Source organism: Lactuca saligna, chromosome 7 (genome assembly GCF_052625555.1).
Source record: "Lactuca saligna cultivar CGN05327 chromosome 7, ASM5262555v1, whole genome shotgun sequence".
Classification (NCBI taxonomy): Eukaryota; Viridiplantae; Streptophyta; class Magnoliopsida; order Asterales; family Asteraceae; genus Lactuca; species Lactuca saligna.
Window position 1 is genome coordinate 65140988 of NC_136423.1, and position 72089 is coordinate 65213076.

Genomic DNA, 72089 nt, shown 5'->3' on the forward strand with positions numbered 1-72089 from the left:
AAACCACTGTCGTCTTATCGGCTACACACTTCCTCGGTTGGGACACGTGGAAGGTGTTATGAATCTGGCTCAACTCTGCAGGCAGCTCCAATCGGTAAGCTACCTTACTCACTCGGGCAATCACCCTGAAAAGACCAATGTATCTAGGTCCCAGCTTGCCCCGTTCCCTAAATCAGGTCACCTCTTTCCATGGGCAAGGCGTGAGGAGGAAGCAGTGGCTCAGATTGCGCCATGTATCACTCGCTGGTCATTCCAAAAACTAATTATCTTCTAAAATCCTTAACTTTCGCATACGGGCTCCGTTTTTGACGTTCTTTATATTCACGTGTAGGTAGCGACGTGACCTACAACTTTCATTTAGACTCCGTCGGCTAGGTTTGATTTTATTTTAAAGTTATATTTTAACAGACTTAGACAGTTAAAGTCCGTTAAAAATTCATAACTTTGTCATTCGACGTCCGTTTTCGACTGTCTTTATATCGTTGAACTCCTATTAATGATATCTTCAATTTTCATTAAGTTGTGTCGGCTAAAAATCGATCAATCTAAAATTTGATTTATGGGTTGTATATTACTATGCAGAATCTTAGAAAAATTAGAACTTCATCAAACGAAGTCAGATTTGGACGTTCTTTATATGCACGCTCTCGGTTTAACATATACTACGACTGTCGTTTAGATTGCTAAGGCTAACAAATAGTTTATCAAAAATTCACTTTTTACAATTCGCGGTGTTGTGCTGGTTTTGTCACAAAACTTTGACGGGTCATAACTTCTTTGATATAAGTCGGGTTTTAACATTCTTTATATGTATAAAATCTTTGTGACATATACTATAACTTTGGTTAAAATTATCTACTCTAAATAATCTTCTATCAAAAAGTTATTTTTAACGCTTATTGTCTCTAAGTTAACTAGCCCGAATTTGTGGACATTACAATATACAACCAACATACAAATAGAAAAGGTAGATGCAAGTAATAAATAGGAAGAAAGTATCGACAAAACGAGTTGAAAGTTAAAAAAGAGAAAACTGGGCAAAATGCACAATGTATAGAAAGTTAGCACCTAGATTACTCATGTACTGCTCCACGACCCTGATCTTATGCATCCACACTCTCTGATTAAAGCTCGTGTCATAAAGAAAAAAACTTCATTCAAATCTAACATCGCACTATCTACACACTTCTTCATCCTATGTTCTCTATTCCTCATACGATCTACAACGACCGTCTCCACCATTTAGAGTGATAACCATCGCCTATGTTCTAAGTACTTGCCGGAAACCACAACATTTTTTCCTTCAATTTCTATGTGATTGAAGTCGTTTCTACATTCTACGATAAATGTATATTACACGATTACTACAACATCTTCACTTTTGTGACCTCCATATTCCGCTTGTGCTCATTTTTAATAACATTTAGAACCATTTAAGGGTAACAAACTTCGGATTTTGTTCATATTCAATCATTAAACCTTTTTGTGTTTGATTTACCCATGAATTATTTGAAATTGTCACATTTTACGCTTAGGGTCATAAACGTAAAATGTATAAAATGTAAACAATTTCAAATAACTTAAGAGTCACAGAAAAAAAATTAATAACTAAATATGAGCAAAGTTGAAAGTTGATGCTCATTATCCCATGAAATAACTAAAGAGGTTAAATAACTAAAGAGGTTAATATATGATGACCAAACTAAGCCTGATTAAAAAAGTATCGATACAAACTTTACAATGGATTGGAAATTAATCAAATTATCATATTTTTCATTTAAAATTTCTACCCCGGATCTCCCTCCATACCCTCCCTAAACCCTTCCCTCGCTCTACTACAGTTACTAGACTAGGTTTTCAGCACAAACCCTCCGTGGCTCCACCACGATCGATGGCAGCTCGGTCGTCTTTTGCCGGTATGGAGGTTCCGATAATCGGCAGCGATTCTATCAAATGGTTCAGCATCGCTGTCCCTTCAACCACTACTTCTATGTCGCCTCCACCATCGCCTGAGCCCTTTGCTCCTCTTACCGTCGACGTATCATCATGCTGCAGTATTGGAGACCCTCCTACCTATTTCATTTGGTAAACCTAAAGCATTCTTACCGTGTTGCTGCTAAATATATACTTTCATTCGCTTTGTTTTTCTTAATAGTGTACGGCTAAACCTTGCCCCCTTGTCCCTTGCTCCTTGCATACTCTGTGTTCAGTAAAGAGATAAACATGTCGATTTGACTCCATAGCAGCTTTATGTATGCTGTCAATTCTAAAATTGGACCATGAAAAGTCAACATAACCAGTCATATAAAGATTCATACAACTTCGTTTTTGATTTAACGCTCCTAGTTGCCTTGTAACCAGATACTATCTTAAAAGTTCATGTAGAATGATCAATAATGCTAATGCTGGTAATGTTTAGCAATCTGTTCATTGCAATTGTTGATGTTACATAGGCAAGTGGATGGAGTATATGAGGAGAATATTGCTCCTGATGAGTTTGATTGTACCTCACAGGCTCACATACACCATATCACTAAGCCCTTTTTGCTCTTGTCATTCCTTCTCTTGCTATGAAGCCACAAGTTTCAACATAACCAAATTGTTATAGTAAACACTAAGCAACTATTGAGATTTGAAGTATGGGGGTACCTACTAGCAACACATCCTGCTAATAAAAGCTCCAATTTTGTTAGCATCTAGAAGTGCCTATGGTTAAAATAAGATTATAATTTCAGTAGATCGTGACACATGGGTGGGACATCCATCATGAATCTATCATCAAGTTGTAATATATTATAAAGGGTACTCCATATAAAACTGAATTGAAACATAATCATATAAAAACCATCAAAGTCATTATGCCAAGATAAATAGTATGCATACATGTCTCATGCTGATGACTTGTGATATAACAGGAGAATAGACCAGAGTTGTCCAAATGTCCTGGAGATAGTCGAATTCCACAGTTTTGAAGAATTCCCAAGGGTTGGATTGCGGCTTGAATTTGCTAATGCTCTATGCCCATTTGCTTTTATATGCAAAAAAGAGGTTTTTTCTTTTTCTTTTTCTTTTTCTTTTTCTTTTTCTATCATTCTATGTTTGGCAGCCCCTTTTAATTTCATTTCAAAGTTATGTTTTACGTGCAAATATATCATACTGATGTGATATCTTCTTTTGTAGGTTCCTACTTCACTTGAGAACCCATACATGCTTTATGCATTGACTATTGCTGGAGTTGCATACCTTATTAGACTGACTGATATAACTAACTATGCATCATGCACTGTTTTCCCACCAAGTGATGTTGTTGAGTTTTCTATTCAAAATTATGGTGATTATGGAGCAATTACAGCCATATCAGCAACCATGGGGTGTCTTGTAATAGGTGGAAGGACTGGATTGGTTGGTTGTTTCCGACTTGGCTTTCTTGATTCTAGTGATCCAGGTTACAGGCTACTTTTCTCTTACATTCTCAGTGTACATATTTACATAAATTTGCTTTCAGATGTGTTTAATCATACGGTTTCCCTATACTTAGTCTTGATTTACCTTGTAATACGAAAGCCTGAAAGGATGTGCTATTGTGTGTGGTCTTGTCACATGCTACTATCTGTCATGTTGTTTATTAACTTCCATGGATTCTTATGACATGTGGAAAATTAACATAGTTTTTAACGATACTTCAATTAAATCTTAGGTTTTCTGCATGAACTACGAGATGATTCCAGTTTTGGTCGATTGTGGAGTTTAATGTCGAGGTAATTTTTAACTTCTGTTGTTTAATTTTCTTTAGAAAATATGCTTTGAGACTGGTTTAGGCAATCTTTTATCTTTTTAGAATGCTGTAAAAGCTCACTGAATCATCATGATGTATCTGAATATTAGAGTTGCAGTGTTTCTGCACTCCGAGTTATATAGTAAAATATAAACTATATACTATTGTTTCAAATTGATTAAACTGTTTTCTTAATTATCATACAGGAGGACCATAGCCCCGGTGAAGGATCTGGTATGTTTACATATTCAAGGGAAAAGGTTTCTCCTTGTGTTACATTTAGATGGAGTTTTACAATTGTGGGACCTTTTGAGTTTTAGTAGACTTCTGAGTTATACCATGAATGCTTCAACATTGGAAGGCAAGTCCTGTTATCCTTTTTTTTTTTTTTTTTTTTTTTGTTTTTTTTTTGTTTTGCAATATCAGTCTTTGTTAATGGAATTTCTTAATCCGTGAACTCTTTATCTGAAAAAAGGACCTCTAAATGCAACATTATAGTTATTTGAACCCTTTTCTGCTTTCCAGCAAGTGCACAAGTGGAAACATGTTCTGATGTTTATCTATTCTCATATCTGAAATAATGAAGTATATTGTGGTTATTGTCAATTTGCCATTAATTTCTTTTTTGTATGATTTTAGGAGCTACATTCATGAGGTTATGGGCAGGAGAAAATAACCATGATACAAGTATATTACCTCTTGCAGTTCTGCATAAGCCTAAGCCGGTATTTCCAATGCGTTTAAACTAATAACTCTCTTCAATAATGATTTCATTTATGATCTTGTTTTATCCCATTAGTGATTTTATTGCTACTTAATTCATCCTTATTATAAAAATAGTAAGGTCCAGAACTCCAGATTCAAAGTGACTTCTATATTTTGCAAGTTAATTTCTTTGAGCTCTCTTTAAGGACACTTGTAAACATATACATTTTTTTAATTTTTTCCCTCTTAAACTTTTAGGAAGTTGATAGGGAGATGATATCTGTATACAGTTTGCATCTTAGTATGGGAGGGAAGACTAATTATTTTATTGAGCCTTCAACAATGAACATCTCCATGGAAGGGGTGAGTCATATTATCAAATATTCCTTGCTCTAATTTAGAAAATTTCATGTAAAATCTCCAACTCTCATCATTGGGATTTTGTTAGGGTCCACTCATTGATGTCAAACTTTCTTCAAATAAAATTTGGATACTCAAAGAACAGGGACTGGTTTTGCACAACTTGTTAAGTCCATGTGAGCGTGGGTAAGGCTTCTATTACAAAGTCTTGCTATATTTATGCATTTCTACTGTTTATATTAGTGATTTTATCGACTTGTGTCACACTTTTGGTTTGAATTTCTATTTTTAGTTGATTATAATATCTGATTATTTTTTGCAAATGTTAGGGAATTCGAGCAACGCTTTTGCTTACAAGAAACAGTTGTTGCTGAACAACTATTTCAAAGCTCTAACAATGCTGCATATGATCTTCTTTGGCTTGCTCATTCACTATATTCATCCACAAAGGTGCTGTGAAGTGTGAAGTTTTTGCCATTTAATTTTTTTACGCTATATTTACCCCTAATAGCAATGTATTTACATTTTTTTACTGATAATAGCAATATATAACCAGAAGCTTGTACAATGCTTACAAGTTTTATGTTACATATTGCTATTATCAGGAAACAGATGCAAGTATGTTTCTATTTTGAGTAAAAAAATGTATGTATTATGGTTAAAAAACACATTACATTGCCTATATTGGTAAAAAAGAGTAAAGCGTGTTGCTATTTCCTGTAATTTTGCAGGACCAAATTGCCCCTCGTGTGTCTTCAGTCTTCATGCGTATGCTATTTCTTCCAGGCATTTTCCATAATTCTGTTATCCGAGAAACACTACAAGATCATAACAGACACTTGACTGATTCTGAGTTTCACTCTTTAACTGCTGATGGACTAAAAAAGGAGATTATTTCTGTAATCGAGCATGAGGTTTGAAGTTATAACTATAGTTATGTTATTATTTGTTATTCTTTTTATGAAGGTAGTTTTGTTAACCATGTTAATTGTGATAGGGTGTTTCCAGGAATCCACTTTCACTTATAAACTGCTGGAGAAACTTCTGTGAACACTATTTTTACAATTGGGATAAGAAGAATGCAGCATGTGGATTACTTTTTGATACATCAAGTGGTGCGATTGGTTTAATAAGAAAATCATCAGTTTCTCTATTGCGTTGCTTGGAAGATATAGAGCTTCTTGCCCTTGGTATGTTTACATATAAAGATTTTTTTTAGTAGATTTACATATTGAGTTTTTTATACATTGATCACCCAAAAAAATCTAAGAGTTCAATCAGAATGTACTGAATGAACTGTCTGAAGCCGAGTAAATGACCATTTTACCCTTCTGTTTAGAAATGATGGTAAATAACAAAAAACTGTTTCTTTAAGAACTGCTATAAATAACTGTTCATTTTTATATTAATAACAACACAAATCGAATTGTTTTTAATGACAAACATGATTAGTAACATAAATTGAACACAATGTTTAATTTCTATATAACATTCTCAATATTTCCTTTGCTATATAGGATCTTTTGATGAACTTGGTGAATCTGCAAGCTCAAGGATCAACTTATCAAATGATCTTGAACAGGAATTACTTTGTGAGGTTTTGTCATGCACAAATAGTCTTAGCCAACAGCTAGGAAAAGGCACCCCTGCTTTATTTTACGAATCTTTCTTCAGTGAACAATCTATGTCCCCTGAAGACATTGTTGGACGTTTCTTGAAGGTTCTAGAAACCGGATACACTTCTTCAATAGCAGCTGTTCATGTCTCAGAGTTAGGTGTTGATAATGCTTGGAAAAAGGAAATTGATGACCACAAAGCATTAAGGAAGTTCTCTGTGCATATGTTCTTATCTCTTCATGGTCTCTACAAAAAAGCTTCAACATGGGACAAAGTTGTAGATGTTGTATTGAAATACTTGAACTATTTAGTGCCTCAAAAGAATGAACAGAAATTGGGTTCTGAAGCTGTTTTTGATATTAGTACTTGCATAACAGTTCAAGCAACTTCACAAGTTGCTCAAGTGATGTTTGAATCTGCAGTGGGGATACTATTGCTGCTGAGCTACATGGTGAAGTTGGGTGGCCAGGTCAGCACTTGATGTTTTATTCTATGTTTATGCATATATACATAGTACATACATACAAGAATAAAGTCAAAACAAAGCTAGAACCTTATTCTTTAAATTTACATATGCAGATAAATATGTCACCTGATGATGTTTCCAGGGTGCAACTTGAATTATTTCCATTGATTCAAGAAATTATTACTGAGTGGCATATAATACATTTCTTCTCAACCACACCTTCTGAATCACCTGCCATAGAAGATTTCAGTTCTCAACTCTCCTTATTACAAATTGGTAACCATATTTTATAAACTCTTCAGTCTTCACCTAATCATTTTTTTAGTCTGTGTTTTTAGTTTTCACATTTCATGAATACACTCTATCAGATAACAGCATTGATCGAAGATCATGGAATGACAAGCTTGGAAAATGTGACTTTACATTGGCTTTTATTTTGTTACTTGATCATCAAAGTTTTTTCAAAGATCAAAACCGTGTTGATTCAAAACACCTTCCAAATCCCACCTCTTTCATTGCTCCAGTAAGAAACTTCATAAGCCGGATAGTTTGGGGAAGGAGTGATGACGTGTCATCTTCTTTTTCTACTCACTCAACTATGCTTGCTTTGATCTTGCTTAAACATGGGCAGTTTGATGCTGTTGAGGTTTGTTTCTTTGTGTCATTACAAACAATTTTTTATAATATCAAGAAACATAGTAAAAAGTTTGTATATATCTTTGTTTTTGAAGCATCTTCTTACAATGGTGAACCAAAATATACTCAAGGAGAAAACATCTAGTGGTATTCAGGGTGTAAACAATGAATGGTGCACCCTTCTTCACCTTCTTGGCTGCTGTCTTCTTTCACAAGCACATCGTCAAGCCCCACGGGGTTCTACTGAAAAGAAAGTTAATGAAGCTATTTCTTGCTTTTTTAGGTATGTGTTATATGACATATCATCTATTAATGTATCGTTTATCATTCATCATCTTTTAGTTTGATGGCTACGGATACAGAAGGGTAAAATGGTCATTTACTCACATTCAAACAGTTCATTCATTTAGTCAAAAAAGAGACAAATATATGTAGATGTGTTTCTTTTTGACCTAACACATACAAAAGGGTAGAATGGTCATATACTCGCATTCAGACAGCTCATTAGGGGGTGATGCTTTTTGACATAATACATACAAAAGGGTAAAATAGTCATTTGATTTACTCACATTCAGACAGTTCATTTAGCCTAAGAAAGGGACAGATATTCAGGTCTGTTTTATTTTGACTTAATACATAAAGAAGGGTAAAACAGTCATTGACTCGCATTCAGACAGTTCATTCATCCAAAAAAGGACAATACACAGGGGTGTTTCTTTTTGACTTCATATGTACAGAAGGGTAATAGGGTCATTTACTCACATTTAGATAGTTCATCCAGTCGACAAAATAGACAAATATATATAGTGGTGTTTCTTTTTGACTTAATGCATTTATTCCAGACTGACATCATGCATCCTCTTAGCACTTTATCCATACGTCACTTAATGGTAAAAAGCATTATGCTTTTAAAAGCTGATATGTTTGTTGTGTTTCTAGAGCTGCATCTTTGCAAGGGGCATCAAAGTCATTGCAGAATTTATCATATGAATCCGGAATGCCTCACCTTGGCATCTGTAAGTCTATCTAAAATTCTGGATGCTTAAAAGTGGAATATTTTGTTGATATGATACCCCATGGTTCTTATAACACACTTGTCTGCAGCTGATCACGTCTCCCCTGCAGCATGGAAACTTCATTACTATCAATGGGCAATGCAGATATTTGAGCAATATAATATGAGCGCAGGAGCATGCCAATTTGCCCTTGCTGCACTTGAACAAGTTGATGAAGTTTTGGGCCTTAAAGACACTTATTCAGGGGCAGATTTTCTCAACGAATCTCCAAATATTGCTAAAGGAAGACTTTGGGCCAATGTATTCAAGTTTACACTTGATTTGAGCAATTACCATGATGCATATTGTGCCATTATTTCAAATCCAGATGAAGAAAGCAAATACATCTGCTTGAGGCGTTTTATCATCGTTCTTTATGAACGTGGTGCAACTAAGGTTACTTTCATATATTTTTTGCACTTATCCATTTCTTTTGAGTCATATGGATTACAAATTTTTTACAATATCTTTTGTTTGTAGATTCTTTGTGATGGCCAATTACCATTAATTGGTTTAGCTGAGAAAGTAGAGCAGGAGCTTGCTTGGAAGGTGTGTAATATATAATTATTTTTTTATTGTAATAAATCTTTTTTGGAGTTTTAATAATTCAAAATATGTTTGTTCTGCAGGCAGAGCGTTCAGATGTTTTGGTGAAACCAAACCCTTATAAATTACTATATGCCTTTGAAATGCATCAGCATAATTGGCGTAAGGCTGCAACTTATATGTATCTTCATTCACTTCAACTGAAAAATGAAGCGACTTTAAAAGATTGCCAGCTCAGATCATTGACTTTGCAAGAAAGGCTGAATTGTCTTTCTGCTACTATAAATGCACTTCATCTTGTTCATCCATCATGTGCATGGATCACTCCTTCACTTCAAGGGAAGTCTAATCATAAAGACTTATATCCAAGTAAAAAGGCGAGAATTACAGTTCAAGATCAGGGTAATTTAAAAAAAAAAGCTTACTTTTACTATCTGGGAAAGTATCAGATTTATCTATTTATGTATGTGATTTGTTTGTTTTTGCAGAAGCTAATGATCATGTCCCTGTTCAGAAACTGGATTCCTGTATGGATATTGAGAAACTTGAAAATGAGTTTGTGCTGACATCAGCGGAGTATTTGCTTTCGTTGGCAAATATTAAATGGACATTTACAGGTACTAACTTTGAATGACTTCTTAGACTGTTGTTTATTACTTATTTGTGCTATGTCATTGCCAAGTCAGCAAAGATTTTAAAAATGTTAATGTATCTTCGCTGTAACAAAACCTCTGTGTGTGCAGCTTATTTATGTGTGTTACCATTTTTAAGTTATATAGTTTTTATTATTTTCATACAAATCAATGTATTTGAAAATAAAATAAAGAGAAAATTGCAAAAATGGTCCCTGTGCTTTCTGATTTTTTCATGTTTACTCTAAGATCGAAACCTTTTTCAAGTTTGGTCTTTATTTCAAGATTTCATATTCAAAGTTCCATGAGACCAAAACTCGATATAAAACCTTGAAATAAGGACTGAAGTTGAAAACGGTTATAATTTTGGATTGAAAGTGGTAAAAATCAGAAAGCTAGGGACCATTTTGTAGTTTACTCTAAATTTAAATAAGTAAATAATATATATGGTTTTTTTTATTATTATAAATAGAAAATAAAAAATATAAAATTTTAATTTACGTCATTTTTATTCTTTTGCAGATTTGAATTTATAATTTATAATTTATCATGTTATTTAAATTTATTTAAGTAATTAACAAATTAAAATGAATACATGTATGAAGAAAGTGTTGTAATCTAATATTGTGTTATTGTTTAGTAAATGCCATGAGAATTAATATACTATTTGTTTTTGGGTACTCTTTCAGGGATTGAGAAGCCTCCACCAAACTTGGTTGAGTTGTTGGTTCAGTCAAATCTATATGATATGGTTTTTACAGTAATTCTTAAATTCTTTAAGGGTTCAGAATTAAAGAGGTATACTGGACTTTTCACTTTCTATAAAGAATTCACTCTTTCCATATGCTTCCTTTGTTACTTTTTTACCTTTTTATTGCTGATGGAAGAACAATAAATTCTTGCTCAGGGAACTGGAAAGAGTTTTTATTGCCATGTCCCTCAAATGCTGTCCTACCAGGTTTCACTCTTAACTCTTTGTTTGTTGTTTTAATTATTTTGGACTAAATGCAAGAAATAGCAACTTACTATTATTTATTTGCATTGCTATATCTTGCATTTAACCTTTTTTTTTTTTCATGTGATTATATATCTTTAGATGGAAGTAGGATTATAATTGTTGATATTTATTCCAGGGATAATTTTAAAAAGCAGAGTCTGCTTCTTACATCATCAAACAACGAGGCTGCTCATGATTCTCATGACATGGTTTCTGCAACACAATATTCAAAGGGAAATGACCAGTGGGATGCACTTGAACAATACATAGTTAGTATCTCCTTTTACTCTTATTTTGTATCCTGGTTATTATTGCTTCGATTATCGATACTAATTCATTTAATTTAATCCTATGAATGCAGGAAAAATATAAAAGTTTTCATCCAAGATTGCCAGTTATTGTTGCAGAAACCCTTCTATGTGCTGATCGACTGATTGAACTCCCTCTTTGGCTTGTCCAGATGTTCAAGGTATTTTAGTAATTTTCCACTTCTGTTTGGGTCCTTAAAAGTATTTTTGAATTTACATTCTATTTATTAACTGAGAGTTTCCTTCCATGTAGAAATTATTATAATTAAGAAATCATTTAGATTATAGAATTGAAAGTAGGATGTTATATTAAAGAGATGAAGTTATTTGCAAATGATAGGGGAAAGTGAAGGGAAGTTGGGGCATGTCTGGGGCTGAATCAAGTCCTGCATCACTGTTCCAACTTTATGTTGATTATGGGAGATATCCAGAGGCTACCAATCTCCTGCTTCATTATATTGAATCCCTTGCATCACTGGTATGTAATGTCTTCAGTTTTTATTATAGTTTTAATCAGCTTTTACTAGCTGTTGTTTTTAAAATTCAATAGTTTTAATTATTTCTTATATTTGCCTGCAGAGACCAGCTGATGTTGTTGGTAGGAAGAGAACATCTGCAGTCTGGTTTCCATACACAACAATTGAACGGTTGTGGTGTAAGCTTGGGGACTTAATCAGTTCAGACCATATGGTTGATCAATGTGAAAAGCTAAGAAGCCTCTTGCAAACAGCTCTACTCAAGCACTTTCATCAGGTAAAGTATAACTTTTTTACATATATAAAATTGTGGAATAGCTAGGTGAAAGTTACAATCTTTGTTGATGTTTTATCCAACAGCTAAAAGTGGATTCAGACGATGTGATGGCCTCTGCAACCTCTTAATTGATAATCAGATTATCTAATCACACTCTAAATGTAAAAGTTCATTGTCGTTGTAACATTACATATGACATATCCAAACAAATATATCATCCTTGATTTTACAAGTTTATAGTTTCGAATGGTTTTGCATGTTTTAATATCTCATCTTTTGCTTCTTTCTATTCAATTCCATTTTATTTTTTTAATTTTTTTCCCTTATGCGAGGAATTTTAATTTCATTCTGTATCCTTTGGGATACTCTTTAAAGTAAGACAACGACTTCCAATATTCTCTGCTGTAGGCTGTCTTGTAAAAATCACAATGACCAAACAAATGCGATCAACCATTCAACACATAATTTAAGAAAGGAAATAACATTGAATTAAATAAATATATTACTATTGGAAACAGGTGAGGGTTCTTTAACATGTTGGTTTGTTAAACAATAAATATATCACATTGACCCAACACTGTAAATAATCAAAGCCTAACTTGAAAAAAAAATGAACGGAAAAACCATTTGTTGAAAATGGATTAGGGTTTAAGATGTTCCTAGTTCGTAAAACAATATCCAGGCAAATTAGCTGTGCTAAAAACTAGTAGTTTGGTTAAGTAAATACACTACCATATTGACTCAACATGTTAAATAATTAAATCATAACTAGAAAAATATGAAAAAGCCATTTTGTGAAATGATATGTTTTCTGTTGCACGAAAATTTATCTTGGTAAAAATACAATAGTTTAGGAGTTTTTATAAGTATATATACTACCATGTTGACCCAACATGTTAAATAATCAAAGTATAACTTGAAAATAGTAATACTTTAAAAAATCATTTTGCAAAATAAGTTTAGGGCATCACAACCTGTTTCTAGTGCATGGAAAGTTATCTTGGTAAAAGGACAATAAGTTAGGAGTTTGGTTTGCAACATGCTAATAAGCATAGCATGAAAAGACATTTCATGAAATGAGTTTGGAAATTGGTTGCAAGAAATGTTCACAGAAAGGATCGTGAAATGTGCGCTCAAGAGAATTTTGGGAGAGTTTCTTTAACTATTGGGGAAGTGTCGCAAAACAACAAAAGATAGATTATATAGTGTGTTGCTAAAAAACTCCCATTTGATGGGACATGTGTGTGAAAAGTCAACATACACATTACACCCACACTCATGGGGTTCTAAGATACCTAGAGGCCCTAGTCTTTATCATTTTTGTGATTATGCATTTTTTTTAATAAAAAAATAGGTGCAGTTAGATTTGACATCACTTATAAATATTTTTATTAAAAATCAACTAATAATAAACTATTTATAATTTATTTTTTCAAAAAACAATGTTAATTTAATCAATAAAAAAACCTTAAAAATCAAATATGACGTCTAAATGAAATATTGGAGTGTTTTTTTAGCCAACCTTCAAAAAATTTATATTAAATTTTTTGACATATTTACAAATCAAATAGAAATATAGAAAGAAATAGGTAAACTTGGATTTCATTTCATTTCATTGTTTGCCAACTATACGTACATCTTGCTCTTTCAAAAAAAAAAAAAAAAAACTACACGTACATCTGAATTCCAATTAATATAATAAATTAATGTTTTTGTGATTATCCCTCTTTTTTAATTTATATTCCACTTTTTGTTGACATTAAAAAAATCAACTTCGAAATATAAAAATAAATAAACTTTTCATAACATTGTTTGTCAACTAAACGTCTAGTAAATTTTAATTCCTATTAGTCGAGTAGGTTAATATTTCTTCAAAAATATTATTGATTTAATTTCCAGGCCCAATTGACTAAAACGTGCCAAAAAATTGTGGATATTGGAGTGAAAAATCATCACAATTTAGAAGGATGTACTCCCATAAGGCATTGGTGCTAGATGCTAGTTGCTACGATGCTGATAAAGCTTGCACGTTTTTAAGTTTCAAAATTCAGGTTATAAGAGTAACAACTTACGTATTTTACGGCAAATAAATGTTCTAGATTGTATAATTCGTTGTTGAAGTATTGTTTTGTTGTCTGTTATTTACAGTTTTTTTTTGGAAGAGACCAAAGTCTCGGCAAACAAAATTGATGTTATTTTGATGAAAGAGGGGAGTTACATTGTTATTTATCATGAGAAAATTAGTACATTGCGTTAATGTGAAACGGACAACAATATATTGTCAACCCGTGCTTTTTTCCCCACCCTTAATATGCTTTTGAGTTTAGAAATCGGAGGCTACATAATTTTTACATGTTTTCATTTATAACTATGGTCAGGGTAATTTTGCAATGTTCTTGCTTACGTAGCATATGAATATCTGGGTTAGGTATATTTAGCTTACAAAAACCCTTTATAATGAGTTTTCTTCTGCTTTTGGGCAGCATTATATATAAAGGGTCATTTTAAGTTTCTTGGACAAGCACATTAAACCTGAATCACATTTTGATTGATTTAAAATAACATAAAAAACATTTCGTGGGTAAATGTAAGATATATGTGGAGTGCAAGATTTTTCTCTTTAAAATAGTTCTTATGAAGAGAAGAGAGAGTCCAATGTATATATTGGAGTATTGGACCATGTCACACTGATATGAGATACACTAATGCCATCCACATCACAATGCCACTAGTCTTTCGATTGTACTACATCAATTTTGTAATGACTACTTACTTCAGTGCAATAACACTCATCTTTTAAATGTGGTCTCCACTACTACATCAACAATTACTTTATATATATATATATATATATATATATATATATATATAAAGTTAATTTATTAAAAAAATTGAGGATCATCGACCTATGAATTGCTATAACATAAATATAATAAGTTAAAATCTGTAATTACCAATTATCATTGTTAATGTATTTGTAAAATAAATAAATAAATAAAAATGTATCTAACGTATAATTATATTAACGACTAATATATTAATATATGAAAAAGATTTAAATATATATAGTGGGACCAACTAGAGCCTTTGCAAGGCTTTCAAGTATAGCAATAGGAGATCCTACATGTACTTGCAAGGAGTTTGAAAATCCGATGGAGATGGTCTAACGACTAACAATAAAGATTTTACCATGTAAAAATGAATAGTATAAAGCAAAAAAATTGACTCTTCATCTATCATGAGAATTTAAACAAGACAACTAAAAGGCCAAAACAAATAAAGTTTAAACAAGTGTCTCCCATTAAACAACCAAAATCTAAGAATTATGAGATCATATCTTTTATCCACTATTTGTTATGGGAATATATTTGTTTCAAGCTCTTCAAAATTTCTTTACTTGAAGGCCTATCATTAGGATCTTCGGCTACACATCTTGTTGCGAGTGCAATGCATTTAAAAGCACCTTCTATAGGATAATTTTGATTAAGACGATGATCTATTACAAGTCTTAGCTTGCTTATGTCATCTAAAAATGGCAATACCCATTTTACCAAAGTGAACCCATACTTCGTCACCCATGCCCGCTGGCCTTTTAGGGTTTCAAACAACACCACTCCAAAACTATAGATATCTCCTTTCACAGTCAAATCACCTGCAACAAAGACCTGTAGTGTTTATACTAGCAAAATGTAGATATATGGACTTTTCAAGCCACTAAACTTGGCTATATTAAAAGAAAAAACTATTGCTCTTTTGCAAATATGGACTTGAGATTCGCAATTACAACTACATTTTTTCATATTAATGTTTCCACAATTTATCAAAAATGGCTTATTCTTATGCTTTGTAGGGAATAATTTGTCTTGAAACAAAAAAAAAACAAAACAAAACGCACTAGTTGTTAGATAGGTGGAGTCCTAGATTTTCTCTCCAAAAGAGAGAGAGAGAGAGAGAGAGAGAGAGAGAGAGAGAGAGAGAGAGAGGACATAACGAAAGTAGATGTGACACTGTCTAGCTGATGTGGGACACCCATTCAAATATCACTTCATGTATACAAGCTAACTTACCAGTATGTTGATCCCTTGCTTGTAAATCACCTATGATATTCATGTCACTTCTAGTAGCATCTTCCATGTCATCTAATTCATGGAATTTATAGTGCAATTTAGCAGAACCAAAATACCCGAGTTTCGCATTAAACTTCTGGAAGAAGAATAAATTCATCAACTTTTATGGCCGAAAACCAAAAAGAGATTGCCCCTAAAAAACTTGAAAGTACCTGATCCAGCAATATATTATAGGTTTTAATACCACCGTGTACGACTTGCTCTTTTGACGAGTGCAAATAATCGAGTCCATGGGCTACTCCTATCATTATCCTAAGGCATCTTTTCCATGAAAGTGGTTCGACAACATCTATTTGCATTGCAACAGTTCAACTTTTGAGTAAAAAATAATTCAAAATTAGTTTTTAAGAGAGAGATTCAAGTATATTACTCCCGAATAAGTAGCGACTAAAATTTCGGATCTTATGCATATCCATGTGCTCGTAAACAAGCAAGCAATTAGGCTTTTCATCATCAGAGTATCCCAAGAGACTAGTAATATTTGGATGAGCCAACGGTACACAGCTAGTCACCACTGTCTGAACTCACAAAATTTGAAGTCATATTCAACAAAAGAATTTATAAATTAAAAATTCTAACATTGTTCGAAGAAAGGACTCCTGAGTTGCATTCACATCATAAAACAGAGATATGTCTAATTTTAATTCCATCCGAATCCTCACATTTCCATCTTTTCCCATGGTTGGACAGAAACAAAGTGAATTGGCAAAAAACAAAGACAAGTAAAAATTTGTGTTCTTGATTTTTTTTTTTCTGTATAGAAAAAGGAACATCTGAGGAAATTTTGGGTGATCTTCACTTAGCATTTTCATATACGGTTAAATGCAAGATACAGCAACACACTTTTTTTTAATTTTTTTATTATAGCATCCTCCTTCCATTTGTCCTATTACAGTATTGTACTTTGAGAAATCTACCAAATTATAGCAACGTCATCAAATATATAGTAATTTACATTATTATGATTGGGTGGATTTTTCGAAGTATAATGTCCAAATAAGACAATAAAAATTAAAGTATAATGCTAAAGTAGGGTTAGATTTTTCAAAGTGCAATGCTCAATAAGAAAAGAAACTAGAAATACAATGTTGTAAAAGTAACCGAAAGTCAGGTGCTATATATATATATATATATATATATATATATATATATATATATATATATATATATATATACACTTACCAGCCATTGTGGAAAACCTTTAGAGTACTTCTTAACAGCAACAGTAATTCCAACACCCTTTGTTGATGGGGCAAATGTTTTCTCATCAACCCAACCTAAGAACACCTCACCATAACCATCACTATCGATGACCAAATCTTGACTAAAGTTGCTTGTACTCCTTTCCAAATCAGAAAACTTAAATACTTTCATAGGATTTGTGGAATCGTTGTTGTCCTTGCTATTACTTGATAGCCTTGAATCATCATTGGCTGAAGTATATAAATACAAACAGGTTATATATATAATATATGCAAAATCGGACATACAAAAATTCAAAGAATCTATACACATGATTAGGAGCTTAAAAATACCCAAATTCTCTCCTTGGAAGGGTAACGGAAGCATATACATCATTCTTCCATATATCGTTTTACCAGCAGCTTGAAAGGAACTGTCAATTTTCTGTTGTAAGGTCAGTACAGAATCAAGAACCACCACAACCTCAGCCATGGTAGGACGCTGCTTTGGATTAATGTGCAAACATCTCTCTGCAATTCGAACAAACTTCCTCAAACATTTTGGGGATATTTGACGCCGTATACTATAATCAATTATATTCTTTAAATTGCCCTGTTTTATTGATTCTTGAGCCCATGGCACTAAACCCCATTGCTCCTCATCAAGAGTTTCATCCACCGCACGTTTCCGACGTAACAGTTCCAGCAATATCACCCCAAAAGAGTACACGTCAGACTTCCTATTTAACCTTCCAGTTGTGTAATAATTTGGATCAATATACCCAAAAGTTCCTTTAACAAGTGTGTTGACAATAGTAGATGGCCGATTCGTTGACCCTATTTTGGACAACCCGAAGTCTGAGATTTTAGCTGCCCAGTTGTCTTGTAACAAAATATTAGAGCTCTTGACATCACGATGTATGACACCAAACTCAATCCCAGTACCTGTGTGTAAGTAATCTAACCCACGAGCAGTACCTATACAGATCTTGAGTCGTTGAAGCCAAGAAAGAGGGGTTCCAAGTTTATGGAGGTGGTCTTCGAGGGTTCCATTGGGCATGTATTCATAGATGATGATCATCTCTTTCTCGTGATTACAGTAACCAAACAGAGACACGAGATGACAGTGACGCAACTTGGAAAGCATCTTAACTTCCGCCCAAAACTCCGATTCACCTTGGGAGGACATGGAATCAAGCCGTTTAATGGCAGCAACAACAACACTCGATCCATTGATAACGTTACCTTTATAAACCTTTCCAAATCCCCCATGCCCAATTACTAATGATTCATCAAAGTTATTGGTTGCTGAGAGAATCTCAGGGAATTCGAAGGGACGGCATGGTTGTGACCATTCTATGCAGGAGGAGGTCGAGGGCTGAGATTCATTGCCGTCGCCCATAATTATTGATGTTATAGAGGCAGAATGAGTAGCTTCATACTTGATACTGACAATTTATAATCAACCATACAAAAACTCAAAGCCTATCTTCTTCATCTAAACAGAGACCAAGTCAACGTTACGTTACTCCAAAAGCTTTATAGTCAACGTACGAAAGAATAGCAGCCATTGCTGCTGATTATATTATTATTTGTTTCTTATATTTATCTTATTACATTTATTAACTGTATTATCAAAAACCATTATTTGTCTTAACTTTTAAAATATATTATTAATACTATGTTCATTGGTGATATAATATGACTAAGATCGCATGTATGATAAAATGTTTAATAAAAGACACATCCAAGGAAAATGCATGGTCATTTCGTGGCTAAGCTACGTGGCTCTCTCTTAAAATTTATTTTTGAATTATTTTTAGTCAAACGTTTTATATGACATGAATAATTAATCATTCAACTTACAACAAGAAAAATATTTCATGGGCAAAGATTTTACGATGCATGCAAAAATGAATAGTATAAAGTAGAAAAATGAGCGTACATCTATCATGTATAGTACCTCATTAAACAACCCAAGTCTAAGAAGTATGACCTCATATCTTTTATAAATTATTTGTTATTAGAATATATTTGCTCCAACCTCTTCAAAATTTCTTCCCTTGAAGGCCTAGCCTCAGGATCTTCAGCTACACATCTTGTTGCGAGTGAGGTAAATCCAAAATCCGACATTGATGCTCGTTGGCTTGTTAGGGTTTCAAACAAACACCACTCTGAAACTATATTTATTGTACATAATCACAAGATATAGATATATTAACCTTTCAAGATACTCTATGATGTTTTATCTTCATATTAATGTAGGACACCATCACCAGATCAAATATCACTTTCATACATGGTAACCTACCAGTAAGTTGATCCCCTCTGTCTAGAAAACGCCCGATATCTCCATGTTACTTCTCGTAGCCTCTTTCATCTCATGTAACTCATCGATATTAGGGTGAAATTTTGTCAAACCAAAGTACCTGAGTTTCACATTAAAATTCTAGAGTAAAAATAAATTTGTTAACTTTTATGGCATAAAACCAAAAGCATCGCCACTAAAATAACTTAAATACCTGATCCAGGAATATATTAAAGGTTTTAATACAACCGTGTATGACTTGTTCTTTTTACGAGTGCATATAAGCGAGTCCTTCAAACATTTTGGGGTTATTTGACTCTTTATACCAGAATCAATTATATTCGTTAAATTGCCTTCTTTGATAGATTCTTGAGCCCATGGCACTAAACCCCATTGCTCCTCATCAAGACTTCCATCCACTGCACGTTTCCAACACAAAACCTCCAACAAAACCACCCCAAAAGAAAACAGATCAGACTTCCTGGTTAGCATTCCAGTTGTGAAATAATTTGGATCAAGATACCCAAATGTGCCTTTAACAAGTGTCTTGACGTAAGTAGATGGCTTATTGGTTGCGCCTATTTTGGACAACCCTAAGTCTGAGATTTTAGCTGCCCAATTATCATCTAACAGAATATTTGAACTCTTGACATCACGATGTATAACACCAAACTCGATCCCGGTACATGTGTGGAGGTAATCTAACCCACGAGCAGCACCTATACAGATATTGAGTCGCTGATCCCAAGAAAGAGGGGTTCCAAGTTTATGGAGGTGGTCTTTGAGGGTTCCATTCGGCATATATTCGTAGATAAGGATCATCTCTTCTTCGTAATTACTGTAACCAAACAAAGACACGAGATGATAGTGACGCAACTTAGAAAGCATCTTAACTTCCGTCCAGAACTCCGATTCACCTTGGGAGGACATGGAATCTAACTGCTTAATGGAAACAACGACAAAGCTTGATCCATTGATAACGTTACCTTTGAAAACCTTTCCAAATCCCCAATGCCCGATTACTAATGATTCGTTGAAGTTATCGATTGCTAAGAGGATCTTAGAAAATTCGAAGGGACGACATGGTTGTGAACAATTATTTAGATGTTGGACACTACGGTTAAACCTGGGTAGTTATGTAATCATATATGGGATAAATATAGCATGATCAACTATATTTATTTAAGATACGACCAACATGTGTTTGGGAGTGATAGTAGTGTTGCAATAAGTCTAAAACTTACCTAACTCTATACAAATGAAACATTAGAATTGAATATACGTTTAAAATAATATAGGAATATTTTGTAGCACTATAATACTAGAGCCAAACACGTGAAAACAAAGAACTCTTGTTAATAGATCTATAATTGCTAAGTGTATAACATCCTTCCCATTGTCTACACACTGCAGATTATCGAACAAGATGATTCAATAACTAATAACACAAAATTATGAGTTTCAGAAACCTGAAATTAGAATTAAGTAAATTACCTTCTGAACCAATTTTCCAAATTGGGCCCAAACCACTTTCATGGGCCTTACCCTAAAGCCCAACCAAAATTCCTATCCCAAGAAACTCATATTCAGATGGCCTATTAAGAACTTAAACACCCAAGCCCAAAAGGCCAAAACCCTCCTGGATGAGTATGTGGGGCGTACTCAGTTGTAAGCTAAGCGTACATGCAATCTGGCTTGTACATTGCACATACAGGGCACACGACTGCACTTCAGTACAGCCTATCATCCGCAGACGGATGGCCAGAGTGAGCGGACTATACAGACTCTTGAGGACATGTTGAGAGCCTGTGTTAATGACTTTTTGTAACACCCATAGAATTCAAGCCAATTTAAAAATTTTCAAAACATTTAAAACTAACAATTATTAGCAATTTGTTTTCAAAATAGTCTATATCAGAGTTTTCCCAGAAACATAAACAAAACATGAGGAGATGTACGATCAAGCCTTCGCCTTGTCGCGATCCCCTGATGTATCTGAAACAATAAACTGAAACTGTAAACCCGAGGCTTAGTGAGATCCCCCAAAATACTGATACACTGCACATAACACATATATAAACAACAAGATGTACTGGGTTCATAGCTTTACAGACTGGATTACCCCCATGGTCCTACAGTGTGAGTCTGGATTTCCTTACGGGCCCACATCTCACATCTCGCTTGCCATTAAGCCCACAGTATGAGTCTCCCTCAGCTCGTAACTGGAATGCTCTCAAGCCCACAGTACGAGTCTCCCTTAGCTCGTATCTGGAATGCTCTTGGGTTTGTTGGTTACCGCACAGAGCAGTATCACCTCAACCCATCCCACATAACATATCAACATATAACACAACCACTGAGCATACAACTAATCATATAACAACACAGGTAGTCCTACATATCTACCTAACTGGAATAACAACTAGCATGCAACACTAACTCATACTAAACATACTACCAATTGCTAAGATATCATATCCAATGGGCCGACCTTGGTGCCTTAGACCCCTTAGTATAGTGAGGATAACTCACCTCGCAACTGTCGACTCGAAAGATAAGATCAAACTCTCGGATCACCGCCACAAACTCCACCACCTATATTCTCCACACAACCATGTTCATAAATTCCCAAAATACCCCAGAAGTTAAATAATCAACCCTTGGTCAAAATCAAAGTCAACGGTCAAGGTCAACAGTTCATGTTGACCCAAATCGTCAAGTGCAGTCACCGACTCGTCGAGTCCTTCCAAAACTCGAGTAGTTGTGAAATCCCCCCACTGACTCGTCAAGTTTCCCTACAACTCGTTGAGTTCATGCGTGTCCAATGTCAGGAAAACCCTAGTTGACTCGTCGAGTCACCCCACTAACTCGCCGAGTCCATGCAGAAGTATTGCACGACAATCTTCATCGGACTCGCCAAGTTGACCATGAAACTCGACGAGTCCCTTTAGTCCTTCATCCATTTAGATGCTTTTTAAGCCATGTTAAGGTTCCATATTGCATATCCAATTCCCCAAGGCATGTTTATCACGTAAAGTTGCAAACTTTACATGTATGCAAGGATCTAAAGACTCTAAATGACAAATCCAAGCTTGTAATGGTGTTTTACACCTATGGAGAGTTTCATACTTGAAAAAGCTGGAAGCTTTATGGACTTAGAGACCCAAGAGAGCTCAGATATGAAGTTGAAACCTCAGATCTTAGCTCATACACAAGAAAAACTTCCCAATATGCTAGAAAACCCCTAAACTTCACCCAAATGAGATCTAGAAGGAAATGAGGTCAAGATAACGACTTGATACCTTCAATTATTGCTAACTAAGGTAGATTTCTGATTCCCACATGCTCCATGCTTCTAGTCACTTGTTCTCCAAGCTCTTCTCACCAAGAATCCTCTTCTAAAGCTTAAAACACACAAATGGAGCACACACACACACGTAGGGTTTGATGAGCTCTCAAGGCACTGTAAGGAGGCCAGAGGAGGCTAATGATCCCTTAAATAGGGTGCAAAACCCCAGAAATTAGGGTTTCATCCTCCAGCTCCTACTCGTCGAGTCCTATCTTGGTCTCGGCGAGTAGGTCACTTAAACACGTAGACCAACCCACTGCTACTCAACGAGTCAGAGCAACCAACTCGTCGAGTAGACCTTGAAATCATGAAAATTTATAACCATAAATCAATACCTGGGAATTGGGGCATTACAACTCTCTCTCACTTGAACTAGACTTTGTCCTCAAAGTCTGCCATGGTGAACAACTCCATATAGTGCTCCCACATCTCTGCCTCCGGCTCCCACATCCACTCGGACCCTCTTCGGTGCTCCCACTGTACCTTTTCCAAAGGTATCTCCTTGTTTTGTAGAACATTCACTTTCCTCTCTAGAATGGCCATGGGACTCTCAACATAATACAGACGCTCATCGACTTGAATGTCATCCAATGATACCACCGCCTCCTTATCCATAATGCACTTTCGTAATTACGAAACATGAAAAGCATTGTGCATCTGATTGAGCTCCTCTAATAGCTCTAGTCTGTAAGCCACCTTGCCAACCCTAGCAATAATCCTGAATGTCCCAATCTACCGAGGACCCAATTTCCCCCTCTTCCTGAAGCGGATCACACCCTTCCAGGGAGAGACCTTCAGGAGTACCATGTCCCCAACCTGGAACTCTAACTCAGATCGGAGTCTGTCGGTGTAACTCTTCTGCCGACTTTGAGCGGTCTGCAGTCGCTGCCTAATCTGTTGAATGTTCTCGTAGTCTGCAAGACTACCTCCATCCATCCAATCACCCTATGTATGACTTCACCCCAACAAACTGGGGTGCGACATCTCCTCCCATACAACAGCTCGAAAGGTGGGGTGCCAATGCTGGAATGATAGTTGTTGTTGTAGGCGAACTCTGCAAGGGGTAAGTGGGAATCCCAACTCCCACCAAAGTCAATAACATATTCCCTAAACATGCCCTCGAAGGTCTGTATGGTCCGCTTGCTCTGACTCTCGGTCGATGAAATCTCCCGTATGGCCAGAAAATGGGCACTCTTGGTCAATCGATCCACGATGACCCATATCGCATCAAACCCTTTTGTCATCCTTGGCAGCTTGGTAATGAAGTCCATCGTGATTTGTTCCCATTTCCACATGGGAATCTCCAGGGATTGCAGCATACCGTGCAGCCTCTAATGCTCGACCTTGACCATCCTACAGGTCAAGCACCTCTCGACATACCAAGCAATTTCTCGCTTCATGCACGAACACCAATAACTCAAACTCAAATCTCAATACATCTTGGTGGTCCTAGGTGAATAAAGAAGTGAGACTTCTAAGCCTCCTCCATTATTGTCTGTCTGACCCCACCAGACATCGAAACCCATACCCGACCGCATCGGGTCAACAATCCCCGACTATCCTGCACAAACCGGGTGTTCTCACCCCTGATCCGCTCCAACTTCTAGTTCTCTAGTAGCATGCCCTCAACTTGAGCATTCCTGATCAAGCTCACAAGCGAAGAATCCACCGCTATCCTCATACATACCGCTCGGGTGGAAGACCCAGCTGACTTGCGGCTCAAAGCGTCCGCTACCACATTCGCTTTACCAGGGTGGTAAAGGATCTCGCAATCGTAGTCCTTGACTACATTCAGCCACTTGTGCTGCCTCTTGTTCAGGTTTGGCTGATCTATGATGTGTCTCAGGCTCTTGTGATCTGTGTATATGGTACATCAGACCCCATAGAGGTAATGTCTCCAAATCTTGAGAGCGAATACCACCACTCCCAACTCCAAGTCATGTGTAGGGTATCTCATCTCATGCGGCTTCAGCTGCCGCGATGCGTAAGCTATCACCCATCCTCTCTACACGAGGACCGCCCCTAGTCCTATGATGGAGGCATCACAGAATACCATAAAATCATCGACTCCTTCTGGAAGAGTCAATACTGGAGCCTCGTGCAACCGCTGTTGAGGGGTCTCAAACGCCCTCTACTACTCAGGGCCCCAACGGAAATCCACCCCCTTCCTCGTCAGACGAGTGAGAGGTACTATAGTTTTGGAGAAATCCCGTATGAATCTCCGGTAGTACCCTACTAACCCTAAAAAACTCCTGATGTCTGAAGGAGATCTCGGCACCTCCCACTGCATGACTGCCTCGATTTTGGCCAGGTCGACCAAAATCCCTTCTTGGTTAACAAGATGTTCGAGGAACTGGACCTCTCGCAACCAAAACTCACACTTCAACAACTTGGCATACAACCGTTCTCATCTCAGAACTCCCAACAACTCCCTAAGATGCTCTTCGTGCTTCTCGGGTCTTGGAATACACCAAGATATCATAAGTAAACACTATAACCGAGCAATCAAGCATCATTTTGCAGACCCGATTCATCAGGTCCATGAATACTATTGGCGCGTTGGTGAGCCCAAACGGAATCACCACGAACTCGTAATGTCCATAACGAGTCCGAAGTGTAGTCTTCTCCACATCCTCCTCTCTGACCCGTACTTGATGATATCCCAACCTCAAATCTATCTTGGAAAACCAAGATGCACCCTGTAACTGATTAAATATATCATCTATCCTAGGGAGTAGATAACGGTTCTTCACTGTTAACTTGTTCAACTCCCTATAATCATTTCACATCTGGTGCGAACCGTCGTTCTTCATGACGAAGAGGATCGGTGCTCCCCATGGAGAACGGATCAGTCGAATGAACTGCTTGCCCATTAGTTCCTACAGCTGTGATCACAGCTCCTGCATCTCGGGTGGTGCCAGTCGGTACGACGCCTTGGCGATAGGAGCCGCACCTGGCACCAGGTCGATCCGGAACTCGACTTGCCTCTCCGGAGGTATCCCTGGTAACTCCTCTGGAAACACATCAGAAAACTCTCTAACCACCAGAACCTTTGAAACTGGAGGTTGATCCTTGCCCTGCGTATCCACCACATACGCTAGGTAACCCGCACACCCGTGTTGAATATACTGTTGAGCCCTGGCAGCTGAACAAAACCCTGATCCCACTCCGGTGCCCTCACCATATATAACTAGTTCTCCCCCACTTGGGGTTCGAACTACTACACACTGACCCTCACAATCAATCATGGCATCGAATCGACTTAGCCAGTCCATCCCCACAATCACGCATACATCCCTCGTGTGAATCAGAATCAGGTCTATCGGGAAAGACACCCTGAAGATCTCCAACTCACATCCTCGGTAGATCGAAGAAGCAAAAACCCTGTGTTCGTTGGCGATGGATAATCGCAACGGACACTCTAGCTCGCCTACTGGCACACTGAACTCCCTCCTAAATGTATGTGATACAAATGACCGACTCGCCCCCGAGGCAAATAAAACCAATGCAGGAAAGAAGTTCACAAAAAACGTACCTTATCACAGGTACAACAGATAAGCATAAAACAATATAATAAATGAGATAGAGAATAGAACCATATCAGCAACCACACACGGTGCTGCCCTAGCCTCCTCGGCTATAAGCTGGAAGGCAACCGTAGCAGCCGCCATAGCTATCCTTAACACTAACCACGTGAATGCTAGTGGGAGTGTTAATGACAATCCTGATTGTGGTTATAACTAATTTAAGCAACAAGTGCCTGCTAGAAAAGACACACCTGATCCTTCAGGAAGAGTGTGTTAGAGTTGTCTGATTTGAGATGCCTTTAGCCTACAAGATTGCTTTTACAAGATTGAACTCATCATTGTTATTTGCTTAGTGTATGCTGCATATTTGTAGATAGTTAAGATTTTATAGCCTTAGAATGCCTGATTTACCCTTTCTTTCTGTTCCTTGTTTGATTGTGGACTTGAGGTAGAATCATTTATCTGACTGTCTATCAAGTCCTATATTGTGTATGATTGGAATTTTTGAAGCAAATGATAAGGATAGCGGAGATCTTTGTGAGGCGAAGTGGTGTTGGGGGAGTAGTCTAGGATTAGTTCCTAGATGCTTAGTAGTGGTTCTGAGGAACATGCAGGGTGGGTGTAGAGATACCCTTGAGGAATAGAGTTATTGTGAATTAGGGTCTTAAGAGGAAGTTTTGAGGCAAATATAGATTGGTGTGGAAGGTAGTATTGAGCTCGTACTACTAAAAGCACCAGATCCGTACATGACTCAAGAAGGAATTTTAGGATACTAAGGAACTTGCAGGATGGAGTAAGTGTTTATGTATGTTCTTTAGCCTATTTCTGATAGTTTTATTATGTGTTTAAGTATGGTGGTTGCCCGAGGTTCAGACTCCAGCAACCCCGAGAGGTCGAGTACCAGTGATGATGAGATCCATAGGGTGATTGCCGCCACGGTGGCTATGACGATCAGAGAGGCCATACCAGAGATGTCCGGGTCTATTAAGACCATGATGATAGAGACTTTCAATGAGTGTTATGCCTCCGTCACTGAGGTTGATGTTGTCACAGCCACCACAACCATTATTGCTGTGAGACCACAAGGGGTGATTTGTTGTGGTACCATGAGTTCAACAACACGAAGCCACCAAAGTTTGATGGGACCCAAGATCTGATTTCCGCAATGAGATAGATTTATGATGTTGTGGGTTGTTTCTACACTTGCTCCTATCTGAATAATTTGAGGGTTCGCTTTGCATTGAACCTACTTCGCTTGGGAGCGAAGGATTGGTAGAAATTTTCGACAGCTGACTATTCTCTTGCGGAGCGTTCTGTGGTAACATGGGAGAGATTTACTGAGATGTTCAGAGATGAGTTTTTGCTAGTCATTGAGAGAGAGGTTGGCCTAAGAGTTCTTTCCTCTCAAGCAGAAGATAGAGATAGTGACTTGGATCACCAAGATATTCCATGAGTAGGCCTTGTTTTACCCCAAGCACGTGTCTTCAAAGCAGGCACGTGTGAGTCAGTATCTAAGTATCCTAAGGAGAGATATCCATGAGTTCATGGCAAACACTTCATATCAGACATTGGCTGAGCTGCAGACCAATGCTAGGAGGCGGGAGATTGAGCTGGAGACACGGGCAAGAGACGAGGGGGAGACTCAGGGGTGAATATGAGGCTAGTGTAGTCGCAGCCGGCGGCGAAGTGGTTCAAACCCGTTGACTCGAGAGCTGGAAGCCAGAAGGGACACACTTGCAGCAAGTGCGGCAAGGGAATGAGTGACCATGCCGATCAAGGACCATCTGCTATATGTGTGGCAAGGAGGGGCATATGGAAAAGGATTTCCCCAAGGGATTTCGGGTTTGCTTCAATTACAACCAAACAGGTCATTTGAGGTCCAAGTGTCATAAGCTTGCATCGAGGACAATCTGGGCTCCTGCTCCTATTACCTTGCGTATTACTGATGGCCGGCATGGGAAGGCCGAGGCCCTGAGGGCTCGAGGGAGAGCATTTTAGCTGACGTCAGAGGAGGCCCGTTCAGCACTGGACTTCGTCGCTGGTAATAGTTTCTTTATTATTATTTATGTTGATTTTTTTTATGTTTTCTTATGATATTGCTCATGTTAGGTACTTTCCTTGTGAATTTTGTACCTGCTCTAGTGTTATTCGACTAGGATGCGAGTCGATCTTTTGTATCATCATCATTTTGCCATGATTTTAGCATTGCATATGAGGCCTTGATTAGACCATTGAGGATTTCTATAGTGGATGAGCATGCGGTCTCCGCTACTAACATTTATCAGGGCTGTGTATTGGATATTTTTGGTGTTGGGTATATGATAAACCTTATCCCTATTATGATGGGAGATGTCTGTGTTATCGTGGGTATGGATTGGTTGAGTCTGTTTGGGGCTCTAATTGACTGTGAGCAACAATTGGTGATAATTCTAGATCCTAGTGGGGGAGTGCTTACCATTTACGGTGATGGTACCAAATTAGGATCGACTTTCTGCTCTGCCGCCAGGGGGAGGCAGTGTTTGCAACATGGGTGTATGGGTTATCTGGCATATGTGGTGGATACCCGAATTCACAAGAATAGATCGATTTTCATCTCTGATGTTCATGTTGTGTATAATTCCCCCGGTGTTTTTCCGGAGGAGATGCCCGGTGTGCCTCCCAAGAGGCGGGTGGAGTTTCGGATCGACCTGATCCCTTGTGGGACGTCGAGTGCTAAGGCACTGTATTACCTTGCGCCAACCGAAATGTAGGAGTTATCCTCTTAGCTTCAGAAACTGTTAGGAATGGAGTTTATTTAGCCGATTAGTTCACCGTGGGGAGCACTGATCCTGTTTGTCAAGAAGAAGGACGGTCCACATTGGATGTGTATTGATTATCTAGAATTGAACAAGCTAACGGTGAAGAACTGTTATCTGTTGCCAATGATTGATGATCTTCTCGACCAGTTATAGGGGGCGTCTTGGTTTTCCAAGATTGATCTGAGGTCTAGTTACCATAAGCTGGAGGTACAAGAGGAGGATATTCAGAAGACGATCTTCCAAACTTGTTATGAGCATTACGAGTTTGTGGTGATGTATTTTGGGCTCACCAATGCACCGATAACGTTCATGGATCTCATGAACCGGGTGTGTAGGCCCATGTTGGACCAGTTAGTGATTGTCTTCATTGATGACATCTTGATCTATTCAAAGACTAAAGAGCAGCACGAGGAGCATTTGTGAGAGATTCTTAGGGTTTTAACAATGGAGAGGCTATATGCCAAGTTCTCCAAGTGTGAGTTCTGGTTGTGCGAGGTTCAGTTTCTGGGACACCTTGTCAATCAGAATGATATCTTAGCTGAAATATACTAGAAATCCTTCATTGTTGGTCTTCAGAAAGCAAGCACCAGAAGTCTCGTGCCTCTAATGGCTCATACCTAAACCCCTAAAAAAATGGAGGCTAAAGAGGAGAGAAGAGGAGGAGGAAGGGAATTTTCGAAATTCTATTTGGAATGAGGTGAATTTCGAAATTCATAACCTAAGGGGGTTTATATAGGTGATTGGGAGGCTAAGGATAAGACATATTTCCTTTTAGATAACCATTTCCCATCGCTTCCTCTCTAAGGCATTCTAAGCTTCCTTAGAGCCCAATAATACCTCTAGAAACTCTTTAAAAACCCTCTAGAATCATCCTCCCTATGGGAGGTTCTAGAATTGGTCAATGCTCAACTTTTTAACATTGTCACCTTTAGTCTTTCCACTTTTAATTAATCCAATTAATCCCAAAGTTAATTCTAATTAATTTCGGATTAATTTTTAATTAAATAATACTATTTATAATTAATATATTATTCTCATAATATATTAATAAATTATTTGTTTTGATTTCTAATTAAATTATTAATTATATAATAAATTAATAAATCAGTCTCTCTCTCTCTAAATAACATTTCAATCCATTACTATATTTGAGGGCAATCCAAAAAAATTTTGCTAAAAATTCAAGATTATACTAATTTAGTTATTGGCCTAGACACCTAATCCAACACTGTACACACGCACATCAAAGGTTTTATGATTCGAGATTCCACATTGTTTTCCTTATTACTCTGATTTTGAATTATGGTTTATGAACAGATGGGTTGACTTTAATGTAACTTTAACATGGGATTTTAGTGTAGCCACAGGACTACTAGAGCCGCTTCAAATTCATTATTACCAATAATTAAGCATTACAAAGTCTTCTATAGATGTACTAGAAGCATGCAATAAACATCAAACACTTGGAACAAATGATATCAGTGTTTGGAATCAAATAAGCAAGGAATCAAATAAGCAAAGACAAAGAAGAATATCACAAAAACATGGGTTGCATTCCAGCAGCAAACAGAAGCATCAGAGACAAAACTAGAAACACCAACCGGACGATTTGAAGTTCTCGATGTTAGGAAGTGGCTGTCTAAAAATCAAAGAATACAGGCTATTAGATCTCAGGGGAATTACCAATCAACAGACGTGTATAAACAGTACAAAAAGTATAAAAGATACAAGATAAAAAAAAAGTTAAATAAGAGAAAAGAAAAGAAAAAAAAAGGTGACCTTTAATAATTTTTTTTTTTTTGCCATTTCTTACAATTAACAATTGTATCTATAGTGTAAAACTAATCCTACAAATAGTTTGAACCATTTGCTGTCGATGTTTTTTCATACTTCCCATTACTTCTGTAAGTTTTTTAGTTCCGTTTATTTTCCTTTCAAGAATGATATTACTAACCTTTAAAAGTTATTTTAATTTATTGGTTTCTTATTACGAAACTTTTTGTATAGTGGCTTAAAAGAAGGTGCCGTAACTTGTATTTTGTGTTGATCAATTCCTGTTTACAAAATAGGGAAATCTTCAGAAAAGTCCCAAAATTTTAGTCTAATTTATGAAAAAGTCCCAAAATAAATTTTATTTACAGAAAAGCACAAAATACCGGTTAAAACTTCGAAAAAACCCTTTTCGGCCGGTTTCGCAGATTTTGCCGGTATTTTGTCATTTTTCGTTAGTTTGCTCAAAATTTTGGGACTTTTCCAAAAATTACATAATAACCAAAATATTTGGACTTTTTTGAAAATTACCATGAAATTAATGGATATTATTATTAACAAATCTTTTATAAATTACATAATAACTAAAATATTGGTGGCCTAAGTACTCCTCTATTGTTTCCTGACCACTCAAACTCTCTATGTTCTTCCTATGCATTGTTGTGCGTATGATGGTGAGATGAAGTTAGTTAGCATTCCTCTAATGTTGGTGTTCTTCTTATGTTGTTTAACCTAACTACCAACCAACATTCATACCTTACATGTTAACAATCATCGGCTAACACACATCTATAAAATGTGAAAAGTGAACCCTGAATGATAATTTATATGGAAACAAGTGAATGGTGATTATCTATTTAAATTGTCATTCAAAGTTTACTTTTCACTCTCGATAGATATGTGTAATTTTATGGTTGTTACCGGGTAATGTTTGGAGGTTAGGTGGTAGTTAGGTTAAAGAACATAATGAAAGATCTATATGTTCGTGTAATGATATCTTCTAATAACACATGATCATATAGCATCATGCTTAATAGCAAGTAGAAACTTATTGATTGTGTATTAATAAATATTATCAACTCTTGTATTGGTCACGCCTAATAGATTACTTCTCACTATGACACCCACAACGATACATATGAAGAACATAAAGACTTTGAAGTGGTCAACAAACAATTGAGAAGTACATAGTCGACCATTCTATTTCTAGAAATTAACAACAAATGTATTTCCTTTGTTTATAATTAAAAAATATTTTTTATGTTTATAAATGATTTGTTAATAATAATATCCATTAATTCCATAGTAATTTTCAAAAAAGTCCCAATATTTTGGTTATCGGGTAATTTTCAGAAAAGTCCTAATATTTTGAGCAAACTAACGAAAAAGGACAGAATACCGGCTAAATCTACGAAACCGGCCAAAAAGGGTTTTTTCGAAGTTTTAGCCGGTATTCTGTGCTTTTCTGTAAACAAAAATTAGTTTGGGACTTTTTCATAAATTGGACTAAAATTTTAGGACTTTTCTGGAGATTTCCCTACAAAATATGTATAATTTATTGATTTTAAAATGTTTTGTGAATAAGAGTTTCATTAGAGGGTAATTTAAATAACTTTATCCATGTATAATTTATCTTTAAGTTGTATTTACAATACAAACAAGAATTTACAAACCCATTTGTAATTATACCAGCAGATTAAATTATACATCATTTCATTTTCTGATGACCAAAATTTTGATGAATTTGAGTTCATTTGTATTCCTATTCGAATAATGGTATTAACTAGGAAAATCGTCATAATTTTTCTACATCAAAAATGTCATTTTATATGTACTGTTATTTTTACAAAAATAAATAATCAAAAAGTTTGAAATCAAAATTGACTTTCTCAAACTCATGGAATTTTCCTGTAAATTTTGTGTTTGGATATTTCTTTTTAATGTTAGTACCTATGAAGTTATACAAACATCATAATTTTAGGAAAAACAAAGCATCTAAACTGTAAGTTTCTCTTAATATTATCAAAGTAATTCCTTTCTAAATGTTCGCCTATGTGTATCTATCTCCTCTTGTATGTTGATTCATGTCTTTCTTTTCTTCTTTTTTTCCACTTTTATAATATGAAATATAAAAGGCTTCTCCAAATATATTGATTTCCCAATATATTAAACCACCTTTTAATGCCATTTTGTCTTCTCTTGACTTGGGACAGTTTCTTCTTTTGCTGATATAAATGGTAAACCCCTGCAGATAATCAAAAAAACAAAATTAAACAAAATCCTTTGTGTTAAAGTAAACACTTCATTTTACTCATTATTCAGATTCTTGATATTTATAACATTTGTTCTTTTTCCTTTTTTACAGATTTAAAGTACAATGCTTATCTGGTAAATTATTCAAAGTATAAAAAAAAAAAAAAAAAAAAAAAGTAATAATTAAGACCACCCTTAGCGACCCTACCAATATGAGAGAGGTAAATCACAGTGTCCGCAACCTCAGACCTCACTTATGGATTCTCATCTCCTTACTGAAAGTGACATAGACAATCATGTGTGGACCCCAACACATCTTTAATGTCAAAAATAAAGTCAAATATACATTATGTGTCAGAATTATAGACGGGGTCAATTTCGTAAATTTCATTGTTAAGTGTTAACCATGTTGATCACAAACGAGTTCACATAACAACACAAAATTCATACACAATCACAAATTCAATCATATATCAAGAACAAGTCTTATACGCGCTCAATCAATCTACTATAATATATACATAATATTTGCATAAATTCATCATTACATATTTACAAAAATAACCAGTTTAATTGGCTTAAAAGAAAAAGTACATGATGCCACAAACTTATTTCAAGAAAACATAACAAATTATCAAACCACCTATCATTTTATACAAACTAAGCATATCCCCTAACATTAAAAGGAGGTGAGAATCCATAAAAAAGGTCTCAGTTTCAAACATGGGTTTCACCTTGTCTTGCTCTGGGGATATTGTGATTTAGGTGGGACCCATTGGTGGGTGGAATTTACTATTTTACCCCATATTATACAAACTAACTTAAGCTTTTATATATGTATTTCGACTAAATTTTACTTCCAACAAAATATGGTTGGGATACCTACAGATCAAAACTGTGGCTGTTGAAATGGAAGACTGGATTATTGCTCCTCCTTCCAAAATTCTTACACCTGCACTCTTTAGCAACACTTGAGCGTAGAGACGTGGGCCCACATACAATCACCCCAATATCTACATTTCCCCATCGCTCACACATCCTCCCAAAAATTTCTGTATAAATCAATAATACAAAAATCAACAAAAGTAGATATAAATTAGTTTGTGTTTGTTACACTGGACAAGACAAGACTGGACAAATTTTCTAGTGTTTTTTTTTCAATTATAAGGATTACAAGGGCATTTACGTCTTTTTGCACAAACAAGAGATCAAGAACAAGTCCTTGTCCCACATTTTTCAGTACTTTACTGTTCTGTTCTATCCTGTCCTGTCCTGTCTTATCATGTACTGTTCTGTGTAACAATCAAGGCCTAGATGGTATAGACATACCTTTTAAATCAGGTCTTTGACCATATTTTGTGGTTTTGACAAAACTTTCTTCTGATGAATGCTTGCATGAAGTAGTAGACTTCTTGTGTTGTATTTCATCGGTTTGATTTTTGTCCCAAGATTTTTCTTTTTTTGAGGTTTTTGTATCCGAAAGATGCCATAGACAAATCACAAGGCCTCCAAATACAATCACACTTATAATCATGCATATCAATACTAGAAGCCCTTTATACCAACGATATGTTACATCATAAGTGTTGATGTAAAACACATTTAACAAAGTCAAAGAAACCACCAAACCAATTGTGGACACCACCACATAAGTTCCAGACCAAATGATGTTTCCTGTTCCAACCAATCCAGACATGCCACATCGGCTAGGGGTAGAATAGACAAAAGGGGTTGCATACTTCTCTTCATTTCCCTCTTCCTGTAGACAATAAATTTATATAACTTGAAACTTAATTTTTCCTTTTTCTTTGATAAATGAAAGTACATTGCTATTAATGGAAAGTTTTGTACCAATGGGGGTTCGGATTCCTGAGTAATGTAAGTTTGAATCTCCAAATTCAGTTTTGTGTGGAAGTTTGGAAAGAGTGATTCCAAGTCTAGTGAGTGAAGGAGTGGAAGTTCTTCTGATGTTTTAACAGCCCATATTATCAATACATTTCTAGGCATACAAGGTTTACACTCTTTAATACGGTGTAGAATATCACTCAAGATAGCCACAAATGGTGAAATCCCAATCCCACCCGCTACTAAAATAAGGTTTTCATACCTAAAAAGAAATGGTAAACAAGAAATTAAGTAAAATGGTATAGGAATAAATGAGTCAAAAGTGAGTGGAGTGTGTACATCAAGTGGTATGGAGACTCGTGTCCATAAGGCCCCTCTACATATGCCTTAAGCTTCAAATTTGGTTGAATGAGTCCATGTAGATCCGTTTGATCTTCAGGAAGACTCAAGATATGAGATTTTAGTTTGTTTGTCCAATTTCCAAGGACTTTTATGAGAATAGAAAGATGATTGTCTCCATCTAGAGGACTAGATGAGACACTGAAAGGGTGCCATTGTAGCCATGATAATTCCCGAACTTGGAGGAAAACCCAACTCAAGGCATTGTACTTTAAATCTACATTTTCAAAAAAAAAAAAAAAAAAAAGGTTTTATGTAAATATTAACTACATATTTATTATGTTATATTGGATTAGGACAGATGTCAATAGGACAAAAATTGCAATTTTTTTGTTCGCACCTAAAAAGGTGGAACAAGATGGGATAGGGAGTCACTCTAGATCTCTTGTCTATGCAAAAGACGTTAATGCCCTTCTCATCCTCATCATCAAAAATAGCTCTAGAAAACTCGTCCAGTGTCCCATCCCATCTAGTCCTATCCAGTGTAACAAACGCAGTGCGTTTGTTACATGGGACAGGATGGGACAAGACTGGACAAGATTTCTAGGGCTATTTTTGATGATGAGGATGAAAAGGGCATTTACATCTTTTGCACAGACAAGAGATTGAGAGTGACTCCCTTTCCCATCTTGTTCCACCTTTTTGGGTGCGAACAAAAAAGTTGCAATTTTTGTCTCACTGACATCAATCAAAATCCAGTCCAAACACAGTACAACCTGTTATGTCATAAGTCATCAGATAAACTATTAATACCTTGAGGTTTTGATATAACAAGTTCCACAGTGCCAGATGGAAGACATTTAGCTGAGAGTATTTCAACACTCTTTCTTGATTGAAAGAATCTAAGAAATCGATCAAGCATATACAGGAACAACCCTCCAGCTATCATACTAAACAAGATATCACCAACATGCATAGCCATGAACACAACAAACACAACATATAGCTGATGAGTGTAGAAGAATAGTTCAAATTTCAGCCTCCTCACTTGAGGAAGTGACGTCACCCACATCAACAAACCAGCCGATAGGCTGATGACACCTGGCAGATTTGCAATCTTGTTATTCTTCCAATCAATTACCTACACAACAAAGTAGAAACCACAATTTCAATTTCAGCATATGGGTGTTGTGTTTCTTTTTGACTCAATGTAGAAAGAAGAACTACTCACTTGATGTAGCACACGATTTTCCAAGATCCATGAGATGAAATAACAAGAACCATGAAGAGTGAAGAGTGTCATTGTAAGATGTCCTAACCATACATGATATCGAGTTGCATGCTCAAAAGGGATATTTGTAAGCCTTAAAAGAATTGATCCTCTTGAAACAGGTAAAAACATAAACATTAAGCAAATCAATCCAATAGACCCGAACCTTAATCCAGTGTGCTTCAGCATTACATGGCTGCAATATTTAATTTTAAAATACATCATTCATAAAGAACGACTTAATAAAGAAAGAAAATAAAGAAATTACCTTTTTCCTTGACTCTCATAGTAGGGAATCAGGTTGTAGTTTTGAATAGCATAAACTGAAAGCGCACAAATGATATACACAACAACTAAAAGAATTACAATCAACTCTGCAGCTGTAACAACTCCAAATGGTCCATCTACAATAACTGGGAATGTCCACAAGCGTAAAGTTGCGTGTTTTGGTTTCTTTTTCCTACATAGAAGTGTTCTTATTAAGTTAAAAACTTATATATCTGAATGAATTAAGTCATTAGTCATGTCCTATTAAGTTAGAAAAGATATAGAAACAGGTTCTTAGAAGTTAGAACTAGTAACTTACTCTTCAAACTCTTGTTCACCAGATATCCGAAGGTAAAGTATAGCAAGAAATGCAATGATGAATAGTGGACCTCCATAAAGAAATATACTTCCTGTAGATCATACACAACAGCTTATGTAATTACTAATTAACCAAAATAGAATCAATTTCATTAAGTGAGAATTGAGAAGATTACGAACCTGAAACCCAAAAAACCGATCCGGAAGTAGAGTCGACATATTTCTCAGCGAAGTCGCTCACGGAATTTGATGGAAGTAAGAATAAGAAAGTAATCCAAGCAAAGAAAATTGAACACATTGCGAACTTGAGAACCCATCTGGTGAATTTGACCAAAAAACGTGTCTGGATGACGTAATTGAAGCCATTATCTTGTTTGCTTGAAGAAAGAAGAGGTTCATCGGTGGCGTATTCTGTACTCATTTCTTTGAGACAATTAAGCAAACAGATTATCTGCAATGATCGATGAAGAGTTGATGACTTTTTCTTTATCTGTTTGCTTATCACCTTGAGTATGGTTGTAGACAACAAGACCAATCTACATCTAACTCGGTGATTCTGGAGCTTAATATATGACAATTTGGGTAGTTGGTAATTAGAAAATTGAAGAGGAGAAGGAGATTGGCCAATTTGGACCAAGATTTCGACATTTATTTATTTATTTATTCTCTAATCTCTTCCTTCAATGGTTGATGGAGTCATGGAGGCAATGCCTAACATTCCCCATAGGCCCATACCATGACTTAGACTAGGCGATGTGTTATTTTTTATTAAAATTAGTTTATATACGGATAAATTATTAAAAAATACAATATTTTAACCATTTTACTAATTTAATAACTTGACTTACTTCTATAATACTTTTATATGTCCTTTTTAATTTATAAAAAAAAATCTATCTATGTCACTTTGTCTGATTTAATAGATAAACATGTAATAATGTAATAAGTTGAACATTTTTTAAGAATAAAGAAAAGTATTAGTTATTTTTTATCATCATATTGCTCAAATCACATAATTTTTTAAATGGTAATTTTTTTTTCATTGTAAATAGCTAATGTTATATGCATGTGAACGTTTAGCATAACTATTTATGAATGTAAAATTATTTATTTTCACATCGAAAGATTTATAGTCTAACGATATCATATTTTGTTCTTTTTTAAGGTTGATGGTTTAGGTTTTGTCTGGATTTTTAAGATTAATTTATATTTATTGTTTAAAAAAATCCTATTTTCATAACTATATTAACTTCTATAAATAATTATGTATTGTAATTAAAGCCTAACAAATAGTTGGATGAAGCTAAAACATATTTTGTATTTTAATCTATGTGACCTTCATATATATGTTCACAAAATGTATATTATTTAATCGGATTAGCTTATTGGTTTTTGGTTTTTTGAAAAATTAAGAAGGCAAAAAATATTTGGCAACATGTAGATGACTTTTAAAATAACTTCTCATCAACCTTTTAAAAATGTGAGATTTCAATAAGTTAAGATTTTAACTTTTCAAAAAAAAAAATTATAACTTTTTAGGTTATAAAAACCCTTTAAAAATAAAAGAAATAAATAAAAAAAAAAACTTATTGCTTATGGACGCTTCTTACCACAAAAGTTAATCCAACCAATAAGTCTTTCTTTTTACCTAAAAAAATTAAAATGGTTAAAATCAAATCTCAAATTATATAATCTCTTTTTTATACTATTCCTTATTTAAAGCTAAAAGATTCACAACAATGATAAAGTATTGACCTAAATATCTCCATATGACAATCGTTAGATGTTTTTTTTTAATAAATTGGTTTATGCTGTTAGGTAAAAACCTTTTCTTAAAAGTGTAACTATTTAAATATTTAATTAGGTCCAGTCAGAAGGTTTAGGGGCCACATCGATTTTGACACGTGACTTTCATAGTTTTGGCATCCACAAATTGTTGCTTCCTACCACGAAACTTGCTCAGATGCATGCCTAACACGCACGATTCGTAGTTGGACACGCTCTTCCATTTGCATGTCCTATGAGTCGCATCGATCAGACATCACATGTGCTGTTTTGCTCAATTTATGGTGATGAATGGATGCCCATATTTTAACTTTTATGTTAAAAACAATTTTGGGATGTGATATTTCATCTATGTTTTTTTGTTTTTTCATTTATTTAAAAAATATTTAATTTTTATATTTTCGAAAGGAACTAAACTAACGTATAATAAAAATAACTTTTTCAAAATTTGCAAATAACCAACTGTGATATCTCCAATTTCACGGTCAAAAAATACCGATTTAGTTTATGCTTCTATAATAAAATCAAAGTGATCATTTGGTTAAAAGTGTTGCGGAATTTATTCCCAAAATAAAAATATGATAAAGATTTATCAAAGCATTTCCGTACAAATGTATTTCATTAAAAAGACTCAGGATGTCATATTCAATACATATCAAAAGCATAAATAATACATTATAAGCCTTACAACAGTTATTTACAACTATTGGCTTATAATCCAAAAATCTCTCATCATCATCCAAATTATGCTCTAGGTCCACTACCTGTAAAACAGAAAGCTGAGTGGGTCAGGCTTGGGAGTATAGTGAGCATATAAGGTTTTCGACCCACAAATAATAATAAATTTATTAATTTCATCGACTAACAATAAATTTATTAATTTCATCAACCAACAATAACTCTGATTACCCATTCATGTTATCCTCACTTTACGACCCTAAACACCTATACAAAGGACCTAGTCTAAGGATTTTATCATCGGGATGGACTTTACTGCTAAGAAGATTCCTCAGCCATATATGTCCGTAAGGCAACCATGAGGGGGATGGAGTACACCAGTGAACATCAAGCCCACAAACGCCTACAGGTTGCGAACCTGTCAGTGTTCCACTAGACTGTCTAGAAGAGTCTGTGGTAGTCATCCATACTCCGCTAGATGATCGGAACACCAACAACATCAAGGTCTCTCATCATTTTATCACACACCAACTATTTCATCTACCTGTGTTATACCCAACATATTTGTAGATAAAAATATATATACATTTTAAAACTTGTATAAAACATTCATTCAACATCCATCTCAAGTAAACAAACAATATATATACACATAGCATGTATTTTATAGAAAATACTTCATATTTATGTGTAAGATGAAAGTGACTATACACTCATTTGATTTAATGATAATCGGATAGCAATTTGTTTCTTAAAATGATGGTTCCTGATAAAACCGGGGGTTTTAATGAAAAACCGGCTCTGCGAGGTTGGAGCTTCAAAACCGAAAAGATAAATTTTTCCGGGTCTTCGGGCACTTCGGGACGTGTTTCGGGTGTTGAAAATGATACCGGGGCTTTGGGGGAAGTTGAAATGATAAAAATATTGATAAAGGGGTGACAAATTGTAATTTTCTAATTCTAGCCAGAAGATCTCGCAACCCCCCTATTTATAGGGTGCGAGACCGAGGATTAGTGGCTAAGAAGGCTCCACGTAGCACCTGCGAGGCTCAGATCCGGAGGGGAGACGTGGCTCGGTTCGCAGGTTGACACGGAGAAGGCACGCGTCGGACTACAGGTTGCACACGCATGCGAGCTCGGAAGATGCCACCGATGCGAGGCGCGTCGGTCTCCTATTGGACCTCGGCTTCGAGCGAATCAGCGGCTGACACGAGGTGGACACAGGTCATCTCGCATGCGAGGTGACATGGTCGGATCTGCACCATGCGAATTTTCCCGATTCTCAAGGATTTTCTCGATTTTTGTGTCCCAACTTCTAAAATCCATAACTTTCACATACGGGCTCCGTTTTCGACGTTCTTTATATGAACGCTTAGCTGAAATTATTCTCTACAACTTTTATTCAGACTCTGTCGGCTAATTTTGACTTTATTTTTGATATTATTATTTTTAACAGACCGGGACAGGAAAATCCGTTAAAAATCCATAACTTCTTCATCCGACGTCCGTTTTCGTCAGTCTTTTTATCGTTGTACTACTATTGATGAGACCTTCGGTTCTCGTTTAGGTTGTGTCGGATAAAAATCACTCGATCTAAAATTCGAGTTTTTAGCTGTCTACTCTAAGCTGGAATTTAGAAAAATTATAACTTCCTCTTATGAAATCAGATTTAGGCATTCTTTTTATACACGCTCTCGGTTTAATGAATGCTACGAATTTAGTTTAGATTGCTAAGGCTAAAAATCACTTTATCGTAAATTCACTTTTTACGCTTCCCGGTGTCGTGTCGGTTCCGTCATAAAACTTCGACAAATCATAACTTCTTTGTTATAACTCGGATTTTGGTATTCTTTATATCTCCGGAATCCTTGTTTCTGCCACTACAACTTTCTTAAAAGATATCGGCTTTATTTAATATTTATTTTCAACACTTATTTTTGTTATTAATTAATTAAGTCATAATAATTAAGCAAATAAGCACATAATTCCTCTTTATTACTTCAAAATGAGTTACAAAGGTTGACCTAGACTATGACACCATCATTAATGTTTTAGCCCATAAACATGGCGTTACACAAACATGTTCGGAATAGTAAAATTCATTCTGGAATAGATGTTGGTTGATGAGATATCATATTCGTAATCTCAGACCATACATTTAAGACTGGATTTTTTTTTTTGGGATACAGTCTGAAATTTACGGAATAAGATGATTCCATTATCATTGTTGCTCCCATTTGAAAAAAAAAATCTACATATGTACACAACATAAAGCTTTCTATTACTGAAAAACGAGCTCATATGATTAGTAAATGTACATGTTCGTAGTAGAGTGAAATAAGAGCAAATCGGCATATTTATGCAGTACATTGTTCTAGACTATAAATGTTAAGTTGTAGATTTAACCAATGACATTAATGTTTTTGGATTGATTACGTTGGTTGCTTTGAAATCCAAGTTACATATTAATAAGATAATTTCAATCTTCTAGATCAAACACAGTTTTATAGATTGTTGATGATAGTAATGTTAGATATTTTTTACTTTTGTTAATAGTATGTTTCCTAACACATCACAATTCTTTGTTGTTAATCATGTTTTGGAAAGCGACGTTAATATGTAATTTATTACCTATGACATTGAATCGTGCTTCTTCTTACAATGGGCATGTAGATGGGGGTGATGTTAGGTATAAAGGTAAGGTCATTGTCGATGTTGGTCTAGTATTTAAGGGAGATGAATCAGTAATGAACCAGGAAAAATTGATGATGTTGGTTGATGATAGTAATATACTTCCACACATAAACCAGAAGGAAAAACTTCATTGTTTCTTTGAATACGATGATGATGAGATTGGCTATGATGAGGAGGAAACTAATTACTGATAATTCCATAAGGAAAAGTACCGTTACTATTTTCCAGATTCTAATGAACAAAAACTACTTATCAACAATGCTTGGTCCCTTACCATTGACCTAATTTTCAAACTCAAAAGCATAAAACTTTTATAGTACGTGATCCCTCTTTGCATGTCAAGTTTTTACAACTGTTCAAAAGTAAATAAGAGCTTAAGCTAGCATGGGGAATTAAATGTTTTAATGAGAGGTTTCAAATTAAAGTCAGTAAATTTACAACACACGTGTTTGAAGCAATTTTCTTTGTTAAAAATGCAAATGGATGTTAAGGGAAAAAATATTAGATTACAAATACACTTCAGATAGAAATTAACCCGTTTTGGTTTATTGCAGATAGATGTGATACTAATGGTTGGCATTGGAATTGGAGAAATGAGCCACATGGTAGAACTCATTCAATTGAATTTCCCAGATCATGTGATATGCTCCTTAATTTCCAATTAGGTGTTGATAAGGATAGGTAGCTTTAGAATGTGTCTACTTTTGTGGAATTTTCTGTGAAAGAGCTTAGGTTGGTTAGTGATGATTTTGCTTTATCATATGGTGGTATTCAGAAAAGGGGGAACATATTGATTCCATTCAAAGTTAATATATTTTGTTGTAGAACTAATTTGGATCGTCTTCCGACTAAAAATAATTTAATAGCTAGATATATAGATGTTCCATACTCTTTATGCCTGATGTGTTAGAATAAAGTGGAAACTGTGACACAAATTTGTTTCGACTGTGAGGTTGTTAAACCCCTTTTGTTGAGAGTATATAATTGGTGTGATATTGACTTATCTTATAACACCCGAATCACGAGGTACTTCTTTTGCAATTAAAAGTTATAATTTAGGGACTACCACGGTGTGGTGTAGGCACCAGCATGACATGGCAATGAGAAATTGGGCCGCATGTTCTTTCCGGTCACCACGGTCAACTAGCATGCAAACCCTATTTTTCCGGGTTTGGTCCCTATTTAAAGGCATTGGGAGGCTAGGGTTTGTTCATCCTCAACCTCCATCAGTTCCCTCAAGCCCTAAATAAACCCTGATCACTTTCCGCCATTATTGATCTAGTTTTGGTGTCCTTGTAGATAAAGAAGGAAGAAAGAGGAAAAAGGAAGCATAGATCAAGCAAGCAAATCTCCATTCTTCACCTTAGCACTCTTCTGGACCTTTGTAAGTGTCCAAGACTCAATTTTTATCATGTTTGTAGCTAGACCTTGAGTTTTCTCATAAACTTCTTGTTCTAGCTTGTTGGGTGATGAGATCTCATAAAGTTTGCAACTTTATGAATCTCTAGGACATTTGGTATAATGCGTGCCTTGGATCAGGAGTTTGGATGGATTTTCAAGCCATGCATGAAATTAGGTCATAAACCCTCATTTTGACCTAATATGGGTTCAAGACATGAATTGGACATGCATGTTTATAAAGTACCAACTTTTAGGTTAGTATTGATGCTAGAATCGCTTCCCGGGAAGGATGAGCTTTGGACTTTATGAATTAAGTGATTATTAGTTAAATCTTGCATCGGTAATCCTTTTGGAACTTAGGTTTTGTGTAACACCCGGAATCTAGAAGGCTAATTAAGGAAATAAAATCTTCAATTAAGAGGCTAACTCGTCGAGTTCAAGGGTGAGAACTCGACGTCTTGGAATAATTCGGCATGCAGGAATTTAAAAACCAACTCGATGAGTTGGACGGGGTTTGTGAAACCTTAAAATCGGGACTTTGCAGCCTATTTAAACAACTTAGGCCCTAGGGTTTAGCCTCATTTCCAGCCTCTAAGTCCTAACCCTAAATCTCCAAACCCTAGAACCATAATTGAGTGTTTGTAAGTTTTGTTGAGAATTTGAGGGTGTTTGAAGCTCTTAGAAGGAAAAGGAAGTTTGGATGGACAAGAAGGAGCTACCAGATCCAAAACCTTTTCCTTATTCTCGATATTTTGCTGGTAAAAACCTTGAACCTTGCTCTATGGTTATTCAGATCTCCATTTAGTCCCCTTTTGTTTGTTTTGGTCCAAAGGGGATGAGTATTGAGGAGTTAGACATCCCAAGTGGAAAACAATTTAGATTTAGGGCCTTGAGGGGCTCATGGCATAAAGGTGCCAACTTTGTAGCCCTAGAAGCCCTATGCAACCTCTAAGCTCTTGTTTTGGCCTTTCAAGCCCCAAATGGCCATGAATGTGGACAAAGTTTAGGACTTTACATGATATATTGGTTCTTATGGTCCAGATCTATGACCTCAGGGTCCACCTTGTAGTTTTGGTGGTTTTGGATTAAGACTTTGGGCCTTTTGGGTTAGGGTTTGAGCTTATTCACTTTAAAAAGGGATTAATGGGCAAAGTTGGAAACTTTACCCTTCTAAAAGGTATTCCCAGTCTAGATCTAGAGTATTGGGTTCAGATCTGAAGAATAAAGGCTTAATGCATTAAGAAGATGATTCAGACTGAAGAACTCAACGAGTTCATGGAGGAAATTGACGAGTTGATACGAAGTTTCCCGGTTATGTTGAAATGGAGGAACTCGGTGAGTTTTGGGAAAAGTCGACGATTTGATGCGAGATATCGCGATTTTGTGGTTTACGTGAACTCAACGAGTTGAGTCAACTCGGAGCATTGACTTTGACTTTGACTTGGATGTTGACTTGACTATGACCAAGGTTGGCCCTTGGAGAGTTATGAAGTACATAATGGGTTCTAAAGGGTAGTTCCATGTAAGGGTTTGGGCCTAATTTGGAAAATTGTGCCATTGATGGACTTTCATGGATTTTATAGTATGGACCTTAATGGGTCGGGGGTGAAACTATCATTTCACCCCATTTAAGGATTATGAATCATGGTTTGAGACCCAATTTCTAATTGGATGATATTTTGGGTATTGATAGCTCGGGTAGTTATCAGGGCAGTAACTAAGGATTTTCACAGTAGGCTTCAGCATTCGAGGTGAGTCACATCACTGTTTGTATGGGTCAAAGGCACCAATGCCAACCTATTTGTTTGATGCATGGTAGGAAGACCCAGGGGTTAGCCCTAGGGATGAAAGTGGGTCCAAACCCGGACCGGATGGACCCGGACCCGGAAAACCCGGAACCGGTTAATGGGATTTTGTAGAACCGGAAACCGGACCGGTATATAGGAACCGGTTCCGGTTCGGTTCTGGGTAAGGTTCCGGGTAAAGTGAGTCTAGAACCGGAAAACCCGGAAACAATAAAGTGGGTAGGTTGGAACCGGATAAAGTGGGTTTAGAACCGGAAAACCTGGAAAAACCGGAATTTTTTGGTAATTACTTACTACTTAGCGGATTAAACTTTGAAATTTTTCATATTGATATCCCGACTTTGGGGGACTGTAACTCATCGAATAAGAAACTAAAATTAACAAAATTATAGTCTAAAATCATGTACAAACTCTAAAATACACTCCGGAAAAAACTGCATGTCAATCCGACTTTAAACGAATGAGATATGCATGTGTTAACATTTTCACATAATACAAAGTACAAAAACAAATTGCTGAAAAGTTGAAAATTTTCAGTTTTGATATCCCGAATTTGGAGGACTGTAAATCATTGAATGTTAAACCAAAAATGACAAAATTAAATTCTAAACTTATGTACAAACTGTAAACTACAAGTTTCAAAAAACCACATATCAATCCGACTTCAAACGAATTAGATATGCATGTTTTAAAACTTTCACCGAATACAAAAAAACAAAAAAACTAAAAACTTCCAGCTTTGATATCTCAACTTTGGAGGACTGTAAGTCAATGAATATTAAACTAAAAATGGCAAATTTATAGTCTAAAAACATGTACAAACTCTAAAATACATGTTGGAAAAAACCGCATGTCAATCGGAGTTGAAACGAATGAGATATGCATCTTTTAAACGTTTCACAAAAACCGGTTCCGGCCCTAAAAGTGGTTCCTGTTCCAAACACCGGTTCCGGTTTTTAGACCCGTTTTACCTGGACCCGATGGACCTAAACCCGGATTACCCGGAACCCAGATAAAGCCAATTTTTAAACCCGGAACCGGAACCGGTTTTATATATTCCGGTTCTAACGGTTCCGGTTCCGGTCCGATTCCGGTTTCGGTCCGGGTTTCCGGTTCTAAATCTCATCCCTAGTTAGCCCTAGGCATTATGTATGAAAGACCACAAGGCGGTTCTTGGCATACTGTATGTTATTATGTATGGTAGGAAGAATCGAGGGTTAGCCCTAGGCATTATGTATCAAAGACTAGGATGTGGCTCCTGGCACACTGTATGCTAATTGGCTAAGTAGAGTAGTATGTATGCTAGCTGTCTTTGTGGTGCTTGTATGGAATACCAGGAGGTGGCTCTTGGCACTTGTCTGTAAGACCCAGAGGGGTGGCCCTCGACTTGGTAAAAAACACCACGTGGCAGCCCGTAGCATAATGGAAAGACTATGTATCGGCACATATCATCTTATTTGGTTGTGTTATATGAATGATATGTATGGATCACAGTTATGTATGGTAGTATCCGATTGAAAGAGACCGAAGAGGTAGGCCAGCACCTAGATATGCTCGATAGTATGTTCATTGTATGGTATGTGGTATTTGGGAAACTCACTAAGCTTGTGCTTATAGTTTTCTGTTTTGGTTTCAAGTACCTCCAGTTATCAAGTAAAGGAGCTCAGGACGATCGCAGTGCATACACCTATATTTTCCGCAATATATGGTCTCTGGGAATGAACTCTGATAAATGTTTTATTTGAATTTTTTTCAATGTGTGAACCAAGTTACAAATATGTTTTAATTATATTAAAAATGAAATTTTTGGTCTTGAATTTTTTTACAAGTTGGTATCAAAGCCTTGGTTTGAGCGATTTGGGCATACTCTCGGGTGTACCTAAACCCAAACTGAGGGCTTCATGAAATTTTTATAAAATAAACATTTAATTACAAAAGAATTTCTAAGTAAAGAAAGGGGTGTGATGCGTGCAATCGACCGAGCTCAAGTAAGTGCTTCCTAAAATACGAATACATGTTTGTTATGTGATATGAAATGATTATGTGATTCACATGCTAGATTAGAGCTAAGGATCTAGGAGAGATGCCTTGTATGCTTATATGAGATTGTAGATTTCCATGCTAGAACTGATCAGCCAGTGGTAGGATGGCCTGTTTAGGTTATGTCTGATTGTATGAGCCTTCGATTTGCATGCTAGTACATATTCCAGATTAGAGGATAGAATGGTTTGATTGGAGTATGTTGGTTAGTTTTTCCATTATCCAAATGATGCTTTCTTTGTGCTTTGTGGTACTTTTAGCAATGTGAACTAGTTACTAAGTGAATATGCTAAGTCACATGTGGCATAGGCTGGATAATCTAAGAGTTATGGATTTGACCATATTACGCAACTCTTGTTTGAGACCAATCGTTCTAGGGTAGAGTCTTTTACTCGAAGGATTATATGATCTCTGTTGCATGTGGCTATATTCATGAGGTAACTAGTTGACATTAATGGGAACCCTTCAGCAGCTAAGGATTGGGTGGGTTCGAGAACCTATGAAAGCCTAGGACACGCTGCAGTAGGTTAGTAGTATGGTTCAGTGAGTACTACCATAATGGTTTAAAGAAGTGACTTAGAGGATTCAGGAGGGTTACTGAGGAAAGTATGGATAGGTTTGGAAGGTAGTATTGGGCCCGTACTACTGAAAGCACAAGATCCATACTCGAATCGGTGAGAGTCTTGGAGAATCTAAGAAGCTTATGAGAGGTGGATTCTTGGGTGAGTTCTGGTTGTTAGCTTGATTGTATTTTAGTTTGGAGATGAGCTCTCAAGGAGACAGTTCAGGTTTGGGTTCCGGCTTAGGTGCACGTGCAGAGCCAATTAGTAAGCAGTTACTGGAGTTCATTTCATCGGAGATCTCTCGTTGTGTTTCAGACATAGTGGACGAGCGCTTAGGCGCATTCCGTGCGGAGATTATGGATATCATGGGAGCTCACACACTGACTTTCTGGGAGTTCCGTGCTTTTGGAGCTCCTACTTTTCATGGGGAAAGGAACCCCTTTGTTAGTAGGAGGTGGTTAGCAGATATGGCTAATTCATTCAGGATGAGTTTCTGCCCCGAGGAGGTGACGGTCAGATATGCTTCCTGCCTATTGAAGGATCGAGCACGTGATTGGTGGGAGGAGATCAGTAGTGAGTTGGATGATGATGCGGTCGATGCTATGTCATGGAATGAGTTCTTGACCGGGTTCTGAGCTGAGTTTGCGCCGATGAATGAGGTGCAGCAGTTGGCGCGAGAGTTCCTGGATCTTCGGTGGACTATTGAGACGGTAGCAAAGATCACTGCCAAGTTCCGGGAAAGGGCTTTATTGGTATCGCAACATGTAGCAGACAAAGGAGATGAAGAAATTGAGGTATCATGATATGCTGCAAGATGACATCAGGAAATTCGTGAGTATTTCAGGGTGTGATACCCTAAATGATATGATCTCGAGTGCCAGAGAACGAGAGATTGATTTGCAGTACATCGAGAAGAGGAGGTCTGATCAGGTACATACTTTGGAGGGTCCCGAGAAGAAACCCAAGACTTCTGACCAACATTCGAGAGGCCAGCAGGACTAGATTCAGTGCAGCACGTACGAGAAACTGCACGATAGGGCTTGTCGTTCCAGGGATTTGGGTTGCTACAAGTGTAGCCGGGTTGGCCATGTCAATAAGGATTGTCCTTATGGAGCAAGTCTGTTGTGCTTTCACTGCGATCGGGTGGGCCACAAGAAGGTCGATTGTCCGACGTTGAGGGGAGGAGTAGTGAGCGCCCCTGCTCCAGCTTATTTAAGGATCACCGATGGACGAGAAGGCAGGGAAAGAACCCTAGCAGAGAGGAGTTAGGTTCTGCATGTATGTATCTTTTGCCTTTTTTTTAGGTTATTTATATTTGTGTTTATGGTTGTTAGAATATTACATCAGTTTGGGTGAGCATATATTCGGTTTATTTCTCTGTCTGGATTATATTTTCAAGAAATGTCATATGCCAATTTCATACCGTGAATTTAAAAGTGGTTAGGGAATGGTTGTTTCCCTTTTGGCTGGTTCGGAGTGTTCAGTGTCACCTTGGTTTATGGTCGTGATCGATTCAGGGGCATTATGTGGAAGGTATGCAGTCAGGGTTCAGCAGGGTGGTTACCCACCCTCGTCAGGATTCGGAGGGTTCAGTCATTATGCTCAGATTGACTCATGGGGTCGCCAAGGGAAGTGGTCTACTACCGAAGTTCTTCTCTGAGCATTGGTTAATTGGAATTCAAGATCGAAGTACGGTATCATTTCAAGGGATCTGGAGTTATCAGTATTGTTGGGATTCATAAAGTGTTCATCTAGTCCTTAGAGGTTGTATGGTCTTGTAAGTTCGGCTAGTAATGAATCGCTAGCATTAGTAAGCATTGGTTGTCAGTAGATAGATCATTAAAAGGAAGGAATGACCGGAGATCCTTCATTTCCCGTATGCCATGGAGACTTAGTCGGATCAAAGTGGTGGAGAACAGTTTAGGAACCTAGGACAGAAGCAAGCGTGAAATTGGGATGAACACGTATCCCCATCAGCAAACTATGGGGAAATAGGTGGAGGAATCCCAGTCAGGACATGAGTTCAGTATGGGATGTTAGACCGTGTGTGTGCTCGACTTTGGGGGTGTTCGGATTTGTAATCAGTGGTCAGACCATGGTCAGCGGTTGAGTTGGCGTGTGAAGGTATTATAAGACTGTGGGATAGCCACAGCATTCACAAGTAGCCAGATAGCATGGAAGTGTTGTAAGACTGAAGGGTAGTCCATAGCATTCACTAGTTAGCAGGTAGTGTAGAAGTGTTGTAAGGTTGTGGGGTGGCCCGTAGCATTCACTAGTTAGCAGGTAGTGTAGAAGTGTTGTAAGACTGTGGGGTGGCCCATAGCATTCACTAGTTAGCAGGTAGTGTGGAAGTGTTGTAAGACTGCGGTGTGGCCCGTAGCATTCACTAGTTGGCAGATAGATTAGAGGTGTTGTACGACTACGGGGTGACCCGTAGCATTCACTAGTTGGCGATAGAGTAGAAACGTTGTAAGATTGCGGGGTGGGCCGTAGCATTCACTAGTTGGCAGATAGAGTAGAAACGTTTTAAGATTGTCGGGGTGTCTGTAGCATTCGTTAGTTAGCCGTTAGTATAGTGGTATAGTAAGTCTACGGGGGTAGCCCGTAGCATTCACTAGTGGTCAGTTAGTATGAGAATGTTGTAAGACTACGGGATGGCCCGTAGCATTCACTGATCCCTATTCGACAGTGAGGATGTGACAGATTTGTGATTCACTCACGGCTTCCTTCAAATGATTTAGGCCAGGGTGGGTCAGCCGCACGAACGTGAGTAGGCCATAGTATGATCAGATTAGGGAAATGGTAGGTCGTTGGAGACTAAGCGTGATGTAAGACTATAGTGGTTCTGGTAGCATTCAGTTTTTGTATTAGATTCGGTGGTGACAGGTAGTCGAACTGTTATGATTGGGAAGATCAGAAAGAATAATGGATCCATGAGTGGCAATATGGTTAGGACAAACTTCGATAGCCAAAGTTCTCTTCGAAAGTAGCGTGGAGCAACTATGAGGTTGCTCTTTGGCTTAGCAATGGGGTAGTTATCCGGTGTTTTGGATAACGACAGTGGGGTTGGAATTTTGCATAGAGTAGCTTGTGGATAGGAAGACGCTAAGTCACTTACAGTTGGATTAAATAATCTCATAGTAATTGATTTGAGCCTGTTGTGTAGCTCTCGTCTGAGTCTAACCGTTGCAAGGATGAATCTTCTACTCGAAGGATTATCTCAGCCTCCTGTTGAGTTAAGTATTCTTTAGCGGTATATGGTCGGACCTTGTCTCCATCAAGACGACAATGTGATCAAGGATTGGGAGCATTTTGTATGGTGCAAGACTCTATGAGGATGGCTCAGTGGCAGCTCGGAATGAGGGGTCTGACAGGGAGTCAGACCATTGAGACTTAGGTTTCGGATTCCAGATAAGTGGGGTCGGCTTCTATTTAAGAGTTGAGAATTCGCTTATCATCGAATTCGGGGAACTATTTCGAGAATGGTTTCGGTAGATCTGGATAGATCTTTGTTGGAAGTGTTATGATTGGTCGGCAACTCGTTGAGAGTTTGGCAGAAAGTGTGTCAGCACGGGCGAGCTGTCGGGAAGTCAGGTTACTGTAGATTTCAGGTCTAAGAAGATAGAAGTGGCTTGCAAAGGTTGAAGGTTCATGTGTTATTTCCGAGATGGAAGTCTTGGTTGCCTTGGGAAAGCCATTGATTGCATGACGTGATGTTAGTACCCTCAGGATGGTCGGTGTGAGTACTCGTGGGAAACATCAGTTGGTTCATGGCAGCTAGTGGTGCCCGCAGGCATGGCGCGGGAGTTGTAGTCATGGTAGGTGATTGCAACAGACTTCAAGGACGAAGACTAATTTAAGTGGGGGAGATTTGTAACACCTGGAATCCATAAGGCTAATTAAGGGAAGAAAATCTTCAATTAAGAGGCCAACTCGTCGAGTTCAAGGGTGAGAACTCGACGTGTTGGAATAAGTATGCTCGCGAGAATTTAAAAGCCAACTCGACGAGTTAGGGAGGACCAACTCGACGAGTTGAACGGGATTTGGGAAACCATAAAATCGATACTTTGCACCCTATTTAAACAAATTAAGCCCTAGGTTTTAGCCTCATTTCCAGCCTCCAAGTCCTAACCCTAAATCTCGAAACCCTGAAAGCATAATTTAGTGTTTGTAAGTTTTGTTGAGCATTTGTGGGTGTTAATCTATTGGAAGGAAAAGGAAGTTTGGATGGACAAGAAGGAGCTACCAAATCCATAACCTTTTCCTCATTCTCGATATTTTGCTGGTAAAAAGCTTGAACCTTGATCTATGGTTATTTAGATCTTAATTTAGTGTGTTTTTGCTTGTTTTGGTCCAAAGGGGATGAGTATTGAGGAGTTGGACATCGCAAGTGGATAACACTTCTGATCCAGGGCCTTAAGGGGTTCCCATGGCATAAAGGTGCCAACTTTATGGCCCTAGAAGCCCCATGCAACCTCTAAGCTCTTGGTTTGGCCTTTCAAGCCCCAAGTGGCCATGCATGTGGACAAAGCTTAGGACTTTATGTGATATCTTGGTTCTTATGGTCCAGATCTATGACCTCATGGTCCACCTTCTAGTTCTGGTACCTCCAGGTTTCAAGTAAAGGAGCTCAGGACGATCACAGTGCATATACCTATGTTTTCCGCAATATGTAATTTCTGGGAATGAACTCTGATAAATGTTTTATTCGAAATGATTTTCAATGTGTGAACCAAGTTACAAATATATTTTAGTTATATTAAAAATGAAATTTTTGTTCTTGAATTTTGGGATGTCACATTTTGGACCTTTTGGGTGGACATTTTGGACCAGATTTGAGCTTTGGGGTTCTTGGAATCGAAGAAAACAACTTAATGCATTAAGTTGTTAGAACTTCGGCAACCACAGTGTATTCCTAGGTCACCACAGTGTGGCGGCCAAGAATTTCATGCCTGATTGTCCGTATGCGAACCACGGTGTGGCCAAGGAAGACCACATCATGGCGGTTGGATGGATTCAACATTAGTTGTTGAATTTTACCATTGACCTTGAGAGCTGACTTTTTTCATGTGGTTGTTGTTCACTTGTTAATGTCTTAGTATAAAGATTAAGGTTTCGCTTTGTGTGATTATCTATGTGGCATCTAGCACATGTTGTGGGATTTTGAGAGCGCATTGACTTTTGAGCTACTTTACGAGGCGAGTTTCCTTCATTATACTCATAGGTCAAAGACACTAATATCAGCCAACTGGATTATGTATAGAGGTTGGTAGTTGTCTTTATGACAATTCCTGTTATGCCTGTATGTGCTTGTGGTATTTGTGACTTTTGTTGATTTGATAGAATGCTTAGTTGGAGGGATGAAATAGACTTGACAACGATTGAAAGATACCAGAGGGGATGAAATACACCTAATACTAGTTGAAAGATACTAAAGGGGATAAATTAGACCCAGTACCGGTTAAAAGATGTCGAAGGGAGTAAAATAGACCCAATTATGTTTTGACTGTTTTCTGCATTATGTGATTTTGGGATTTTGTACTCTAATGTTATTTTCACTATGATACACTTTTGGTTGTTTTAATATGATTATTGGATGTTTGAGAATGGTTTGAAAACAAAATTTTATCTGAAATTTTTGGGATGTTACATATCTTTTCTCGTGTCTATGGGTGCATTTGATGATTTTTTTTTTTTGGCTCAATGAAGATTGCAAGTAAGTGCAAATTTGTTTTGGCGGCTATTATTAGCACTTTGTGGTGGGAGATTTGGAACATTATAAATAAATGTGTTTTTGGGTTGGTTAACCCTAGGAAGGATAGGTTATTTGAAGATATTATTGTTTTTTCTTTTAATTGGGTGGTTCATATGAAGCATAAATTTCGCATTGGTTGGAATTTATGGCTTCAAAACTTAATTCTAAAAGTATCGATGTAATTTTTTATTTTGGTTCTAGTTTCTTGATATGGTCTTTTTGAGTTCTATAAAATTCAGCCTTACTAAAAAAATGCATTTCAAGTCCGTAAAATATCGGAAATCCACACTTTCTCAAACACAAAACTGTGTCCATCATCGTCAAGCCAACAAGAAAGTTGTGGTCACTTCTTGAATGACATATTAGTTGTAGTACAACAAATATGTTATGGGGAAAATAGAAAGCAAATCCAATGAACTATAAATGACCGTGTTAGTGTATATATTTCGTACCAGCAAGCTTGGTAGGAGAAAATTGTAGGGTTTTGGTATACTACAACATCCTATGGTGCACATACAACCCTAAATACCTTGGATCTATGTTTTCACTAATTATACATGCAAAATGGTTTACAACTAGCATACATTTAACATAAAATATAATATACTAGTTAGCATGACATACCTTTTGGTGGAGCTTGAAGTCTTGGTGTATTTGGACTTAAAGAGCTTAGCCCCAATAGTGTGGAAGCCTCAAATGAAGTCACAACACATCATGGACAAAGGTAGGACTTGAGAGAGAATTCCATGCACCAAAAACCTCCGTATTTCACTAAGAAAAGAAGTGTGTACATTTTGGTCATGAAGTAGCACATTTATATGTTGGATTCCAAGAGTCATGGGTATAACCCAAATCCATACCCATGGGTGTTATGATCCATGGTCCATGTGGCCCAACTCTTCATGTATCCATACATAAACTTGGTCCAACATGGATCATAAGCCGAACACATATAAATATAACTAATTACCATAATTAGTCCCCATAGATTTAATTAGTCTCTTTTGACCAATAAATTAATTACAAATTAATTCTTGATCAACACTAATTAAAACATATGATTTCATATTAATATATTATAACTTATAATATATTAATAAACCATAATTAACCTTCTCTCAAAAGTCCATCCTAACAAATTGTCCTGATGATATGCAACCCAAATGGACCATGCTACTCTCGGGTCGAATACATACCAATAATAGTTATGGGCTTAGACACCTAATCCAACAGTCTCCCACTTGGATAAGTCTAAAACTATTATTCAAGTATGACTCCAAGATCCCGACTAGCAATCGTAGCTCTTAAAAGCCGATGTCGAACTCTGAACAAATCAATGACATGTCCATTAGATAAGGGATCATATATTCCTCCATTCTAGATATCATATGGACTGAGACATGGATTATACTCTCTCTGTCCATTTGTTGTTTCCCAATTTCCGATTTATGACGACTGACTAATTGAACAAATCAAATCAATCCAGGCCCGGCCGAGCACTTACGTTTGTCATCAGCAAATCATCAAGGGGACCACATATATCGCTTTTATCCCTCCAAGGGTAAAAGGAATGGATAACATTCGACTCATATGCTTGTTCTGCTACTTGTTGAATCATACACAAAGGCACGTTTTATAACATCGAGTTACCAAATGTGTTTACGTGCAATCAATGTATAACCAACTCATAGGCAACAAGTCATATCTCTAGGTTTGAAGAATATAAGATATTATCGTCTCATGATCACTCGTGATAAAATCCATGAAGTGATTCAAATGAGCGTGGGTTGAATCCAATACTCGAATCCCTATTCCAGGAGTACTCATGAATGTTGTAGAAACTCTTACTATGTCCACTACCTTGGACATCTACAAACCCAATTCATGACAGTCTTGCCTTAATACCTACTTCCGACATATTATCGACTGTGGATGGTTTGAACAACTTAGTCATTCTGAAAGAATAACCTAGTTATTCTGGAAGTCAAAACATGCAAAGTGAAACACAAGAATAATACTAATCCTCTATGGTCCCAAGCACCTTTGAGAATAAATAAAACACCTTTTATTTAAACACCATATTGATTACTCATTATTCATTGTATAATGTTTCAAATAATCAACTTTATACTTGAATTAAAACAATAGTTGTCCCATGCTCCAAGCATGTAAACTATGTTTTCTAAACACTAGTCATGCCACACACCAAGTATGCACACTATGTTTATCTATGATCTTTATTTTGTGAAATAGATCAATTGAACATGATTCCAATGATGCTCATTTCACAATCTCAAATCTTTATCGTAAACGTAAGAATTCCAAATTCCTACAATTTAACGAAATATGTTAGATTCTAAACTTATATGCGTTGATCCTCTCGTAATGACTATGCACAAAGTCACAAAGACTTGTCAACAGACATTACAGAGTATTCCAATGGAGATCAATTCAAAGTACATTACTTTGAACATCCTTCTTGCATTAAGCTTTCTAATCTTACACAGAGTTGAAAGAACAACTTCCACCTATGGAAACCTTCCCAGATTCCCATTTTGACTATCACTTCTGAACAAGAGTTACCTATTTTCAAAATATGTCAATATGGTCCTTCCAAAATTAACACTTATACTTCCAACTGTCCATGAGCAACCCATCTTTGGTACACCTTAGATTGTCCTCGACAATTGCTTAATCATTTTAGTCATATCCAATTCTAGACTTTTCCCTTCTTAATGCCCTAAGCATTTGGAAAATTTAGAAAAGATGAATATTGCGGCACATGCAATCGATCCTATATTCGAAGCATATGGGACACGATACATGATGTCTCACATAAAGACATGATACTAGACCAATCTTTTGCTACAATATTTTTTTTATTTATTTGCCATGTTTTCAGAATTTGACTATGAAAAGGGATGTTGTAATCATAATCGAATTTTGAAAACGCAATATATATATATATATATATGTATATGTGTGTGTATGTGTATATATGTGTAGCACCTGGTTCCCGGTACGTACTCCTTGCTATTTACCTTCTTAAAATAATGCATTTTTGCCTTGGACTCGGCGAGTTGATGGGCCAACTCGCCGAGTAGGAGTGGGACAAGGTACGGGAGTTGGACTTTGGACTCGGCGAGTAGGCCCTGGTTGGGCAAAAACCCTAATCCGGGTGTTTGCACCTTATTTAAACACTCTATCCTGGCCTCCTTTGTCCCTAACACTTCCAGAGAGCAGTAGAGCGAGACCCTAGCCCCCATATTGTTCTTAAGAGTGTTTTTGGCCTTGTGAAGGAGGTTGGAGCTTAGAGGAAGAAAGAGGTGGTTGAAGAGTGCAAGGAAAGGAGTAGATCCGAACTCTACTCAGGGAGAAGCTTCCATTCAGGTAGAAAAGTCTCTACCTTGATCTTTAGATCATTAGTTACCATTTTTTTTCCCAAATTGGTGGTTTTCAAGCCCTAAAACACCAAACTCCATGTGTGGTGCTTAATGATCCGAAAGGACTCCTGATCTGAACTTATTGGATGAATTAGTAGCATAAACTTCCTATGATTGAAGTGATTGAGGTCCCCATTGAGTCCATGACCTCTTGAAGAGTTTGGTTTTGGCCTTTTGAGCTTATAGGGCCATGCATGCACGTAAAGTTTGCAACTTTACGTGATAAGCATGCTCAAGGAACATGGATCTATGGTTTGTAAGCGTTGCGTGTTTCAAAATTGGTCTGTATGGGAAATGGGTCATAGGGACTCGGAGAGTCCCAAGGAGGAACTCGACGAGTTCCATGAAGATGGCCTTAGACTCGGCGAGTTGGATGAACAACTCGGCAAGTCCTCTGTAGATTGCCTGGAACTCGGCGAGTTGTTCTTCAAACTCGGCGAGTCGGGTCACGAGTTGGTTCAATCGTCCCAAGTCATGAGTTAAGGGTGATTCAGTGAGTGGGAAGAAGTACTGGTTGAGTAGGACCGGGTTAGTAGGAAAAGGACTCGGCGAGTCCATGCCATGACTCAGCGAGTCCATGCCATGACTCGGGGAGTCCAGTCAAATGGACATTGACTTTGACCAAGGAGTTGACCTTGGGCCAAGGGAGGGTCAGTCTTTTGACCTAAGGGTATTTATGGGTGTCTAACCTATGTTTATGGTTTATAGCTGGAGGATTTGCGATCCAACAATCAGACGCTCAGCAAGCAGACTTCAACAGCTACTTTCGAGGTGAGTTACCTTCCAGTAGGGGTGGGTCTAAGGCCACAATGCCGACCCACCAGTAGGAGATGTATGATAGATGATTGTCTTTGTGATATCATCTAGGTTTGATACTACCTGTTATGTTATACGCTAGCATGATATGTTGTATGTGATAGTAGTAGAGTTCAGTTGTTAGGACCGAAGGGTAGTCAGACACCCCAGGTACGTCTGATAGTGTGTGATGATATGTTTGCATGCTGGCTTGTTATGTTATATACGATAGAGGTAGTAGGAGGGGACCAGTCCCCGAGTTCGGTTGTTAGGACCGAAGGGTAGCTCAGGCACCCCAGATATGTCTGATAATATGTTTATGTTATGTTATATGTGATAGTTGTAGTAGGGGTGAAATAGTCCCCGAGGTTCGGTCGTTAGGACCGAAGGGTAGTCAGCACCCCAGAATGGCTTGATATGGGCAGTCAGCACCCCATAATGGCTTGACACGGGTTGGTCAGCACCCTAGAATGGCCGTACAGGGTAGGTCGGGCACCCCAGAAATGCCTAGCAATGTGTATAATATGTGATTGTATGGTATGTGGTATGATGGGGGAACTCACTAAGCTTCGTGCTTACAATTTTCAGTTTTGGTTTCAGGTACCTCTTCTTCGAAGGGGAAGGAGCTGGCGCGGTATCAGCACATCACACACACGCTTTGTATTCCGCACTATGAGATCTTCCTGGGGATTTGTACTCTGACTTTGTTACGTTTTTATAAAATGGTTTCTAGACACGCACATCTTTTATGAAATGATATGATCGGTGAATGTTTTATTTCTAATGTTTTGCTAAGTATGTGTATTTAAAAATGAAATTTTTGGCTCGTATTTTTGGGATGTTACAAGTTGGTATCAGAGCCCTGGTTTGAGGGATTCAGACACACCTTCAGGGATGTCTAGACTCAAATCGAGGGATTAAAATAATTTGAAAAAGAAAATGTTTTCTAAGAGTTCTTTTTAAGGAGGAACGAAGTGTGTGATGTGCGCGACCGGCCGAGCTCAAGTAAGTATTCCCCAATGTACCCATACCAGTTTATATATGTTTATCAGTTCCTGTAAAACAGCATGCTAGAATAGGACTAAGGATCTAGGAGTGATGCCTTATGTGCCTCGGTATATGAAAATTGCATGCTAGGATTCAGTAGACAGCAGTAGGATAGCCTGTTTAGGTTATGCCTGACATGAGCTTAGCATTGTATGCTAGTACAGTTTCCCATTATGAGGATGGAATTGCTTGAGTAGTCTCCTATGTCTGAATGATGCTTGCTTTGTTCTTTGTGGGACTCTAAGTGATGGGAGTTAGCCATTAGGTGAATGTGTCACGTCACGTGCGAACACGGTTGAATAATCTCAGAGTGCTAGACTTGGCCCTATTACGCAGCTCTTGTCTGAGTCTAACCGTTGTAGGGATGAGTCTTTTACTTAAAGGATTATCTGAGCCTCGCCGCATGTGATGGTATTTAGGTGGTGGCTAATTGACATCGCAAGGAGGCTTTCAGCAGCTAAGGACTGGATCGGGTATAGTCAGAGGACTCCCTAGGGCAAGCCTAGGATGGGAGTAGCAGAAACTATTAGCAATAATAATGACTTGGTGGAGTCAAGGCAGTACTTTAGGAAAGTATGGATAGATGTGGAAGGTGGTATGGGCCCGTACTACTGGAAGCATAGGATCCATACTTGAATCAAGGAAGGCCGAGATGAGACCAGGAAACTTGTGGTAGTAGTGATCCCTCGAGATATATCAGTGTTCCTGACGTTTTTATGTTGTGTTTCAAAATGGTGGTATTGCGCCCTAGACCAGCAGTTGGCAGTTCAGGAGAGGGATCGGGTTCGGGATTAGGTTCCGAGCCGGTGGATAAGGGGCTACAAGATTTCATCGCGTCAGAGATCACCAGGGGCATCCTTGAGTTACCCCCATTATCTTCGGGTCGATCAAGGAAGGGATAGTTGAGTTGATGGAGGATCGCCTCCGAGCATTCAGGAGTGTCATGGCATCTGGTCAGTCAGGATCCCGCACACTGTCCTTTAAGGACTTCAGGGGCAGTGGTGCGCCGGATTTTCATGGGGAGAAGGACCCCATAGCTGCCAGGCGATGGATTGCAGACATTGAGTCTACACAGATGATTAGCTTCTGCCCTGAGGGGTCGAAGGTGAGGTTTACGGCAGGGTGTTTACGAGATCGAGCTAGGGATTGGTGGGAGTCCGTGAGTGACTCGTTGGGAGCCTCAATTGTTGAGGCTATGACCTGGTCGGACTTCGTGACCAGGTTTAGGACAGAGTTTGCACCGGCTGTCGAGCTTCAACAGCTGGCTAGGAAGTTCTTGGATATGGGGCAGACGACGAAGACTGTGGCGGAGATCACCGCCAAGTTCCGGGAGAGGGCATTCTTGGTACCCCAGTATGCTGGTAATGAGGACATGAGGAGGACCCACTACCATGACATGCTCCGAGCTGATATTCGAGAGCATGTTAGTTTTTCAGCTTGCCCTACCTTGGACTCTATGATTGCCAGGGCGAGGGAGAGAGAGATAGATCTGGAGAACATCCGGAAGAGGAAGACAGAGGAGGGACAGACAGGAGGGGATTCGGGGAAGAAGCCCAAGGGATCAAATGGTAGGCCGAAAGGCCAGTCAGGACCAAGCCGCTGCAGGAAATGCGGCAGGCCTCATGAGGGGGCATGTAGGCTGCGATCGTTGGGCTTCTATAAGTGCGGCAAGTCGGGGCATTTCAGCAGGGATTGTACCGCCCCTGTACCTGTGATACAGACATCTGAGTTGTTGTGTTTCTGCTGCAACCAGAGGGGCCACAAGAAGGCTAATTGCCCTCAATTGACAGTACTCGTGCCAGTGAAGGCGCCAGCTCCAGCGACCCTGCGGATCACTAATGGCCAGCAGGGCAAGGTAGAGGCTCCAGTAGTGAGGAGTCGGGCATTTCAGATGCCTACCGAGGAGGCACGTGCCGCACCCAATGTAGTGATGGGATCGTTCCATGTGAATGGTATCCCTGTTCAGGTGTTGTTTGACTCGGGTGCTACCCGATCGTTCGTTTCTCTTGCGCTTAGCAAGAAGTTTACTGAGTCTTCAGGCATGTTGGATTGCCCTTTAGAGGTAGAGATCATCGATGATCGATCAGTGCGGGCATCAGCGGTGTTCAGAGATTGTGTTCTAAGATTATTTGAGGAGCGCTACTTGGTGGATTTGGTTCCCATTCCGTTGCGGAGGGACAAGGTAATTATAGACATGGATTGGTTGAGCCCTAATGGGGCGGTGATAGATTGCGCACAGCAGCTAGCGCGGATCAGGACCCCAAGTGGGGGAGAGTTGGTGATCCACGGCTAGAGGCCACAGCGTGGACCCACAATATGTTCAGCAACGAGAGCTAGGCGCTACCTTTAGCAGGGTTGTGTGGGGTATGTCGTGTATGTTGTGGATACCCGGGAGGCGGGTAAGGTGACGGTGAATGAGGTTCCAGTGGTGCGAGATTACGCTGATGTGTTCCCGGAGGAGCTTCCTAGAATACCTCCGGAGCGACAGGTAGAGTTCAGGATCGACCTAGTCCCTGGTGCGGCTCCGATAGCCAAGGCACCGTATCGGTTGGCTCCTCCTGAGATACAGGAGTTGTCTATGCAGCTATAGGAGCTGTTAGACAAGGGATTCATTAGACCGAGCAGTTCACCCTGGGGAGCCCCGATCCTGTTTGTGAAAAAGAAGGACGGGTCGCATCGGATGTGTATAGATTACCGGTAGCTGAATAAGGTAATGGTGAAGAACCATTACCTGCTTCCAAGGATTGATGACCTCTTTGATCAGTCACAGGGAGCATCTTGGTTCTCCAAGATCGATTTGCGTACAGGTTATCATCAGATGGGGGTCAGAGAGGAGGATGTACAGAAGACCGCGTTTCGAACGCGTTATGGCCATTATGAATTCGTGGTGATGTCGTCCGGGTTCACTAATGCTCCTGTTGCGTTCATGACCTCATGAACCGCGTGTGCAGACCGATGTTGGATCGGTCTATGATAGTTTTCATCGATGATATCTTGATTTATTCCAAGATGCAGGAGGAGCATGAGGAGCATCTGAGAGAGGTTTTGGAGACTCTGTGGAGGGAGAGCTTGTATGCCAAGTTCTCCAAATGTGAGTTTTGGTTGCGCGAGGTGCAGTTTCTGGGGCACCTCGTCAACCAGAACGGGATTTTAGTAGACCCGGCCAAGGTGGAGGCCATGATGAGATGGGAGGTTCCGAAGTCTCCATCCGAGATTCGGAGTTTCCTAGGATTAGCAAGCTACTATCGGAGGTTCATTCAGGATTTCTCCAAGATAACCATGCCCTTGACACGGTTGACTAGGAAGGTCGTGGTCTTTCGATGGGGGCCCGAGCAGCAGACGACATTCGAGATTCTGAGGCGGAGATTGTGCGAGGCGCCAATCTTAGCCCTGCCCGAGGGCGTAGATGATTTTGTGGTATACTGCGATGTGTCCATTTCGGGGTTGGGCACGGTGCTGATGCAGAGAGGGCATGTCATAGCCTACGCTTCGAGGAAGCTGAAGCCTCACGAGGCGAACTACCCGACGTATGATTTAGAGTTGGCGATGGTGGTCTTTGCCCTCAAGATTTGGCGACATTACCTCTATGGAGTTCGGTGTACCATTTACATGGACCACAAGAGTTTGAGGTACCTCATGGATCAGCCGAATCTAAACATGAGACAGCGTCGGTGCTTGGACGTGGTGAAGGATTATGATTGTGAGATCCTTTACCACCCGGGGAAGGCCAATGTGGTGGCCGATGCGCTTAGCCGCAAGGCGGCGCTTATCAGGGATATTTGCATGCGGATGACAGTGGTGACTCCGCTTTTGGAACAAATTCGGGAGGCCCAGCAGGAGGCCCTGAAGGAGGAACATCGGAAGAGTGAGCACATAGTGGGTCAGGTTTCCTCCTTCGACTATGATAGTCGGGTATTATTGACATTACATAGCAGGGTATGGGTGCCATACCTCGGAGGCATGCGCCAGATCCTGATGGAGGAGGCGCACAAATCCCGATTCTCCATTCATCCCGGGGCAACGAAGATGTATAGGGATCTTCGTCTGGACTATTGGTGGCCCTGCATGAAGCGGGATGTGGCTTGGTACGTCGAGCGGTGCTTGACCTGCAGGAAGGTCAAGGCCGAGCATCAGAGACCGCACGACAAGATGCAGCCGTTGGATATCCCCAGGATTGCACGAGGAGTGGATTCTATATGGGTCATCGTGGATCGATTGACCAAGAGCCCCCATTTTATTCCGATTTAGGAGAGCATCTCGGCCGAGAAGTTGGCCGATATTTATATTAGGGAGATAGTGGCGCGGAACAGGGTGCCAGTATCAGTGATTTCAGACAGAGATGTGCATTTTACTTCCAAGTTTTCGAAGAAGTTTCACGATGAGTTGGGCACTCGTCTGCATTTTAGCACTGCCTTTCACCCGCAGACTGGTGGTCAGAGTGAGCGGACCATCCAGACTTTTGAGGATATATTGCGGGCATGCGTGCTAGATTTTGGTGGTAGTAGGGATACCTATCTTCCTTTAGCTGAGTTCTCATACAACAACAGCTACCACGCGAGTATTGACCGTCCTCCCTTCAAGGTGTTGTACGAACGAAGATGCAGGACCCCGATATGTTGGGGAGAGGTTGGCCAGACGGTCATGGGAAGCACTAAAGTGGTGCTCCAGATGACAGAGAAGATTCAGTAGGTTCGGAGCAGGCTTCAGACTGCTCAGAGTCCGCAGAAAAGTTACGCCGACAAGCGCCGTTCAGACTTGGAATTTCAAGTTGGGGATATGATTCTTCTGGAAATGTCGCCATGGAAAGGAAACATTCGATTCAAAAAGCGGGGTAAGTTAGGCCCAAGGTACATCGGGCCATTCAGGGTTGTAGCCCGGGTGGGCAAGGTGGCGTATAGGTTGGATCTACCAGCCAAACTCAGCCAGATCCACAACACTTTCCACGTCTCTCAGTTGCGGAAGTGTTTGGTGGACGACTCGGCAGTGGTGCCTTTGTAGGATATTCAGGTCGATGATAGTCTAAATTACATCGAGTGGCCTGTGGCAATCCTCGACAGGAAGTCGATGGATCTGAGGAACAAAAGGGTGGAACTCGTGAAGGTGCAATGGTAGCACTGGCAGGGTTCGGAGTGGACTTGGGAGTCGGTGGAAGAGATGATGGAGCACTACCCCGAGCTGTTTCGGGATCGAGCAGCAGACTTTGAGGACGAAGTCTAAGATAAATGGGGGAGATTTGTAGCACTTGGTTCCCAGTACGTACTCCTTGCTATATACCTTCTTAAAATAATGTATTTTTGCCTTGGACTCGGCGAGTTGATGGGCCAACTCGCTGAGTAGGAGTAGGACAAGGTACGGGAGTTGGACTTTGGACTCAGCGAGTAGGCACTGGTTGGGCAAAAACCCTAATCCAGGTGTTTGCACCCTATTTAAACACTCTATCTTGGCCTCCTTTGTCCCTAACACTTCCAGAGAGCAGTAGAGCGAGACCCTAGTTCCATGAAGATGGCCTTAGACACAGCGAGTTGGATGAACAACTCGGTGAGTCCTATGAAGATTGCCTGGAACTCGGCGAGTTGTTCTTCAAACTCGGCGAGTCGGGTCACGAGTTGGTTCAATCGTCCCAAGTCACGAGTTAAGGGTGATTCAGTGAGTGGGAAGAAAGACTGGTTGAGTAGGACCGGGTTAGTAGGAAAAGGACTCGGCGAGTCCATGCCATGACTCGGGGAGTCCAGTCAAATGGACATTAACTTTGACCAAGGAGTTGACCTTGGGCCAAAGGAGGGTCAGTCTTTTGACCTAAGGGTATTTATGGGTGTCTAACCTATGTTTATGGTTTATAGCTGGAGGATTTGCGATCCAACAATCAGACGCTCAGCAAGCAGACTTCAACAGCTACTTTCGAGGTGAGTTACCTTCCAGTAGGGGTGGGTCTAAGGCCACAATGCCGACCCACCAGTAGGAGACGTATGATAGATGATTGTCTTTGTGATATCATCTAGGTTTGATACTACCTGTTATGTTATACGCTAGCATGATATGTTGTATGTGATAGTAGTAGAGTTCAGTTGTTAGGACCGAAGGGTAGTCAGACACCCCAGGTACGTCTGATAGTGTGTGATGATATGTTTGCATGCTGGCTTGTTATGTTATATACGATAGAGGTAGTAGGAGGGGACCAGTCCCCGAGTTCGGTTGTTAGGACCGAAGGGTAGCTCAGGCACCCCAGATATGTCTGATAATATGTTTATGTTATGTTATATGTGATAGTTGTAGTAGGGGTGAAATAGTCCCCGAGGTTCGGTCGTTAGGACCGAAGGGTAGTCAGCACCCCAGAATGGCTTGATATGGGCAGTCAGCACCCCATAATGGCTTGACACGGGTTGGTCAGCACCCTAGAATGGCCGTACAGGGTAGGTCGGGCACCCCAGAAATGCCTAGCAATGTGTATAATATGTGATTGTATGGTATGTGGTATGATGGGGGAACTCACTAAGCTTCGTGCTTACAGTTTTCAGTTTTGGTTTCAGGTACCTCTTCTTCGAAGGGGAAGGAGCTGGCGCGGTATCAGCACATCACACACACGCTTTGTATTCCGCACTATTAGATCTTCCTGGGGATTTGTACTCTAACTTTGTTATGTTTTTATAAACTGGTTTCTAGACACGCACATCTTTTATGAAATGATATGATCAGTGAATGTTTTATTTCTAATGTTTTGCTAAGTATGTGTATTTAAAAATGAAATTTTTGACTCGTATTTTTGGGATGTTACAATATATATATATATATATATATATATATATATATATATATATATATATATATATATATATATATATATATATATATATATATATATATATCCCTGACTAAAGATGATCAAAATCTCAATCTAAACTTTTAGAATTGAAATGAAGTATAATTTCCTCTCCCTTAATTATAGCAAAACAAAATTTCCCAATTGAAACCCTTTTGTTTTCTATAATTAACACTTAACATAATAATCATGCTCCCACTAACATGATAATTATTAGCATAACACTTATTCTCCCACTAGCTTTGACATGTACTCAGAAAACATCTGGACTTCTAGAAATCAATACTTTATTGACTCTCTTACCAAAGTTCAGATTTCTGATACTAGATGCTTTGATAAAACTTTATCACAATCATGCACCTTTCCTTAGATAGCTCATATGTGTATCTAAGCAATTTTAGAACTATGAAAAGGGATGTCGTAATCATAGTCTCAATTGTTTAGACCTTTGCCATTTCTCACAAGTGTATGTTAGTGTATCGGTTACCCACACATGCTCCACTAACGACTTTGAGAATGCAAATATCACAATCGCTATCTACTTAAAATTTACTTAGTGAAAGTGTTTCCTCACCATCATTTTCATGAATCGGAGAGAAACCTTATGACACTTAGATTTTATGGTGTATGTGTTCCTTTCCATGTGAATTTTGTTAAAACCATACTCACAAGACAAGGTTAGTGACAATTTCAAATTTATATGGACTGAACTTGTGCAGTCTTAACTTCTTGCCATCTGGCAGCACACAGGCCTGCCATTGCTTCCAAGTTGTTAAAAATCAATTGAGAACTCTTAGAACTCCTATGAAAAGCCAACTTTAATCAGAATGGACACAAAAATGTCAACACGATAGGTTATAAACCTCACGTCGTGTGCTAGTGAAGAACTATAGGTTTTATCCTTGATTAGTTCTTGAAACTTTCAAGACCTTTAAGACTCCCACTGTCCTCTAGACATATAAGACTCTCTTGTCAAGAACCATTGCTTGAAAAAACAAATATTCAAGGGAAAGTGTGGATTCTTATCAAGAATAACACTTCACGCAATTGGCCTAAGTTGATCTTTGTTTTATCCAAAACATCACAACTTACCAATTTCAAATGTACAAGAGTAGAAAACATTTTACTCTTACATTTGACTAGTGTTAATAAACCTTTTTTTAAGATGTGCCACTCTCATCTTCTTGATTTAATCATTCCAACAATTCATGTCTCCTCTTCTCAACCATAACAATGCACTAAGATGTCTTTAAAGGATTAATTGTGATATGGTATCTTAATCATTAAGATGATCATAAAACATGATACTAAAGTACTCTCCCATCTTTTCAAATTTGAGAAACTTTTATCTTTCTGCCTAATTTGATTCTTCTCATTCGTTCTGTCATACATCGAATATTTTCCAATGTTTCAGAATTATACTTCAACTTATAAGTATAACCATATTTACTGAAGTTTAGTAAATCATGACGAATAGTCTTATCGATCTTTGTGGTGGACTTGACTAGTGCACACGAATGTGTACTCAATCCTTAGTCCTTTCACTTGACTTAATTTTTCCAAAGATGGAAATTCCTATTCATCATACAACTTGTATGAATCCAATTTTCAGTCCAATTGAAACTTGGGTGATGAGAATCTTTTCTTATTTGGTAAATTATGACACTACCACATCCGAAAGAATCAAATTCATTTTCCAATATTGCTATCAATGGAATCATATAAACAACCATTTTTCACAAATGCCACTGTAAGGATATTTGAAATAAAATAAAACCTTATCTTTTATTTAAAACTTGCGGAAAAACTTATCCTTACAATGCAAATGCATATGAAAAATTTGTTGTTATCTATCCCTAAGCAATATATCATAACTCTTAAGCAACAGCTCACAATTCTGATCACCGAACCATGTGATCGAAATCCATCTTCGCGATCAGAATCAACATATACTTCCTTTAAGCTTCTTCTCTTCGATTCTACAAAACATCAAAATGTGATTTGGTCACATCATGTATAAGAATCTCAAATAGGAACTTAATAGAGTTAGATAGTGCACTTTACCCGAAGTAGAGTCAAACTCTTTGACTTTACCAACCTTATGATTTTTCAGGTAAATTAGGCAGCTTCGCAACCAATACCCCATCCTTTGGCAATAAAAGGTTTGGGAAGTTGATCTTCCAATCAAATTTGCTTTACTAGTCCTCAAATCATTTCTAATTCAACAGCACCAAGCAAATAAGTAAGATCATTAAGGGTCAATTTATGGTCTGTCACATAGTAGTCCCATAAGAACTCACTATGTGACTTAGAAAGTGATTGAAAATCCAACTTTCTCAAGACGTTGACACCCAACTCTCCAGGCTTGTCAATATGTGACTTCATCTCCAAGATATGATCACACATAGACCTTGCTTGCCAATAAGGCTTGAGTGACCTTGAACTTGTGGTTTAGGGAGAATAATTGGAGGGGTTGGAGGAAGTGAAATTCCAAGAGATTTGGGTAGATCATAGATGTCTAAACTAGACATCTAAAATGGGAGATATTCAAGTTAGTTGATTTTTAAGTCCTTAATATAACACCCAATATGAATTATTAAGGCTAGGACCCAATACAATATTTTATAACTTAGAAAAGGGATGTTGTAATCCAAGCTATAAGATATTTGAAGGTAGGCAAATGACGATTCACCAATTTCCACCATGAAAAACGAAATAATTTATTAGGTTTTAATTGGATCTGAAACTCCTAGATCTTTTGAGATCCATTAAACTTTTCAATGGCATGTTTCAAACTCGAGTGTGCCCTCTCAAATTTTGTGACTGGGATGCCGAGGATCACAAAACAAGGTGTGAATAACCATGCAAACTCATTTGTACCCTTAATATTATCACCTAATCGATGTGTCAGTTACCCACACGCGCTCCACCGATCTATTATAAACATTAAGTCACCCTTTGTTATCCTTACTAGTCCAAGCTAGTGTTCTGGTTACCCACACATGCTCCACCAACGACTTGGTAAGGTACAAAGTGTGAGTTTCATGGGTTAGCACCAAATTCACATTTTCCTAAGTAACTAAGATTGAGAATTTAATAAGTGTTTACTTACTTAGTATTTATCATTATACTTTTAATGAAGGGAGAATTATAGTCCTTGTCCTACCCGTTCGGTTAACGACCCTCCACCAGTCAAGGAAGCGGTGGGTGAGAGTGGACACGCATTAAACTGTCATTTTATAGGCAGTAACCTTATACCCCCTTATAGACCGGCTTCGTGAATGAGGCCTACTAACAGTAAGATTGACTTTACTCTTATACGTATATATAATCATTAACTTTTAATATTATAATAATATAAGGGTGTATTTTAAACATTTAAAATACTTGGTGGTTTAATTTATTAATTAAACTATACTCTTAATTTAATTAAACTTAAACCATGTCTTTATGGAATTATTAACTCTTTTAATTAAACACTTTAATTAATTTAATGAAGTCAATAAAGTTTGAACTTTAACTTTTAAAATTATAGAGTTTGGAATTAAAGTGTATATGGGGGGTGACTTTACAAATTCCAAAACTTGAGGGAAAGTTTTGAAAGTTTTCAAAACCCTTGGATTTTCATAACTTATGAGTTTAATTAAGGTATTAAAAAAACTTTAATGAAGACACTCTTGAATATCCATAACTTGAGGACAAGTTATGGACTTCATAAAACTATTTATGACAAAAAGACTCATCATTTTGTAACCTATGGCAATTTTATGAGTTTTTAAAATTGATAAATGTGACTTTTCAAGTAACTTGAGGACAAGTTACAAAAACACATACTATTACCAACTTCTAGATTAATTTGGATTGAAAACAACTATCACATAATTTTTTCTATTAATCTAAACAAACTCATAAACATGAACATTCATAATCAACAATTTTCAAGCATCATATAAACATGTATAAAACTTGAAACTTTGATTATAAATTTATTTGGATGAGAATAAACATTACCATAGTACCAAAAACAAATTTTATGAACAAAAACACTTTGTGGTAATGATTATAATCCAAAACATGCCAAAAAAACACAAATATATGTTGTCCGGAGGTCCAACTCGTCGAGTGCATGAACCAACTCGACGAGTTGGATGAATTTGTTCATGGACTCGTCGAGTTCTACTATCCAGACAGCAAAAAAATCAGTTTTTTTTAGCTATTTGCATCAAGTATAAATGAAATCAATCCATGGCTTTGATACCACTGTAGGGTTTTGGTATACAACATCATCCTATGGTGCACATACAACCCTAAATACCTTGGATCTATGTTTTCATTAATTATACATGCAAATGGTTTCCAACGTATTAAGCTTACAACTAGCATACATTTAATATAAAATATAATATACTAGTTAGCATGACATACGTTTTGGTGAAGCTTGAAGTCTTGGTGTATTTGGCCTTTAAAAAGCTTAGCTCCAATAGTGTAGAAGCCTCAAATGAAGTCACAACACATCATGAACAAAGGTACGACTTGAGAGAGAATTCCATGCACCAAAAACCTCCATATTTCACTAAGAAAAGAAGTTTGTACGTTTTGGTCATGAAGTAGCACATTTATATGTTGGATTCCAAGAGTCATGAGTACAACTCAAATTCATATCCATTGGTGTTATGATCCATAGTCCATATGGCCCAACTCTTCATGTATCCATGCATAAACTTGGTCCAACATAGATCATAACCCCAATACATATAAATATAACTAATTACCATAATTAGTCCCCATAGATTTAATTAGTATCTTTTGACCACTAAATTAATTCCAAATTAATTGTTAATCAACACTAATTAAAACATATAATTTCATATTAATATATTATAACTTATAGTATATTAATAAACCATAATTAACCTTCTCTTAAAAGTCCATCCTAACAAATTGTCCTGCAAATTGTCCTGATGATATGCAACCCAAATGAACCATGTTACTCTCGGATCAAATACATACCAATAATAGTTATGGGCTTAGACACTTAATCCGTGGATTTTAGCAACCTAAAAAAAACTTTAACCCGTGGATTTTAGCAAGAAGGAAAGTTATAGACAAATTTGAAAGAAGATCAAATAGCAAAATAAATAATTGCAATACTAAAAAGGGTAATAAATATCAAATCAAATGATAACACAAATCAGTCCCAAAATCTTGTAATACATGTTTACTAACAGATCAATTCAACAACCCAAAAAATGAAGCTCTGAAATGGTAGAGAAATGATGACATAAGATTATTATTATCATTTAGTTGCAGTTTGCCTCCCATCTGGAATAGCATAGAGCACAATCGGCTTTGAAGGTCTAATGAAAGGAACATCACATCTAAAGTAACCTTTCCTCTCCAACTGCACTATGTCCCCACGTTTCACATTTCTCATATTCGAATCCCCAACAGCCCCAATCTCTTTCTTTGAATCCGTGTTCACCACATCCACAAAATCCTCATCTTCTTCCACCTGCATCAACACACAATTAATTACAAGGGCATTTACGTCTTTTCACACACAAGACAATCATCATACCTTCTTTTTAGTGATTAGGTATCCAAACTCCACAAGAGACAATGGAACAAGCTCATTAGTCTCAGGCAACCACGTGAGTTTCAGTTTCGTGGTCTTAACCGATCCCTCAAGATGCAAAACCCCGATTAATTCCGTCACATTTCCGTTTTCGCCCTTCTTGACTTCTTTAACAATCGCATTTCCCCAGTCCATTAACGTAATTTCCTCGTTAGGGTTTATAGCCTTCGCATCAACTTGTTCTATCCAAATCCTTTTTGTAAAAGTGGTGGCTTTATCCCCTGCAGCAGGGTACTTCTTATGCTTTGGGACCACACGCACAAATGGCTTGTGGGGCCCATCTAATAAAGTCAACAACACCCGGTTTTCTTCTACAATTGCAGTGTGTCTAGGGCAAACAGGGTCGATGATTCTTTTGTTGATGTTCCAGAGCTTATCCCATTCCATTAGATTCAAATTCTTCGATGCCCCCTATACAAAAAAAGTATAT

General features: G+C 37.9%; 5 protein-coding genes across 7 annotated transcripts in view; 1 reads left to right on the top strand and 4 right to left on the bottom strand.

Moving 5' to 3' along the window:
- Positions 1–1782: 1782 nt before the first annotated feature.
- Positions 1783–12115, top strand: SAR1 (SUPPRESSOR OF AUXIN RESISTANCE1). Its single transcript, XM_078963599.1, has 27 exons — positions 1783–2085; positions 2916–3048; positions 3181–3445; positions 3698–3758; positions 3982–4136; positions 4415–4500; positions 4739–4843; positions 4929–5026; positions 5170–5290; positions 5572–5754; positions 5838–6030; positions 6358–6926; positions 7037–7199; positions 7292–7569; positions 7655–7842; positions 8499–8575; positions 8664–9010; positions 9095–9163; positions 9244–9562; positions 9649–9777; positions 10482–10590; positions 10700–10750; positions 10926–11058; positions 11151–11258; positions 11438–11575; positions 11677–11850; positions 11934–12115. The coding sequence occupies exons 1-27, from the start codon at positions 1892–1894 to the stop codon at positions 11976–11978; spliced, it is 4491 nt and encodes a 1496-aa protein (XP_078819725.1). The 5' UTR covers positions 1783–1891; the 3' UTR covers positions 11979–12115.
- Positions 12116–15041: 2926 nt separating this feature from the next.
- On the bottom strand, positions 15042–18661 carry LOC145005548 (uncharacterized). Of its 2 annotated transcripts, none has more exons than XM_078964631.1 (6): positions 17513–18661; positions 17160–17410; positions 16348–16495; positions 16130–16266; positions 15918–16050; positions 15042–15502 (listed from the first exon to the last, which is right to left on the bottom strand). In XM_078964631.1, the coding sequence occupies exons 1-6, from the start codon at positions 18558–18560 to the stop codon at positions 15198–15200; spliced, it is 2022 nt and encodes a 673-aa protein (XP_078820757.1). In that variant the 5' UTR covers positions 18561–18661; the 3' UTR covers positions 15042–15197. The 2 variants fall into 2 exon arrangements, with proteins under 2 accessions (XP_078820757.1, XP_078820756.1); XM_078964630.1 differs by having other exon boundaries at positions 15918–16053; positions 17513–18658.
- Positions 18662–19171: 510 nt separating this feature from the next.
- Positions 19172–23430, bottom strand: LOC145007024 (putative receptor-like protein kinase At5g39000). Its single transcript, XM_078966029.1, has 4 exons — positions 23299–23430; positions 19681–20525; positions 19520–19587; positions 19172–19338 (listed from the first exon to the last, which is right to left on the bottom strand). Exons 1-4 carry the CDS (start codon positions 23428–23430, stop codon positions 19172–19174), a joined length of 1212 nt encoding a protein of 403 aa, XP_078822155.1.
- A 9476-nt stretch (positions 23431–32906) lies between these two features.
- Positions 32907–37889, bottom strand: LOC145004317 (ferric reduction oxidase 7, chloroplastic-like). Its single transcript, XM_078963206.1, has 10 exons — positions 37383–37889; positions 37204–37294; positions 36886–37077; positions 36579–36813; positions 36161–36488; positions 35348–35624; positions 35015–35270; positions 34493–34922; positions 34050–34215; positions 32907–33155 (listed from the first exon to the last, which is right to left on the bottom strand). Exons 1-10 carry the CDS (start codon positions 37621–37623, stop codon positions 33089–33091), a joined length of 2283 nt encoding a protein of 760 aa, XP_078819332.1. The 5' UTR covers positions 37624–37889; the 3' UTR covers positions 32907–33088.
- A 33262-nt stretch (positions 37890–71151) lies between these two features.
- LOC145004568 (glutamate--tRNA ligase, cytoplasmic-like) overlaps positions 71152–72089 on the bottom strand; it is a 3346-nt gene continuing 2408 nt past the window's right edge. For both annotated transcript variants that reach the window (XM_078963504.1, XM_078963505.1), the window contains exons 6-7: positions 71603–72070; positions 71152–71536 (exon numbers count right to left, since the gene is read on the bottom strand). In XM_078963504.1, coding sequence (XP_078819630.1) covers positions 71321–71536; positions 71603–72070 — 684 coding nt within the window. In that variant the 3' untranslated portion in view covers positions 71152–71320. The remainder of the gene's footprint in view (positions 71537–71602; positions 72071–72089) is intronic.

Excerpts from the sequence above, each read along its gene's own strand:
- SAR1 (XM_078963599.1), top strand. The coding sequence starts at position 1,892 with ATGGCAGCTCGGTCGTCTTTTGCCGGTATGGAGGTTCCGATAATCGGC. Across the intron at positions 2,086-2,915 it reads CCTCCTACCTATTTCATTTG|GAGAATAGACCAGAGTTGTC; the intron begins GTAAACCTAAAG and ends GTGATATAACAG. Across the intron at positions 4,844-4,928 it reads TGAACATCTCCATGGAAGGG|GGTCCACTCATTGATGTCAA; the intron begins GTGAGTCATATT and ends GGATTTTGTTAG.
- LOC145004317 (XM_078963206.1), bottom strand. The coding sequence starts at position 37,623 with ATGAGTACAGAATACGCCACCGATGAACCTCTTCTTTCTTCAAGCAAA. Across the intron at positions 36,489-36,578 it reads AAAATCGTGTGCTACATCAA|GTAATTGATTGGAAGAATAA; the intron begins GTGAGTAGTTCT and ends TTTGTTGTGTAG. Across the intron at positions 35,271-35,347 it reads GAGTCTCCATACCACTTGAT|GTATGAAAACCTTATTTTAG; the intron begins GTACACACTCCA and ends ATTTCTTTTTAG.
- LOC145007024 (XM_078966029.1), bottom strand. The coding sequence starts at position 23,430 with ATGGATAAGGAGGCGGTGGTATCATTGGATGACATTCAAGTCGATGAG. Across the intron at positions 20,526-23,298 it reads AGGAGATACCTTTGGAAAAG|ATCCTCTTAGCAATCGATAA; the intron begins GTACAGTGGGAG and ends GAATTTTCTAAG. Across the intron at positions 19,339-19,519 it reads GATGAAAGAGGCTACGAGAA|TTTCAGAGTGGTGTTTGTTT; the intron begins GTAACATGGAGA and ends CAATAAATATAG.
- LOC145005548 (XM_078964630.1), bottom strand. The coding sequence starts at position 18,560 with ATGGGCGACGGCAATGAATCTCAGCCCTCGACCTCCTCCTGCATAGAA. Across the intron at positions 17,411-17,512 it reads CTTCCAAGGAGAGAATTTGG|CCAATGATGATTCAAGGCTA; the intron begins GTATTTTTAAGC and ends TATATACTTCAG. Across the intron at positions 16,054-16,129 it reads ATAATATATTGCTGGATCAG|AAGTTTAATGCGAAACTCGG; the intron begins GTACTTTCAAGT and ends TTCTTCTTCCAG.